General features: G+C 45.2%; 4 protein-coding genes across 5 annotated transcripts; 2 read left to right on the forward strand and 2 right to left on the reverse strand.

Moving 5' to 3' along the window:
* Positions 1–1,866: 1,866 nt before the first annotated feature.
* LOC120644315 (zinc finger CCCH domain-containing protein 63-like) lies at positions 1,867–11,419 on the reverse strand. Of its 2 annotated transcripts, none has more exons than XM_039920921.1 (7): positions 11,119–11,416; positions 6,557–6,714; positions 5,741–5,803; positions 4,819–4,938; positions 4,399–4,695; positions 3,091–3,417; positions 1,867–2,589 (listed from the first exon to the last, which is right to left on the reverse strand). In XM_039920921.1, exons 1-7 carry the CDS (start codon positions 11,234–11,236, stop codon positions 2,320–2,322), a joined length of 1,353 nt encoding a protein of 450 aa, XP_039776855.1. In that variant the 5' UTR covers positions 11,237–11,416; the 3' UTR covers positions 1,867–2,319. The 2 variants fall into 2 exon arrangements, with proteins under 2 accessions (XP_039776855.1, XP_039776856.1); XM_039920922.1 differs by having other exon boundaries at positions 1,920–2,589; positions 3,091–3,411; positions 11,119–11,419.
* A 16,942-nt stretch (positions 11,420–28,361) lies between these two features.
* Positions 28,362–57,435, reverse strand: LOC120645593 (secreted RxLR effector protein 161-like). Its single transcript, XM_039922376.1, has 2 exons — positions 56,880–57,435; positions 28,362–28,513 (listed from the first exon to the last, which is right to left on the reverse strand). The coding sequence occupies exons 1-2, from the start codon at positions 57,433–57,435 to the stop codon at positions 28,362–28,364; spliced, it is 708 nt and encodes a 235-aa protein (XP_039778310.1).
* A 5,705-nt stretch (positions 57,436–63,140) lies between these two features.
* Positions 63,141–66,995, forward strand: LOC120644316 (GDT1-like protein 3). The gene is made up of 9 exons (XM_039920924.1): positions 63,141–63,480; positions 63,579–63,632; positions 63,751–63,876; positions 64,038–64,136; positions 64,568–64,640; positions 65,268–65,353; positions 65,853–65,936; positions 66,245–66,304; positions 66,479–66,995. The coding sequence occupies exons 1-9, from the start codon at positions 63,412–63,414 to the stop codon at positions 66,665–66,667; spliced, it is 840 nt and encodes a 279-aa protein (XP_039776858.1). The 5' UTR covers positions 63,141–63,411; the 3' UTR covers positions 66,668–66,995.
* Positions 66,996–67,128: 133 nt separating this feature from the next.
* LOC120644317 lies at positions 67,129–70,057 on the forward strand. The gene is made up of 2 exons (XM_039920925.1): positions 67,129–69,199; positions 69,572–70,057. The coding sequence occupies exons 1-2, from the start codon at positions 69,118–69,120 to the stop codon at positions 69,976–69,978; spliced, it is 489 nt and encodes a 162-aa protein (XP_039776859.1). The 5' UTR covers positions 67,129–69,117; the 3' UTR covers positions 69,979–70,057.
* The last annotated feature ends 1,164 nt before the right edge of the window (positions 70,058–71,221 follow it).

Below are 71,221 nucleotides of genomic sequence, written 5' to 3' on the forward strand. Positions count from 1 at the left end.
CGTCCGCACCTATACCATCATAGGTCAGTGGATATGAACAACCTATCATTGTTAGAAGACAACAAAAGACAACACAAAAGTATTATCCCTATCAACTAGCAAATACTAGGTGGTAGTGAAAGTGGAATGCAATATCTCAAGCGGCTTATCACCGTCTTGTAAGTGCTCTTACCAAAGCTAACAGGATGGTATAATCTGTTGTCGAGCTTGAGTGTAACAATTGCAAGATGAATTTGTGTTGACAGAAGTATTTGTGGAACTTTAGGTAGGCACAATATGGTAGCAAGGAATATCAAAATTTCAATTCAGAATTGCAAAACTAAAAAGTAGTCCCAAGCTAGTCTACGTCGCCGGCCTAAATGTGTCCTGGACTTAGTTCAAGCAAGAAACAGTATAACTCTGCACAGGGATACAAGGGTGCAATCACTTCTATTTTTTTCTTGTTTGCCTTTTCTTTTGTTCTTCTTGTTGGTGCGGCTTTTTAGCACCACTTTGCCTTTTTATTTATGTTTTTTTCTGAATTGCAGCAATCAAATCTGGTGATGAAAAAAACTTTTGTCACTCACTTTATAACTTATGCTATGTGCAACAATCACATGCACCAGTGAACCAAAAACAAGAGTTGGCACTAAAGATCACGAACAAGATCTAGACACGACGAACACAACGACGCAACGACCCTAAGGGATGTCTTAGGGTTGCTGGTGGTGGCCAAGGGGGCATCCACCACTTCGGCCACTTGGCCCGACACGGTACATAGGACAATAGCCCAAAATACGGCAGCGTAGCGCCCTGGCAGATTCTGGACGACACATTGTTTTGACGATTCCCATTGACTTCTAATGAATTTGGGCCCGAAACCGATTCCATTGGAAGCTCCTTGAAATTATCTTTCCATCCAAATAAAGAACGTCCGAAACAGACTCCTTGTGCGACCTGAGCGTCATTTTTAGTGCGGGCTACTCCTGGACTCCGAGGTGGACTCGAACTTGAGTTGTTTTGGGCCTCCACCTTGAGGACTCGAACCGGATAAACTTTGTGCCTTCTTCTCGACTTGAAAAACCTTGTTTGTCTCCTTCATCTTCACACTATTCACCATATTTGGCCGTATGCATACTTGTCTTGTTCTCAACATCCACTCTTAGCCCCACGCCATCTTGCGAATTTATTCGAAGGTAAGCACTAGGGTAAGTCTCTACACCCGAGTAAGCTGTAGCCACCAAGATGAAATTACTCCCTCACGAAAAATTGATAATCTTTATATTTACCAGTTTATAAACAACGGACTATTTCTGCAGTTCATTGACTCTTGTCCGTTACATGTCGTTGGACCTGGAAGAACCAAAAATCCGAAATGGTGTAGAATTGGTGATTGACGAATAATATCATATATAGAATTTCTAAAGTATGCAATAATTCCTTGATCCATCAATTAGAATTTTAATCAGAACACGGATAAATTAATCAAAATCCTAATCAAAACAAGGACAATCAATGCTCGCGCGATCAAGGCACAAAGTTGATGGTCTCATATATGTTCGGGTAAAATTTATATTACCGTGACATCGCATGGGCATCTTGCTAGTCAGGGGTGCCAACGGGTGACTCTTTAAGGACATCTCCAACCCTCCAACCCTCTTTAGTTCAAAATATTATACTAGTTTCCCAAAATAATATTTCTAATCCTCTTTAGTTCAAAATACTATTTTAGTTTTCCAAAATGATATTTCGTTTTTGTAAAACTAATACAATATTTTCAACTAAAAAGGGTTGGAGGTGCACTTAAGGGTTATCCACTTGCACCTCTATTGCTAGTTGAGTCTAATATGCAGAATCAATCAAAGCATATGATGGGAACTCATTACATTTCCGCATCTTCAACATCCACACTTTCATATGTGAGGTTGCTCTTACGGAAATGCTTAAGAAAAGCGAGATAATAAACCAAAGAGGTTATGCTTGCGCATCCCCAGTCAAGTTTCGCAAAAGCGTCCATTTCAATGCACCTCTATAGCTACAACAACACGATCACGGCACACATCACTCGAGTCGGTTCGAATGTCCAAAGGTGAGTTGGTTCCATACATATGTTTTAAATAAGGTAAGGTTTGTTCCTGTTTCCATTGGGCAAATGGGCATCCCGAACAGGCTAGGAACTTTTTCCAGCCTGAATGCAATACATGTTGAAGCAAGCTCCGGTATGTAAAGCTCGAAGGTGAGGTAAAAGCGCAAAAGACCTGTACAGCTCCTCAAATGTTGTTGCAGATAATTACTCCAGTCAAGAATGGGAGGCAGCATGAACATGGAACCGAGGATGGCTTAGGACGCCTCTCTCTCAGTGCTCCTTTCACCTGAGGGTATTTGCTGGGAATCTGAATGGGTAATCCTCCGTGACCTTCCCGAGCCATTGTCAGGCAATACTTCTGGATGAGATGGTACATATGCCAGCATTCGTCGAGAAGTTGGGACCTCACTAGTTGGTGATGAAACATGGCCATACATGACTGTTCCTATTGGATGATCGAATTTGCAATTTGGACCGAACTTGCACATGCCATAGCGAGAATAGAAACTGCAAATGGGTTCTCCCTGTAAGCAGCAAAACAAAAAGAGATGTGTAAGCCGCACATGTATCATCTTGTATAGTGTGTGTGCATTACACTATCAGTAATATCAACCACGATACTATTCAAATGTTCCTAATTTGTGGTGATCTTCATAGCTAATAAGAATAAATCGAAAAATAAAGAAAATGAAGAAGGACAAAGTGACAGTATATGTCACAATCAATGGACAGGGTATAGTACAAAATCCAATATACTGCTGCTCAGGGTTCTTGAAAGCATGTAGTTACCAGACAATAAATGATGGGTGAACAACTGAACACAAAATGGATCATATTCGGCTCAGTAGTAGTTTTGTGTAATGAATGAAAGAGCTAAAGGAGCATAAAGAGGTAATTAGCATGCCTACAGGTAATTTTAACAGAGATCGAATGGTACCAATATGGCCAGCTAAAATCTAACCAAAAAATTGCATACACATCTTAGAGAGTACACTTTAAAACATGTAAGTTTACAAAAATCTTACCGGACGCAGGGGAAGGCCCAATGAACTCAGTGCACAATTGGGAGCAGGAATTATTCGCTCCCTGGGATGATGGAACTTGCATACAACACCAAATTTACATTCTCCAGTTTTCATATAGAACTGACATTCAGGTTGGTCAGGTCTCTCTGGAAACACATTTTCCCTCTGTACTGCATAAAGTCCAACAGGAACTGAACCAGCTTGGTATGATGAAAACATTCCTTGATCTCCGATGCAAGGTGTTCCACTCTGGCGTGAGCCAGTATAGTATTGGGCAGCTCCAGGTGTCTGTTGTTGGTCCTCTGAGGATGATGAACCAATCTGTGCCTAAATGAAAAACAAATGACTCATAAAGTACATGGAAACTGCAGAACGATTCAAAAGCAACAAGTACTTTCAAGACTTATAGGTAATCGATAGTCCAAGTACTACCTCTAAGCTTGCACTCCTAAGCATGGAGATCAGCATGAGCGTGATGAAGGAATCAAGAAAGCAAACAAAATTTCACATAAAAAAGGCAAAAGTAATCCTTATCAAGATACTATGTATTATAGCAAAATAGTCATGAAAAGGCATTACAGACTAAGGTTTACACCAGGAACATAGGAGTCACTATAGACTAGTTTTTCAACATGGAATTTTTTCTAGCCTAAGATGTGATTTGTGCTCTAGGGCCTAGAGATGAAGCAGCATAGCAGTAAAACAAAGCACGGGTGCACTCTAAAGTAGTCAGCCCTGGGATCCAAACCTCAACATCACTTGAGTAAATAATTAATTATTTACAGTTTCAAAATTAGCAACCCTCCAGGCAAGGGCCCAATATTAAATTTGGTTCAGTACATCATTGTAACCTTTACTTGAGAAAATTTTACTGCCTACTGTCAAAATGCATGTGGCTAAAAGTTGTGTGCAAGTGCAAGATTAAGAAAGTGAATCAAATTAACCTAGTTACCCTACATTTCTGCTACATTATAAAGACTAAAAACAACGACAAAAACAGTAGCCGGGTATTTAACAGGTAATTGAGGTAGCAGGTTTATCAGATCCTGCCTGGCCATTAACCTAGCTGAGGTTTCAGGTCAATCAGGTCATCGATTGAACTGGCACCAGTCAGATCTTATATCTAGTTGAAATGGTTCAGTATAGGTAACATGAAAACTTTTTTGCATTTGAAATTATCAAATGAACAAAGATAGCAACCACTCTGACAAGATTCTCAACAAACAAATGGCTGGACCACAATTTAATCAGGTGATCAATGCAGTTGTTAGACCATGTGAAAAGTAAAAAGAAGGTCATGGAACATACAGTGTAAGGATTCCACCCTGGGACCTGAACAAGGCCTGGAGGAACAAGCACTTGCGCATAGCTTGAATGACCTGGCCACCTTGGACTTGCAATGAAAGAAGTAGATCTCGACAAGGGCCAGCTTGTTACAGCCCCTTGGTACGCATGCTGGCCAGGAGAAGTTGCAGACTGTCCAGGTGAATAACCAGAGCCACGTACAGCAACCATCATGGTAGATGGTTGTGGATGGTGAAATTTACATGTGCTTCCAAACTTGCACTGCCCTGTTCTTAAATAATAGGCACATTCCTTTTCACTCTGCAGTAACAAAGTTAAAGTAAATGAAATCAATCTTGCAAACAAGTTGCAGAACAATGTGACGCCTTACTAACTAGCCATCAATATCATTAATTATTGTGAATCAAAGAATTAGGCACAAACCGGGCGGAATGGGTAGCCCAATTCATTCAACTGCACTCGAGTTGCCATTGCAGCCTTTTCTCGGGGGTGGTGAAACTTGCAAGTTGCTCCAAATTTGCATGTGCTGGTCTTCAGATAGTACTGAAAAAGAATGGTGATGTGAATTGTGAAAACAACAAAAAGAAAATGTATAAGTCACTAAAGAACAATAATGTATCACACACTTTCCAAAAAATGGTATGCTCCCACAGAAAAGAAGAGGAAATGTATGAGCGACTAGATTATAATGATTCAGATCATTCAGACAAGCAAAACAGTACATATTGCATAGCCATGCACAAATAAATTCTGTCACCCAAAATTAACTTACAGTTGGATTACAATGCAAAAAAAATGCAAACTCGCTGAAGAACCATTTATGGCTTAGTGTGAGGTTCAGTATTTCAATCAAGACTCAATGGAACGTTATGTGGAACTAATTCAGAGGCTATAACTGTTTGTCTGCATGGACCAATAAGATATGATCATATTGAAAAGCACAACAATCAAAAGTTTATGCAACCCCAAGAAACAGCATGAGATGAATCGATGCCAGCAGACAACGAGCTCAATTCTTCTTGATGAAAGTAAGAATACATAATTAAGGACCATATGTGTTCTTAGTGTTATGTTTCTAATTGGACCAAGAAACTCCACCAAATAACTGTCATCATGCACCTACACTATGCTTGAAGCACAACAATAAGACAATTTCAGCCAAGCGCCTTTAAAACACAAATAGTGATCTGGAACTAACCTAGACAAAACATCTCAACCAATAATTCATGACAATGGAAGTGGGACATCCCTTCTATGAATCAAGAGCATGGGAGGATATGAATCCACAATCATATTTTGCATTGTCTACAAACATAAGGGGAAAACTAGAAGCAAGGAATCTCACTTGACATTCAGGCTGGCCATTTCTTTGAGGATATTCTCCCTTCATTCTTGCAGCAGCAACAGCCTAATAATCAGACCACCACCAATATTATTATTCACATATGGGTACAAAATTTATGAAAAGTAGGACAGAGAGGCATATGGTCCAGACAAAATAAAGAGCCATAAATTTACAAGGGCTTGAATCTAAACTTGCAATCTATCGTACGTGTGTGTGTGTGCAAGCGCACGTGTGTGCAGTGGCGGATCTGGCCAAGAGATGTAGGGGGGCTGATGTCTTCTTCCCTCCTCTTCCCCGCCCCCTCCTCTCTTATTTTCTTGTTCTCCCCTCTTCTCCTTCCCTAGCTTCCCCCTGTTTCTAATGGAGGGGTGTGTGTGTGTGTGTGTGTGTGTGTGTGTGTGAGTGGGTGGGTGGGTGGGTGGGTGTTTGTGACACTTCTTCTATTAATACAATGATACACAGCTCTCATGCATGTTTTAGAAAAAAAACTATAAATTAATAACCTACAAGTTAAATCATGATCTGTTATTTTAATGTTTTGACGAACATGTAGCTCTCGCATATGAACACAATGGAGGGAATACACCGCAGCAAAGCCTAGTCTTGGAAAAGGAATTACTACAATAATCAAAAACTCCATGAGTGCGACCTTATACAGTATGGATGATTGGAATTGAGAACCCACTTTAAATGCCTTGAAAGTGAGAATTGTATGAAACTAGGTCAAACAAGACAGGCACAAAAACAAATATGAATACTTTGTATGCAAAAGAGATCATATAATATCTGAAAGAAGAGTAGAGGAATGGGCGTTACCAGCTTCCTATCTGCTGGATGGTTAAATTTACAGGTCATCCCAAACCTACACATGCCAGTCCTCATGTAATAACTACAATCTGGCTCACCAACACGCTCTGGGTAAGGCCCCAGTTCCACAGCTTCTCCTAAGTTCATCTGCCACATCGCTTCTGCAACTGAAACATAGGAATATTCGCAATTGTTCATTTAAAAAATGCAGCAAACTGAAAAAGCTTTATGATGTTTGGATTATTAACACAAAAGGAGAAGAGGCAGCTGAGTGTCATTCCATTAAGAAGAAAACAAGATGTACCACACACACACACACACACACACACACACACACACACACAAACCCTCCCTCCCTCATACACACACAAACACTTGCACACGCAGAACACACACCACACCTAAATCGAGCTATTTAGAAATGAAACATTCATAGAAAATTAGTACCACTAGTACCATAAAATTAGAGAGCAAACAAAACTGAGCAAAGGGTACAAATTTTGTTCTTTCTACAAAAATAAGCCCTATTTGTTGGCTTCTATTTCCCGTCCCCTAAAAGAGAAGGAAAAGTCCACAACTCAAACTAAATTCGTGAATAGTGCCTCAGAAAAGTCACCAAAAAACGTGGTGTCAAGTCAGTGCAATATGAAGAAAATCCCCGTTTTCAGGATACCTTGCCTTAGCCATATAACTTTTGGGTTATTGTTTTATGTGCCCGCTCCTTAAAGAAAACTGAATCCAAGCAGCCTTAAGAAGAGAAAAAATGGACATCTAGAGTTGTTGGCAGCAGCAGTGAACAACACATAATAAATCAACTCCACTGAAGATCTTGGAAGATATCTTGACATCTCTAAGTGCAAGCATGAACAGAGGCTGACAGAAAGAAGACTAAAAAAGTAACTTTAAGTGACAACAAGCTAAATGTTTCCACAACCAGTGTTCCGACAGAAATACAAAATGTAAACCATAATTCTTCACAAATAATATAAAACTACAATTGAAATTCAATCTTCAAACCTAATCATGATCCTCCAGATCCTTAAATCACAAGTAAACTATTGTCACAGCCTTAAGGCAGCAAAGAGGTTGTACCTCATCTCCATATCACACAATTTTGTTAAGCAAAACATGGCCTCTGCTTGGGTTGTCCATTATGGCAAATCAAACCACAATCAGTTCAACTTTGTGTATCAAAAAAATCACCAAATAACCGTTTCTCAACCCTCCAAAACGTGCCATTCCTGCCCATTTAGGGATTCATGATAGAGCATCATCATGAAATTCAGAAGTTCAATTGCACATAAGAGATGTATTATACAACAAAGAAATCAACATTCCCAAAAACTTGCAAAATATATTAGCATGGGTATTTGTCAACAAGAACATGAAATGCCTAAGACCAGAGTGGGCTCACAATCGATGTTGGACTGCAGACAGACTTGCAAGGAGAGGCCTCCCTCACCCTGCAACTTGCCCTCTATGTGATCAGGCTGATGAAACAATTGACCATCTGCTGGTCTCATGCGTTTCCTCACGCCAATTTTGGTTCACCAAGATGCATCTCTTCGGCTTGGATTGCCCCTCAGCTGAATGACTTATGTTTTGAAGAAGGTGGGCCAATGCAAGTGACAGTTGCTGGTCAAGTAAAAAAGGGGCTCAACTCCATCATCACTCTAGGCGCTTGGTCGCTGTGGATCCACTGCAACCATTGTGTTTTTGATGGTGGTACTCCCAGCTCGACTACCATCATCTCGACCTTCAAAGATGAAGGGCGGCAGTGGGCTTTGGCAGGGGCTCGAGGAATTTCTCACCTTCTCGCCTTGCCCCTCCTGCATCTTAGTTTGGTCAAGTATTCCCTGGTCATGTACTACTCCTTAGAGAGAGAATCTTTTCGTTGTTTTAAGGGTGTGTTACAGACCCTCTATCCCTGTAACGGTTTGCACTAGGGGTTCTTTTCCCCCCTCTTTCTTATTAATATATTGATGTGCAGCTCCCTTGCGCGTTCGAGAAAAAAAAAAGGAGTGAACCCTATTTAGTCTAAGTTCTAACATCTTCACTCGAAAGATAAACCACTTCAATTGCACTCACAAATTAGAATCTCCAAACTTGACATCAACAAGCTCAAAAAAATCTGACCAAATCTTCTTAATTTGAAGCTCCGCTACCTAATAAAAAATCTGCAATATCAACTGACACATAAACTGCAACAAATCAGTGAACTAACTCTCCACAATGTCCTCCAAAATGAAACAATCACACCAAAAGAAACAGCTATCTTTGGAAGACATTCATCACAAAACAAATGATGGCCAAAGCTCCATCTTGAGGCCTCATTCTTTTATTTACTGCACCCAAAATCAATAACTTACTGCACTCGCAAGTTAAAAAAAATGAACCCAGGAGAACCAGTTGATGCAAAGCCTGCTCCAGAAAATTGCACCAGCCTCAAGAATTGGAAACAAGTTAAATCTCAATAACAGTTCAATAATCATTTTGAAACAAATCCATAGACCTAAGATGGGATGGGGTAGACACCTTCATCAGCCTCATGGGGCCTGATGATGTCAGCTGCAACAGCTACAGTGACTGAAGAGAGCCCCACCAAAAAAAAACACAGGAGCCACCGCAGGGAATCAATGGTGTCAACTTCGCGGCCATATGAGGCATTAGTTCAGGAATAATATTAATCGAAAACTTGGTCAAATTGTTTAAAGGGGACCCTGTATCCATAATCATCAAAAAACAAAATTAGGCAACAAAAAGCATACAAAGGGTGAAAGTGCTTTTCACCAGTTTCTACTTTCTAGACAACCAATAAAAAGACACATCAAACAGTGAAACTGAGCTTACCAATATTTGGTCTAACGTTGCATAACAATGGAAAGTATAATACTGAAAAAAGATGCATGGGCCACCACATCAATAAACATTAAACAACTACTAATATAGTCTTTCATGTGCCACCAAAACTGTGTACAGTACAGTACTTCAAAAAAGGCTAATGTCGTGAATCCATCAGCAAAAAGAATAAAAGGAATATCAACCATGCTGTAGATATTCAGTATATCCGTTGCGCAAACAACATGCACTCATGGAACGCAGGCAAAGGAAATGCAACTAACTATGAGTAGGAAAGCAAGATAAAGGTTGGAAACCTCAGCATTATCCGAGAGAAAGGAAATTCAGAATTTTGTCAAGGATAGGTAGAGAAAATTAAGTTGTTCAGCCATTAATCAACTACTCTTGATCCTCAAAACACAAGTACATCATGACAACCATCTTCAGAGACAGCTGAAGCACAAATTGCAGCAAGAATACTAACAAACAAGCCACCTATATTTCCATGTGTCTTCTAAAATGTGAATATCCATAAATCAGTTCATCACCTCTCTTCATCATTCTTTCTAAACTAAGCAACCTAACAAAACAGGTTATCATATTCACTAGAAAACTTTAGTTATCCTATCCACCAGAAAACTTTATATTCCTTGATACACAAAAACACATGAAAATTATCTCTACGAGATCAACCTACTAAAAGGATACACAGGAGCGCATAAACCTCAAAGATGTCAATCTCCATGGAAGGTGCAAGGATGAGAAAAATATCCTAAAGGCTCAAAGCAACAAAACTCCATGTGACTGTGCTCCAAGAACAAACAAAGTCTGACATTTCCACTAAGAAACGGCAGCAACCCCATGCCCTTTTCAGAAACCTCAGCAAAACAATTCCCATCAAACTTGAAGACCATCTCAAAACAAAATTGCAGGCCTACTCTCCAATTCCAAATCTTACTCAAGCCATACGGTACAACAGACAGCACAACCACAGCAGCATTGCCGAAGCTAAATAGGAACTGCAATCAATTGAACGTATTCAGCGAGAGACCTTACCTATCTTACAGGAGAAGTTCTGAACTTTCCCGACTGAGGATGCTCACTCTTCACTAAAAAACCATCGCTAATCATTATTCACTTGATACCAACCAATGATAAACCCAGCAGAGACCACAAAGTTGGAAAGTGCAAAATTGGCAGCACTCCGCACCTCCACCAAATGCACCGGCATTGCCAAAGCACGTCAATCGAAGCAATCCTACCGACACAGGCACATCAACTGTGCTCAAAGGCCACAGGTTTTGACACCCGACGCAGCGTCCCCCTCAACCTCAATCGCACAGAAGCAGCTGCAGCTCCTTCAATCCGCTAAACGCCAAAACGCACAGGTACTCAGTGAATCATCGCCTAGTCGGACACACACCGACGCGGATGCCGCGGCGGCACCACCGCCGCGCGCCCAAAATTAACGGAAACCACCACGCGGCACGCGCGACCGACACCGCGGCGCCCTCGGCATTGCCCGGCTCTGCGCGCGCGCGCAAGCGATCCAAGCCCCTTTAACACCACCACCGTGAAACCCCGCTTCCTCCGAACGGAGACCACCACCACAGCCCCGCCCAATCGAACCGAAACCAGCCGCGCTCGAGCCGCACCCGCACGAACACGCACACGCTTCAGTGAAAGCAAGCACCTGAGGCCGAGCAAGAGGAGGAGGTACAGGGGTTACTCACCTTGATCGACACCGTGGGCCCCGATCGTCGCGGCTGCGGCAGCCGCGGCGGCCGAGGAGGAGGAGCCCTCCCCCGCGCCGCCGCCCCCGCCCCCTGCGCCGGCGGACGGCGCAGCCATCACCGCCGCGCCAGCATCAGATCGCCCCAGCCCCCGCGCCAGCCGGTGATCAGTCGGTGGCGGCTGCTCTCGCGCGCGGCGCGCCCGTGGAGGTGTCACGCGCGCGTAAGAGAGAGAGAGATGGCAGTGCGAGGAGAGAGAGAGAGAGAGCGAGGTGGAAGGGGAATGAGAGGAACGAGGCGTCCCCGTTCGGGCAGCCAGTCGTTTTGTTCCTCTCCCCCCGTCCCTCCCCTCCTCCTTTTCACCGCCTCGCCTCGCGGCCGCGCTCCGCTGGCGCCAACTACCGAACCACCCACCCAATCAACCGGGGTCGCGCCTACGCGCACCTGGCAGGTGTACACGGCTGCTGCCACTGGGCCCGCTTGAAGCCACGTCGACAATAGAAATGTGCGAATAACGGAATAAGAGGTCCGATCGAGAGATGGGCGATCGAGATAGGCTGAACGGTGTAGTCTGTGCCAGCATTGTAGCGTTGTGGCGAGATCGGCGTGTCGAGATCGGTGAGTTGTCATGGTTGTGTCAAGATCAGCGTGTTTTGTGGGTCGGTTTTTCTTGCTGAGACGCACCTCGGATACTGCCATATGTACGAATACTTCCAATGTAGATATGCTGGAAAGGTTGTTTTTCTTTTTATGTGCCTTGAATACTCCCAGCGGAAAGATATGATGTGCGAGGAAGCAATTTCCGGGGGCGTCCATACATCGCATTAAGCGATTTTAGACGGTTTCATCGCAGAAGCTAGCGAGCGGATGGCGGAATGCGCGCGCTGGCGCATGTGAGCGGACACCAAAGAGGGAGGCCCAATAAGCTAGAAGACGAGGAAGCTGCAGGCCCATGAAACTAATTCCTTTCGTTATTTGTTGCCATTTGCTGCCTTATTTTCTACTTTGTAAATTTTAATATGTTTACACTTAAAAAAATGGAAAACGGAGATAAAGAAATTCAGATTATTTAAATTGTTTCAGAACATTCCATATTTCTTTGAGAACAATTCAAAGTGTTCCTATTTGTTTGAAAAACATTTCAATTTGTTCAGAAGAAATGTTTAACTAAAAAATTCCAAAAAAAAGTAAGCAAACATGAAACAATTAAGATTGTTTAGAACAAAATGTTTAAATAAAATGTTCCCAAAAATTGGCCATCAAACATTTTGGATTATTTAGAATGTTTAAAAACATCCAGATTTGTTTGAGAACAATTTAAAGTGTTTCTATTTGTTTGAAAACATTTCAATTTGTTCAGAAGAAATGTTTAACTAAAAAAGTTTATAAAAAATGTCAGCAAACATTTCAGATTGTTTAGATGAAAATGTGTAATTAAAAAGTTCATAAAAATGGTCATCAAACAATTCAGATTGTTTAGATTGTGGTGTTCTATCGCACACGGGTAGCGCACGCGATAAATAGAAATTGTCGTCTTGGCTTGGGAGCGTCTATTCATAGCACGTGCAATTAGCCGTCTGTACCACCGCATAAGTCTATCGGAGATAAAAACATTCTAGAGATGGAATTTGTTCCGGAACCAAATAAAATGTTCCGAAACAAAATAAAAATACCTCGTAATAGAAATTGTTTCGTTAAAAATGTTTTAGTTAAAGCATCATCTAAACATAATCAAATGTGGTTTAGTTTTGAAGATCTCATCGTAAAAAATACAACTGTGCAATCGAAATTTAATTTGAATAATTAGTTAGTAGAAAGAGCAATTTGTATTTGAATGGATATATTGTGCACACAAATCGAGAGACACTGCCCACGCCAACAGCCTTCTGCGACCTGCGAGCTCCGGCTCTCTCGCGCGATAAATAGAAAAGGCGGAAATTCACGGGTATAGGACCGGTTCGACAACTTAGGGTCTGTTTGAATCCAGGGGCTAAAAATTAACCTCTCCCCTTTTAACCCCTTTTAGTCCCAAAGGATTCAAACATGTAGGGTTATTTGGGACTAAAGTGAATTATGTCACCTCAAAAAATTAGCCACTCCAAGAGTTGCTTATTGGGGCTATTTCTGCGTGGGTCTCGCCAAAAAGTCACTTTTCTCCTCACCCCCCTGCATGGAAGGTGGAGCCAATGATTGAGATGTATGCTTTAGTCTTTAAATTAGCCCTTGGATCCAAACAACTCTAGGGACTTTTAAAATGTTAGCAAAACATTCCAAAAATTATTCCTGAACATTTGAGAATTGTTTGAAAATATTTTAGATTGTTCCGTAAAAATGTTTACCCAAAAAGTTCCCAAAAAATATTCGTCAAACATTACAAATTATTTCAAAAACGAATTCCAAATTTGTTCGAGAACAATTCACAGTGTTCCAAATAAAATGCCAAAATATTTCGAAAAAAGTTTGTCAAACATTCAAAATTGTTCTATAAAACAAATTCAAAATTTGTTCAAGAATAAATCATAGTGGTCTGAATAAATGCCAAAATGTTCTGATTTTTTTTTGCACTTTTGAAATGTTAGCAGAACATTTCAGAAAATGTTCCTGAACATTCAAGAATTGTTTGGAAAACATTTTAGAGTGTTCCGTATAAAACTCCCAAAAGTTCAAAAAAAGTTGTCAAACGTTCAAAAATTGTTCCATAAAACAAAGTCAAATTTTGTATAGAACAAATCACAGTGCTCTGAATAATGCCAACATGTTCTGAAAATAGTTTTGCACTTTTTAATGCTAGCAAAACATTCCAGAAAATGTTCCTTAACATTAGATAATTGTTTTGAGAACATTTCAGAGTGTTCTGTAGAAAATATCCAAAAAGTTCCCAATAAAATTTTTCAAACATTCAAAATTGTTTGTGAAACGAATTTCAAATTTGTTCAAGAACAATTCACAGTGTTCCGAATAAAATGCCAAAATGTTCCGAAAAAAGCAATATTTATGCCTGAATTATCTTTTAAACTATGTTGTTTAGTTGAATCCTGTTTGTATAAGACTCACTAGAATCAATACCACACTTGTTTTCTCGTAGGACAACACTAACTGCTAGCTTCTGGCTACCAGCGAATGAAACGAAAGAGCAGCCAATGACATGCGCATGCAAATTTAGGCCTGCGCACTGCTGCGCGGCTGCTTTCTGCGATGAAATCGCGTCTAGTAGCGCGCGCGGTAAATAACCTTGGCGGCAATTTCCTTTGCGCTTAGGTGCCTCGAATATTTCCAGTGGAAAGATGAGATATGCCAGCACCAGGCTGTAAGCCTCTGTCGCATGCAAAACAGAATGTGTTGAACATCATCGATGATAAAACCATGGGCGCAAAACCAAAGGTTGTGTGGTTGGTTTTGTTTCAAAAGGAAAACCAAGGTTGTTAGATAGGAAAATCAAGACTGTTAGATATATGTTAAGAAAAGATGGTGGATGTGTTGCTAGTAACACCTACTTAGGGTATCTCATACATCATTGCAATGCATCACAATGGTGGTTTTGAATAGTCACGCTTCAATTCTTATGATACCTTTTCTTTCTGATATACACCAACGATAAGTAGAGAGCATCCAGGCGCAAAGGTATGTGGTTTACGTAAAACCTTACCACTAAGTTAAAGCAAATTCAAGGTAGGATTGTTAGGTCTGAAATATGATTTATGGAAAATAAATTGTTTTTTAAGCCTCTCATCTGGATTCATGCAGCTGTAGTATCTGTTCGTACATGTGTATACACACTCACACCACACCACACATACAAATAAATCTACATCTACATTCAGACCAGAACCGCATCCTTCTTGAAATCACCGGAAGACTCCGTAGACGACGGGCACGTCGCAATACCTATGTGGCTCCACACGCGAGAGGCAACGACAGCAAGATGACCAGCAGGCCACCTCAGCTCCTGTACAGGACCTCACAGACCCGACGCCGGCACCGGAGCACACGCCGACGAAGAAGAGAGAAGTCTGGAGTATCTTATTCCACGAAGACGACGCCGTCTCCCCCAAACCAAGCGCCGTCGGGAAACACTGACCTTATTCTGTCGTCGACGAATCTGGGGAAGAAGCTGGAGAAATCCATCGCTCCAAATCGAAGCCTGGACTCATCACCGACGCCTCGACCCCCAAATCCACCGCCGCACAAGGAGGAACCGCCATGGAGATGCCGCCACCGGAGCAGACCACGAAGACGACATCAGCAGCGCAGCCCTCCAAACGAGCACCATCCTCACGAGCTTACCACCGAGAAGCACATCAGCGAAGATATGCTCGTCGGAGTCTGCCAGAGAAACAAAATCACCACTACCCCTCGCCGGATCCAGCATCAAGAATGATGCGGTCACCGAAAAAGAGGAGGGGAACAGCTACTACCCATCACCGACTAATCGGCGTGGGAGACCTACCCTATCTAGAACCTACTAGAAGCTACTAGAAAGAACTATACATCGGACGACAAGGAGGCTCCAGTTCCCCTAACCCTCCGGCGCCGGAAAGGCTACCAGAGGAGAGGGGGAACCGGCCAGATCGACGCCAGAACGATTCGCCGCCCTTATCGCCTCACTCTTTACTGTAGCGCCTGGAAAGAACGAGAAAGGAGAGCATGGAAAATAAATTGTTCCGCTTATAGATTATGTCCATTGTGAAATATAACAAACAAGCTTAAGTTCTAGATGATTTAAACATTCTAAATCTATTGTTATATGTTATTCTTCTCAAATACTATCAAAGAAAATTTCCATCATGATGTTTCATATTTTCAATGGTAAGGAATTGCACCAAAATTTTACAAGATTCTACATACTATAGTTTATAGAAGTTCTATATTGTACATTTTGTCTATGATGCTATTTTATCTGGTCATAGTCTCAAGAATATAAATATATGACGATATGAATCAATTGCATTTATTTAGAGCTTCTTGGATGGAGGGGTTTGTACAATTCATGTAAATGGAAGAGTAAAAATGGACCAACTTCTCTGCATATCTAAAAAGATTATATTTAAATCCATATCATTCAATATGCCAAATATTAAATACCTGGGGACAATAGGTGCCCCTCATAATACATGGAAGTAGAAAAACCATGCTAAATGGTGGTTTATTAATTTAGAGTTATTATTGCAAATTTAGATGGCAAACATGCAATTTTGTATCAAATTGAAAACACTACTAGGGATATTTTGATGTATGAAGAGTGAGCACCACATCAATCTTTTATAGAGATCTTAGAATAGTGTCAATATAGTAGGCATTATAGCGGCATTCGCGAAGTGTCCCATTTTCCATTCACGGATATTTTTGTCAACTAACACAGACATACAAGAAGGGGGAAGGTGAAATGGTCACTTGGAGCTCGAAATGGGAGATTACTTTTCTAATTTAATATTCTAATTATATCGGGTGTTTGATTTAATCTTCTAATTATCTTCTAATTTAAACTCTCTTTTGTTCAGGGTTTAGGGTGTTTTTGGTAGCCTTCATAGAGATTGAGGTACCAATTGTTCAATGATCTAATTAAGATGGGTGTTTGATTCCCTCTATTAGGCTGGTAAAAAAGTTGGCTAATTTTGACTGATTTTATAGTGTTATATGAGAGAGAATAAACGGAAAGCAGGCAAGCAGAAATTCGCTTGTATGTAAGATTGACGAGTGGACCTATAACAGGTGCAATGAATCCATGAGGTTTGCATGAGGTGATAAGTTTAATTCGCGTGTATCTACAGGACCAAGATGTGAGTGTATTTTTGCATGTGCTCATGCTAACTGCAACTGCCCATATATGCAACTAAAAACTCTACTCCATATACTGGCTCCCAAACATTAACAACCCATATAATTTTCCACCCGAGCAAGTATATACTTCCGTGTATATATTATGTAAATTAAAGTTGGACTAGAAAGATCCATGTGCCCATGCAAGATGTGTTTGATGCAACTGGCACCATATGCATTAGAGCTAGGTCACAAGTATAACATGCGCGAACCTACCTTGATTATGGAACAATTCTTGCACTACTGGAGAAAGCCACATTGGTACCAGCACGTTAGTGCCGGTCAATAAGCAGCCGGCACTAACGTGCCTGAACAGTACCCGGCGGGCACGTTAGTGCCGGCTAGACATCCCAGCCGGCACTAACGTGCCATCCCCCAACGGTCAACACAGCAGCCACAACGGTCAGAAGACATGTTAGTGCCGGCCGGGGAGCCCAGCCGGCACTAAACGTCAACACTTAGTGCCGGCTAAAACCACCAGCCGGCACTAACTTGCACCGTATATACCAAACACTCCTTCTTCCCCAGCCCGACCAATTCATTTGGCCGAGCTCCTCCTCTCTCTCATGGCGTGTTAGAGGGGAGGTGCCGCCCATTTTCCCCCAAATTTATGAGGATTTCACCCATCCAAGTGCACCAAAGGTTAGTAGCTTATTCCACTCTTCTTTCACGGTGTTTATTCTTTGTTTCATGCTTTCTAGATAAAGAAAATAGTGATTTTAAGGTTGAGGAAAAATGAGCATAATTTTCCGATTTGTTCATTAATTTGAGCAAAATAGAATTGATTTGTTACTTTTTAGAGAAGGTTTTCTAGATAGTTTGACTATGACACATTTAGAGTAATTTTTTTGAATTATTTCACGGGGATATGTGTATATGTTATTATGCAAAATTTTACGGATTTTAAGGATGAGGGAAAATGAGCATGATTTATTAATTTATATATTAATTTGAGCAAGGTAGAATTGATTTGTTGCTTTTTAGAGAAGGATTACTATATAGTTTGACTATCACACATTTAGAATGATTTTTTTGAATTATTTCATGGTGACATGTGTATATGTTATTGTGCTAATTTATTTTGCTATTTAGTTTAAATTTACTAGATAGGTGGCCTATGACACATTTACATTTTTTTTGAATTACTTCATAGTAAGATAATGAGTATGATTTTTTTTTAAATTTGTATATAAGTTCCACAAGAAATAAGTTTCACCGATAGTTTTTATATTCTAGTTTCTTTGGATAATTTGTGTTGGATGTTGAGACATTTATTTGTGTATGTTCTTTTAGCGACAATTATGCCAATTTGAGATATGTAGAATTGATTTTTATTTTTATACGATAATTAATTACAGATGGACCGGCAATGGATGTACAGAAGCCGGAGCACCTCGGCATGGATTCAGGGTTTAGATTCTTTTCTCAAGGCGGCAATGGAAAATAGGTCGCCAAAGAGTTTAATGTGTTGTCCATGCAGTGTTTGCGAAAATAAAAAGGAATTCCAGAAAAGAGATACTCTATGGAATCACCTGGCCTTGAATGGTTTCATGAGTAACTATAGCATTTGGATCAAGCACAGCGAAGTTGGAGTTATGATGGAAGATAATGAAGAAGATGACGATGGTGATAACAATCTTCCTGATTGGGCATGGGTTCATGAAGCAGGTGGCTTTCAAGATGAACCAATGGACGAGGGTGAAGCAAATGTTGTACAAGAGTAGCCACCTGACGAGCTAGGTCAGGCATTGCTTGATGCACAGAAAAACAGTGGGACTGTGAAGGAGACATTAAAGTTCGAGAAGATGTTGGAGGATCACAGAAGGCCGTTGTTCCCTAGTTGCAAACCGGAGCAGAAGAAGTTGGGCACCACGCTGGAGATGCTGAAATGGAAGGCAACTAATGGTGTCACCGATAAGGAATTTGGTGAGCTATTAAAGATTGTAAAGAACATGCTTCCTGAGGGTAATGAACTGCCGTCAACAACATACGAAGCTAAAAAAATGGTTTGCCCTCTTGGATTGGACGTGTAAAAGATTCAAGCATGTCCTAACGACTGCATTCTATATCACGGCGAATACGAGAACTTGGAAGCTTGTCCTGTTTGCAGCGCATTGCGGTATAAGATCAGGCGAGATGATCCAGGTGATGTTGATGGGCAGCCATTAAAGAAGAGAGTTCCCGCAAAGTTGGTGTGGTACTTCCCTATAATACCATGTCTGAAGTGTTTTTTTCAAAAACAAGGATAACACTAAGTTGATGCGGTGGCACAAAGAAGACCGTAAGGATGATCACATGATCAGACACCCAGCAGATGGGTCCCAGTGGAGAAACCTGAATCGAGAGTATCCTCAATTTGACAATGACCCAAGGAATATAAGATTTGCTCTAAGTGCGGATGGAATGAATCCATATGGTGAGTTTGGCAGCGCTCATAGTACATGGCCTGTGACCCTATGTATGTTCAACCTTCCTCCTTGGTTGTGCCTGAAGCATAAGTTCATCATGATGCCGGTGCTTATAGAAGGGCCAAAAGAACCTGGCAACGATATTGATGTGTTCCTGCAACTCTTGATGGATGATCTCTTACTACTCTGGAAAGAAGAAGGTGTATGTGTGTGGGATGAGTATAAACAGGAGTCCTTCAACCTCCGAGCTTTGCTTTTTGTATGCATCAATGATTGGCCTGCACTTGCAAAACTTTCGGGACAGTCGAACATGGGATACATGGCCTGCACCCACTGTTATGATGAAACCGATAGCATTTATTTGAAACACTATAAGAAGTGTGTATACATGGGCCATCACCGATTCCTTCCTACCGATCACCCCCTAAGAACCGAAGGGAAGCATTTCAAAGGAGAGCCCGAAACTCGTCCTAAGCCTCTGTTCCGTAATGGAAAGCGTGTGTTCTCGATGATCAAGGATGTGAAGGTAGTATTTGGAAAGGGTCCCGGTAGCCAACCTGTTCCCAAGGATGACCAGGGACATGTTCCAATGTGGAAGAAGAAGTCTATATTGTGGAACCTACCTTATTGGCAAGTCTTACAGGTTCGCAACGCAATTGATGTGATGCATCTGTCGAAGAATCTTTGCGTCAACCTACTAAGTTTTCTGGGAGTGTATGGTAAGTCAAAAGACACATTGGAAGCAAGGCGCGACATGTGGATGCTAGCTGAACGATAAGGCTTGCAACCCGAGAAGAGAGACAAAGGACGCCACTATTTAAAACCTGCCAGCTATAATCTGAGCAAAGAGGAGAAGGAAAGTATGTTCGATTGCTTGAACAGTATCAAGGTCCCGTCTGGGTACTCCTCAAATATACAGGGCATAATAAATGTGAAAGAGAAGAAAATCCAAAACTTGAAGTCCCATGACTGCCACGTTCTGATGACACAATTACTTCTGGTTATACTAAGGGGTGTTCTACCGGAAAATGTGAGATTGGCAGTTGTAAAGCTTTGTGCGTTCATGAATGAAATTTCGCAGAAAGCAATTATTCCAAATAATCTAATAAAGCTGCAGAAAGACATTGTCCAATGTCTTGTCAGCTTCGAGGTGGTCTTCTCACTTTCCTTCTTCAATATTATGACACACCTTATAGTTCATATTGTGACAGAAATAACTATCCTGGGTCCTGTTTTTCTACACAATATGTTCCCTTTCGAGAGGTTCATGGCCGTATTGAAGAAGTACGTGCGTAAATGTTCTCACCCAGAAGGATGCATTGCTAAGGGCTATGGAACAGAGGAGGTCATTGAGTTTTGTGTTGACTATCTTCCTGATCTCAATCCAATTGGGCTCCCCGTGTCACACCATGAGGGGCGACTAAAGGGAAAAGGCACACTAGGAAAGAAATGTAATGTGAACATCTCTTGTAGTAAATTCAGCCAAGCAAACTTCACGGTTCTTTAGAATTCATCCAACGTGGCTCCATATATTGATGAGCACATGAATATTATACAGTCTGAAAATCCACAGAAGAATCTTGCTTGGATTACACGCCAACATATAAAAACTTTTGACGGCTGGTTCAGACGAAAATTATTGGGCAACAACACAGTTGATCAAGAACTTCAATGGCTGGCTAGGGGACCATCAATCACTGTCCAGCAATACCAAGGGTACGAAATCAATGGGTATACATTTTATACGAGAGCTCAAGACAAAAAAAGCACCAACCAAAACAGTGGTGTCCGTATGTATATAGTAAACAGTAATGGAGAAAAGAACAACTACTATGGTGTCATAGAGGAGATATGGGAACTTGAATATGGACCCATAGTTGTCCCTCTGTTTCGTTGCAAATGGGTGGCTGGAGGAGGCGTAACGAAGGACCGGTATGGGATGACCATAGTCGATTTTAAAAAGATTGGATATAAAGATGAACCATTTGTTCTAGCCATGGATGTGACACAAGTGTTCTATGTGAAGGACATGTCGAGCAAACCAAAGAAGAAGTCGGATAAGATGCTTGAAGCAGACAAGGCTGGAAATGAGCCGAAACGGCACATAGTTCTTCCAGGAAAAAGAAAAGTTGTTGGAGTTGAGGATATTTTGGACAATTCGAAAGATTATGACCAGATTGATGACCTTCCTCCATTCTCAGTTGACGTTGACCCTAGCATCCTCTTATCCAAAGAGGACACACCTTACTTACGCCGTGATCACACTCAAGGCACTTTCGTCAAAAGGAAGATTATCGGTGTTCTAGTAGATAATGATAATGAGTAGTAGTTTTATATAAGTTATATATTAATTGAATTCTCTGAATCAGTGATGTAATGTAACGCACCGCATCGTATTTATCTCAATTCTCGATACTATTTGTCTAATTATGACACAATATCATCTTCAGATAATATTATATTTTTGCATGGTATAAATATTTTTTACGTTCACTAATTTTGCATTACTAGAAAAATTGATTACATCATTGTATATGCTAGTATTGAAAAGTTTTTTGAATATTTTTGCATGGATCAAAATGAAATTTTTTCGATTTATTACGAATAACACAAACATATACACATATAAACCCTATAAGCTACACATAATTGATAATGGTTGCATATTAGTTAAATTACTTCGATTACTATTATTAGTGTGTAGATATAATTAACAATATGCTAAAAAATTTAATATATCAATTTTTGTTATATTATTCTAATTATTAAGCCTATTATGAATAAATTTTTGATATATTATTATAAATATTAAAAATTTCGGGCACAAAGGAATTGGCGTGGCCAATTTTGGCTTCCCGCCAGATGGGACATATTATTGCCAGCGGGTAAACCTAGCCGGTACTAACTGGAGCAAGTTAGTGCCGGCTAGAATTATCAGCTAGCACTAACATGCACCACCTGATGTCACGGGGGCAGGTTAGTGCCGGCTGGAAAGGCCAGCCAGCACTAACGTGCTGCTCTGCCCCCAAAACAGAGATCGGCGCCCACACTTGGTTCCTTCTTCAGATCGACGTGCCTCGAACACCGCCGCCGCCCTTGGCTCGTCCTCGCCACCGCTGCCGCCACCGGTCGTCCCCCTCGTCCTCGTCCTCATGCGCCAGCGCCGCCCGGGTCGTCCCCCGCCGTCCCGACCGTCGCCCGCCGGGCCCGCCGTCCCGGCCGGCCTGACATCGCGCGCTCGGCCGTCTCCTCGTCCTCGCGAACCCGCGCCGCCCCGGTCGTCCGCCGTCCCGGCCGCCAGCCCGACCTCGCATGCCCTCGTCCTCGTCCGCACGCGGCCAAGCCGCCCCTGTCATCTGCCGTCCCGGCGCCTCGTCCCCGGCGCGGCCTCCCCGACGCGACGCCTGCCCTCGCCGCCGCCCCAACCTCGTCGCCGCCGTCCCTGGCCGGCCAGCTGCCCCCGCGCCGCCTCGACCTCGCCGTCCTTGGGCCCCTGCCGCCGCGCACCTTGTCGTCGTCCAGGCCCTGCCACGCGCCTCCTCGTCGTCGACCTCGTCCAATCATCCTCGCCGGCTGTGCCCTGAAAATAGGTATTTGATTTGACAAAAACGAAAGCTGCATTCCTTAACATCAATTGGTTTGACATTGGTTAATTTTCAAAATGCCGAACATTGGTAGAAAACTAAAACTGCAAAATATGCACTAAAGAAGGTCTGACATTGGTTAATTTTCAAAATGCCGAACAAAGTCAGAGTGGGTCTTGTGGAATTCAGAAGGTGTTCTAACTATCAATTTATTTTGCATCACCTTCTGAATTATTGACTGTAAGTTTAGTGCTGTCCAAGTGATCCATAACTCTAGGACTATAATTACATCAATTCTCGGCTCCCTTTAATTCCTAGAATTAATCTTGTATCATGGAGCAACCTTACTTCTCCCTTGACACTACTTACAGTTCTGGCATGCACACGTCCTATATGTCAGAATGAAAAATAGTAATCCTTCAAATCAATCTGCATTGGTTGTATTATACTAAACAATTATATCCATGAAGCCCCGGTGAAGTTCCTTTTGGCTGTATTATACTAAAACAAACAGATTTATTGTTGTTATGTTCTATTATCAATTGATTTGAAGCTGAAACTCTGTGCTTCTATCTTTGGATTGCTAGCTATATTCTAGAGTTGTTAGTGGGCAAGCCTTGGTGGATTTGTCTGGAGGAAGATGATAGATTGTGTTTTTGGGCAGGGATAGAATTATTGGATGCTCAGTTATGTTTTGAGCGATAATGTCTGGGTTAGTGGGCAGGGATAGCATTATGTCTGGGTTTTGAGCGATAATGAGCGGCATTCACCTGGACACTATGTCTATTCATTTCTGGGCAATCAGAGCTAGCCATTAGCAAACTTATAAAGCGTCCTCTGCTTATATATGTTCTCTCCAGTTAAGATATTTGGATTCTTACCTGTAGTACCAGTGCATATAGTCGTTTGTTTATATATAGCTAAGTAGCTGGATCTGCCCCAGGAATGAATAGAGTAAAGAGAGTGAGAGGATAATTTAGCATCAATCTAAGTGATATTTTCTAGATAGTTGGTAATTCTCTTGCTGCTGCTACTGAATTTGTTTGAAAGTGTGGTCAGCTGGCCTTTTATGGTCAGAAAATGGATTGCCATGGCTAAAAGAACTGAAAGCCTAGTTGAACTGTGCAAACTGTGTTTATGGCTTTATGCTTTTAATATTTTTTTGTCAATAGAGTGCTGAATTCAAACAAATTATAAACATGTGTTCAAATTCAGCCATGATTTAAATTGAGTTTAAATTCGGCCATGATTTAAATTGAGTTTAACCTTTGTTGTCTATGCTGATTGAATAAAAAAAATCCTATGAGCATTTATGATAATGTCCTTTGTGCCCTTTGTGAACCTTTAGTACTTGTGATCTGTTGATCTGATAATGTCATTTGTTTATATATAGCTTGACTATGATTCTGATGTTTGCAGCATAAAGCCCTTGATAGGGTGCTTGAATCTAGTGGAGTGTGAATCTAAGTGCTTGAATCACAGGTAGGGAAATTTTTGCTGTTTCAGCTACCTGCAATATTTGCTTATGTTTATTGATTATTGGTCCATTGTTGTAATGTGAACTGGTTGGAATCAATAAATTGCTTGAATCTTGAAGAGGCATTCGTGGTAGTTCTCTGCCGATTGAATAAAAAAAATCGACAAAGCATTTATGAATATAAACTAGTGTACAATATTTTTTAAAATACATGCGTGCCACACGCACATTTTTACTAGTAGTAGAAAATACTTAATGTTTTTTTATTGTTTCAGGTGCTGGAAATGGATCATACGGACAACCAAGACGAGTTAATGCACGAGCTCATTCGTAGTAGTACTGGGTACATTGCTCCAGAGTTTGATGAGGACGAGAACGATGGCAGCCAATTTTTAAACTCGCATTATCATGGCGGCGAGGAGCAAGATATTAGTGGGGAGGAAGAAGAAAATGTCGAGGAAGCCGAGGTATAAAAGTTTAGATATTCTTTCAGGCATCAGGATAAACGTTCAAAGATTCTTGTTTGTGACACATGCGGCCCAGCTGCGAACTATTTGTGTTATGTCGCCAAAGAAGATCCGACGACGAGGAAGCTGATACATTACTATAGTTGATGCTTAATAATTTGTAATATCTCAAGTACTTTTGAACTCCGAAGTGTTCCATACATGACGAATATATATATATATATATAATATTAGTGTGATATGCAGTCCTAATATTACTGTGCAATACAAAGAGTACGACTACGTAGTCACATATGGTAGAAATATGCATAGTCATACGTATAAAAACGAAAAAGAAAAGAAAACATAAAGATGAAAAAAATGTATAGTGCCGGCCAGTTATACCAGCCGGCACTAACCTTGCTGCCAGGCGTCGGGCGGTGTCGGGCACGTTAGTGCCGGCTAGTATTTCGAACCGGCACTAACATGCGCACATTAGTGCCGGCCACAGGGACCGGCACTAAGCCGTCACTGTGACCGGCACTGATGTGACTTTCTCCAGCATTGTTGTGGAACCATTGGCACGGGCTTACGCAATCTGTACGGCTTATTATAAAACTTTGGGTTGACCCTATGGTTGTTTTCAAAGCAATTAGACTTCCTGCGATGGCAACGTCATCTAGCATCCACATCAATGAAAGCTACACGGCATGAATGGCAACAATCTTTTAGTCCTAAATCTTTTAGTCCTATGGGTCACACGAGGCTATTAGCTAGTGTTGTTGACATATTAGTACACAATTTTACCACCGCGTTCTCCCATGAGTTGTCATCGGTCACAGGGTACGGTAGAATAAAATCTCCCTATTTGTTCCTTGCAAAAATATATTTCCTTAACAATTAGGTGTGAAAACATGGAAGCTTATAGTTGAAAGTTTGGATGGAAAACCTAATTATCCAAGGATTAAACTAATATAGCAAGTTTTTCTGCAAGAAATGTCTGTACGCCAAAGAAACTAGTACTTGAATCTTTGAGGTCCCTCGTCCTGGCCGTCTGATCGCGGACGTACGGACGGGAGACGCCGGCTGCGGAGAGCTCGCGGGCGCAGCGGCAGCCCGCCCCGCACGTGCGGCCGGGGAAGGCAAGGCAAGCGGCAAATCCATGCCTCCTCCCCATGCCGTGGCCGAGGTGGGAACGCGGCGACCTGGGCCGTCAAATTAGCGGCCGCAGGGAGGGGGCCGCACCCGGCACCCGCCGCCTCCTCGCGCGTGCCTCGCTGGTCCCGCCGCCGCCTCCACGGACGGCTTCTTTCCCTTCGCTACTGACTCACGGGCCCAGTTCACGAGGCCCCACCTGTCATGGAAGCCAGGAAGGTGCGGGCGCGGGCCGGCTGTGCACCCGCCACGTGTCGAGGCGGCATTCGCCGGCCCCGGCTACCTCCTCGTGGTCTCACGGATCCCCGCGGCCGCGGCGACGCGCACCTGGGCCGGCGCTGGGCGTGTTTGGTGTCCTGCACGGGGCTGAGCCAGGCTCACCGCATGCAGGGTCCATCAGTTTGGTTGCCTGCTCTACCCTCCGAGCCAGGCTGTGCGCATGCAGAAGAGCCCTCGCGGCCAGGCTCCAGCGGAACGCCAGAAACGGCCGTATCCACGGAGCCAGGCTCGCGCCGTGCATGATTAGCACAAGTAATGACGTCATTAGTACATAATTAGTGAATATTAAGTGATTTTAAAACAAATTAAGACTATATGCGGTAAATTAACTTTTTTTATGATATAACATTATAACTAATCAACATTTTAATATTTATTTTGATATATTCTTATTACATGGTTTACACTCGTTCAGGTAACCAAACGACGTCCCTTCCGAACCAGACTGCCCGCGTGCAACCGACTAAACAAAAGAGCATGCATGCACTCAGCCTGGCTGGGGTGAGCCAGGCCCGCGGATACAGACCAGGCTAGACATATGCTAGCAACCAAACAGGCCCAACCTTCCGGTTCGTGGTACCATGACAGGTCCCGGTTAGGCCACGGCTAAAACCCGAAAAAAGGACGGGAAATCATCTAGTAGGAATCAAACCCGCAATCTTAGCAATGTCAATGAAGCGTCCCCTCATAAGAGAAGACTTAAATGTGATACAAACATCAGTCCCAGAAGACTGATGACACATTTATTACATTAGATGGTTCATCACCATACAACTCTACGCGGTAATGGGCAGAGGAGCGCCACTATCGCGAGGATTACAACCCACACCTACACAACGATATTAATTATAAAAAGAGGGTAATCAGAGTCTTGCGCCATGCGGAATCTCCTGTGGGTGACCCTAATCCATAGGCAAGGCTGGGTGCACGACGGTACCCTACTCGACGTCTTCTGGAACAAAGTCTGGATCTTCCTCTGAAAAAATTAAGAAATTGGGTGAGTACAAACGTACTCAGCTAGTCCAACCACACCCACGGAGGGGGTATAAACATAATATAATGCACAGGGTAAATCAAGGATAAGGCTAGGGTTTAATTTGCGGAAAGCAAATTTTTATACAGGGGTTCATTTGAAAGAAATGATTTTTCAAAGCAAGTTCTCTTTGTACCGAATAACCCATAATGTTGGCCCACACAGGACCCAAATTTTTAAGCTGCTACCGGACTCCTCATCCGCCGTAGCACACGGCACAACTGCCGGACTCGATTCCAAAACAACTCACGCCAACCCATCCCAAAGTAAACACTAGTTATGTGACCACACCGTAACTCGCCCAGTACCGTGGGCACGGCTATTCGAATAGATTCTTAACTCTGCAGAGGTGTGCAACTTTACCCACAAGCGGGGTACCGCAACTCGATCACCTTAGTGTCGGTGCAGATCCCAACAAAGTCATTACGCACCTTAGCTAGACCTGACTAGCCATCACGGGATGCACAAAGGGGTCATTGACCTATCACAGAGGTTCTAACCGGGCCATAAGTCACACAGAGCTAATCCCTTCTCCTTGATCACCCGTTGCTCTCAGCTCTCCTGATGGCTATCAGACTAACTAGTGGGGTTTATGCTAAGTCGTTGCCCATTCAACGGTCGAGTGGTTTGCACGATAGTGGAGTTAGGTGAGATGACACACCAACTCGGTCCTTAATGGTGACAAGATGGATATATCCCTTCCTTGCTCTGCCACACAGGCACAAGCACACCAATCGGCAAATCACACAGAAATGCCATCCATCCCGTCTTAACTTATCTTTCGAAAATTCCACTTTTATCCCTTCCCACACACGCACACATTTTCTTTATAAAAACAAGTTGTATTGTGTATAAGATCCTAAGCGTTCTAGCAGCGATTAACGTCCAAACAAAACACATTCAGACATTAATCTAGGTGGTCAAGGAATAGGTATAACAAATCAAGGAGTGGCTATCCAACCATGTTTTCAGCAGGCAAAATATATGCAATTTTGTAAAACAGGCCAATAGGTTGTGTTTATAAAAACTAGGACAAAACATGCATCAAAGGATGGGATTGAACATGCCGTCTTCAAATCCTTCCGGGGATTCCTGATCGAAGTGCTGTCCTTCGGTCTCGGGGTCGCAGAACTGGTCCTCGTTCGCTTGCTCGTAGTACTGCTCATCGGCGGGCTCTCCTATGTTCACACCGTGATCTACAACGCATTCAAAAAAGCACACAATCAAGAAAAAGAAATAAAAGCTTTATCGTTGAGCTCGATTCGGAAATAATTAAGATATGGGGATAGAAGTGATATTTTTGGGTGGTTTCCTAATGGCACTGCCAAAACTATGTTAGAAATGGCATGGTAAAGTTTCGGGTCGATCAGAGATGTTTTGGCGCATGAATTGATAGGTTATATAAATGTTTAGGGGTTAAATATGGAGTCAGGGACCTGTTCGTAATTATTTCTAAGAGTGGAAGGGCTTGATCATAATTTCTAGAAATATCCAGGACATACTGAAAAGGTGTAGGGGTTTATTTATAAATGTGTTATATAAGGTGGGAGGGTTTGTTTGTAAAAAGGGTAAACATGAAGGGTCTTTTTGGAAAAAGGGTTATAATGGGTGGGGTTTCTTTAGCAAATAGAGGGAAGGTGGGGGGTTTTGGGGCAAAAAGCCCTTCACTTTCCTCTCCCCGCGCTGGAAAACAGGGGAGGGGGCGGCGTGTCACCGGCGAAGCCTGAGCGACATCCCTGGGGCTCGGGAGCGGCTCTGGAGTGAGGGAAAAGAGAGAGGGAGGAGGGAGGGTCCGATTCCCCTACCTAGCTCAGGACGGGGTGAGGCAGGGAGGTGGGGCGACAGGAGCGGGCGGCGGTGGCGACGGCGGCTCTCGGTGGTGGTGCTGTGGGCTAGGGAGGAGAGCTAGGGCCGGCGGGTGAGGTTGTGGGGAGGGTGAGCCGCACTGGGAGCCTATTTGAAGGCGAAGTAAGGCGGTGGGGGGTGGAGTGCGGCGGAGGCGGCCGGCGAGCGGCGCGGAGCACCTTTAATGGCGTTCGGCCGGTCGCGTGCGTCGTGAGGCGGCGTGCGGGCGGCGAGGACGAGGCGTGTTGGCGCGTAGCGGGGAAGGCGTGGCCAAGGGAGGTCGATGCGGCAGTCGCGCGAGCTCTGCTCGCACCGTCGCGAGCGCCGAGGCGGCGGCGCTGTGCCGTGCGGCGCGGCGAGGGTGGGACGGGTGAGCAGGGTGGTGCTGTCGCTTGGCGACGGGCGGCGCGGCGAGCGCTGCAGGCGTGCTGTGCGAGCACAGGAGCGGTCAGCGGCGAAGCGGGGCGCCGCACGTGGGTCTGTGTGCGTGAGCGGCCCCGGGAGCAGAGGCAAGCGGGGTCGGGTGGCCGGCGTGCGTCGCGGCCACGCGGTGCACATGCGTGTGGGCAGGCCGGGGGTGCACGCACGGGGCGGGGAGCGGTGCGTGGGCGCGGCGGGGTGCACGACCGAGGGAGGAGGCGCGCGCGTGAGGGCCGGGCCGGGAGCGGCCGGGGCGAGCGCGGCGTGAGTGGCTGCTTCGCAACGCGCGGGAGAGAAGGGGAGAGAGAGGAAGGAGAGAGAGGGAGAGGAGAGAAAGAGAGAAAAAGAAAAGAGAAAAAGGAGGAAGGGAAAAGGAGAAAAAGAAAAGGAAACAGGTAAAAGAAAATGGAGGAAAGAAAAGAAAAATGGGAAAGAAGAAAAAGTGAAGATGGAGAGGGAGAGCGAGCGTGCGCCGGCGGCGATTGCGGCCCAGGTCGGCCACGCGCAGCGTTCACATGCGCGCGCGGAACGAGAGACACAGAGAAATGGTTCGGGGATGGGACATCGGTGTTTGGAATAGAGAAAAGGTTCCGGAAATTTAGGGTTTAGGGCTTTAGGAGGGTCTTGAGCTCAACGATGAAAAATAATTTTGAAAATAACTTTGCGCGTGATTTAATTTTATGGATTTTTGGGATGTTACAAACCTATCCCACTTAAAATGAATCTCGTCCTCGAGATTCAGCTGGCTCCTAAACAGGTGGGGAAATTCTTTCTTCAGAGCGTCTTCACGTTCCCATGTCACCTCTTCTACTCCATGTCTGCTCCACTGGACTCTGCAAATCCGTACTTCGGAGTTTCTTGTCCTCCTAGTGACAGTGTCCAGAATCTTGACCGGTATCTCCTGATATCGCAAGTCTGGCTGTAGATCTATTGCTTCCAATGGCACGTGTTCTGCCTCGGGTACTCTCAAACACCTTTTTAATTGCGAGACATGAAACACTGGGTGTATGTCCGACATTTCTTCTGGTAGCTCTAGACGGTACGCTACTGCTCCAACCTTCTTCAAAACTTGGTACGGTCCAATGTACCGAGGGGCCAACTTTCCTTGTATCTGAAATCTTCGAGTTCCTCGAATGGGTGAAACCTTGAGATACACGAAATCTCCTGGGTTGAAACTTATTTCCCGTCTTTTCTTGTCCGCGTAGCTCTTCTGTCGAGACTGAGCTGCTTTCAACTTTTCTCTAATCTCGGCAACTCTTTCTTCTGCTTCCTTTATGAGTGCGGGTCCGACTAGGGCACGTTCTCCAACTTCTGACCACATTAGGGGAGTCCTGCATTTTCTCCCGCAGAGAGCTTCGAACGGTGACATGCCCAAGCTTGCTTGGTAACCGTTGTTGTATGAAAATTCAGCATAGGGTAAACTCTGCTCCCAATCCTTGCCATAGGTAAGGACACACGCTCTCAACATATCCTCCATGATCTGATTCACCCTTTCTGTCTGGCCATCCATTTGCGGATGATAAGCGGAACTGAAATCCAACTTGGTGCCCATGGCTTTGTGCAAACTTTTCCAAAACCTAGAGGTGAATTGGGTCCCTCTATCTGAAACAATTCTGCTAGGCACACCATACAACTTTACTATGTTCTCCACATAAAGCTTTGCTAGCTTTTCTCCACCGTAATTTGTCCGTACGGGTATAAAATGAGCCGATTTAGTGAGTCGGTCCACTATTACCCATATGGAGTCGTGTCCTTTCTGTGTTTTGGGCAAACCCACTACAAAGTCCATTCCTATCTCATCCCATTTCCAAACCGGGATGGGTAGGGGTTACAACAGCCCTGCTGGCTTCTGGTGTTCGGCCTTGATCCTTTGACAAGTGTCACAACGGGCGACAAACCGTGCAATATCCGCCTTCATTCCATTCCACCAATATTTTTGTCTTAAGTCCATATACATCTTGGTGGATCCTGGGTGAATGGAATATGCTGAGTTATGAGCCTCGTCCATAATTATTTGTCGGAAGTCTCCTTTACGAGGCACACAAATTCTATCTTTATACCATAAGGTTCCCTCATTATCCACTCTAAAATCCGGTGCCTTGTTTTCTCCAGTATGTTTGTGGATCTCCATTAAATCCTTATCCGAACCTTGGGCCTTCCTGATCCTGTCCTCTAGTGTGGATTGGACGTTCAGCACGTGGCTAGAGCTTCGAGGGACATTGTGCACATTCAATCGTGCCATTTCCTCTCGCAGATGCTCATACTTGGGTCCATAGGATTTCCGGCTTAGGGCATCGGCTACCACGTTAGCCTTGCCAGGGTGGTAATGAATTTCCACATTATAATCCTTAACCAGTTCTAACCACCTTCTTTGTCTCAAATTCAAATCCGGCTGGGTGAAGATATACTTCAAACTCTTATGGTCGGTGTAAATCTCACACTTATTTCCAATCAAATAATGTCTCCAAATCTTAAGAGCATGCACTACGGCTGCAAGTTCCAAATCATGGGTTGGATAATTCTGCTCATGAGGCCTGAGTTGGCGGGAAGCATATGCAACTACTTTCCCGTCTTGCATGAGTACACAACCCAATCCTTGTCGGGATGCATCACAATATATGACAAAATCCCGATGGATGTCCGGTAGGGTTAGCACTGGGGCGGTTGTCAACCTATTATTCAATTCTTGAAAACTTTTCTCACATGACTCTGACCAGGTGAATTTCTTCTCCTCTTGTGCAGCTCGGTCATGGGCCGGGCTATCTTGGAAAATCCTTCAATGAACCTTCGATAATACCCAGCTAATCCAAGAAAACTTCTGATTTCGCTAATGTTGGTCGGTTGCTGCCAGTTGGAGACTGCTTCGACCTTCTCGGGGTCCACTTCTACTCCTTCCGCGGTCAGAATATGACCAAGAAAAGCTACTTTCTCCAGCCAGAATTCACATTTGTTGAATTTGGCATATAGCCTATGTACTCTCAATTTTTCCAAAACTACTCTCAGATGTTGCTCGTGCTCCTGCACACTCTTCGAGTAAATAAGTATGTCGTCGATGAAGACTACGACAAACTTATCTAACTCGTCCATAAACACCTTGTTCATGAGGTTCATGAAATATGCAGGTGCATTGGTGAGTCCAAAAGACATTACGGTAAACTCAAACTGTCCGTATCGGGTGACAAAGGCTGTCTTTGGGATGTCGCTTTCCCTTATCTTGAGCTGGAAATATCCTGACCTTAGATCAATCTTGGAGAAGTACTTGGCTCCTTTTAATTGATCGAAAAGGTCGTCAATCCGGGGAAGGGGGTACTTATTTTTTATGGTAACTTCGTTCAGTGCCCGGTAATCTACACACAACCTCATACTCCCATCCTTCTTCTTGACAAATAGGACTGGGGCTCCCCAAAGCGACGAATTTGGTCTGATGAAGCCAATTCGTTGTAATTCTTCTAGTTGTTTCTTTAATTCTGCCAATTCGGAGGCTGCCATCCTATAGGGTCTCTTGGCTATAGGGGTGGTTCCAGGGACAAGGTCGATGACAAACTCTATATCCCTATCTGGTGGCATCCCAGGGAGTTCTTCCAGGAAAACATCTGGGTACTCATTTACCACTGGGACTTCTTCCAAGGTTTTGGTTTCTATGCTAAACACCATTGGGTCTGATCCACTTACCCGGGTATGGCAGGTTACTCGTACTCCTCCTGGGTTTGTTAGGTGTACCACTTTGTCAGTACAACCTGTGAGACCATTGTGTCGGCTTAACCAGTCCATTCCAAGGATCACGTCTATTCCCTTAGACTTAAGTACTACTAAGTCTGCTAAAAATTCTACCCCACTTAAATTGATCCTTACCCATAGACAACCTAGTTGACACTTAATGTCACCTCCAGGCGTCTGGGTTAATAGGGGTGTTTTTAGTAGTACTGTAGGTATATTGTGCTTTTCCACAAAACTCGGGGATATGAACGAGTGTGATGCTCCAGAATCAAATAGTACTGTTGCAAGAGCTGAGCTGACTAGGTACTCACCGAGCACTACGCCCTGAGCTCCTTGAGCTTCCTGCGCGTTGATGTGGTTGACGCGGGCATGTCCAAATGACTGCTGGGGTTGCCTCATTTGCTGACTGTTGTTGTTAGTGTTGTTGTTGTTGCGGATGGGCACTCGGTTAGCACCTGACAGAACTGGCCTTGGTCCATTCACCGTGTTGGAGAAGGCTGATGTAGCAGGCTTGTTCTTGGCATAGGGGCAATTGGCGATGAAATGCCCTTTCTCACGACAGTTGAAATAGGCCCTAGCATTGCTGTTGTTGGCTGTGACTTGGCTTGCATTGCTCTGCGGGGCCTTCATGGTGTTCTGGCTCCGGAACTGCGTGTTAGAGGCCTGTGGGCCTGTCACTTGAGATTGAGTCCTATACTGTATTGGAGCCTAATACCTTGGTGCCATATAGCTGGAATTTCTTAGTTTCTGGAAATGATCCTGCTGGCGGGACCGGCTTTCCAAAAACTTGCGCTTGTTATCCTTCCTTTCTTCAATTTTGGCTCTTTCTGTAAGAATCGCCTTGTTCATCAGTGTATTGAAATCAGGGTAGATCTGAGGGGTAAGAAAGGTCCGGAGTTCTGGGTTCAGTCCCTTCTTGAACATATCCTGCTTCTTCTCATCGTCATTCACTTCTTCTGGTGCATATCGGGCCAGCTCCATGAACTGATGGGTGTACTCTTCCACCGACATGCTTCCTTGTTGTAGGGTGTGGAACTCATCCGCCTTGCGCTTCATGGTGGCCGAGGGAATATGATATCGGCGGAACTCCTTCACAAACTCTTTCCATGTGATGGTGGAGGCATCCTCGGCAGCGACGCAGTAATTTTCCCACCAAGCTAAGGCAGTCCCGGTGAGCTGGTGGGCTGCCAGAAGAACTTTGTCCCGATCTTGGCATTCAAACGGCTCGAGCTTCCTCTAAATCACCCGAATCCAGTCGTCTGCATCCAAGGGGTTGCTGGATCCGGCAAAAGTGGGCAGCTTGGTCCTCAGAAAAGCTGTCAGCTTGTCATTCATGGTTTGCTCTCGTGGTTGCTTGTTGACGAGGGCATTGGCCAGTGTTTCTAGGATGAGGGTCTGGTTGTGAATTATCTGTGCCAGGTCTCCGAGGGGTGGTGGTGGTGGCAGTGGCACTTCTTGATTTCCCCCCTGTTCTGGCTCACTCCCTGTTCTTCCTGGGGAGGGTTCTATCCATTAGGCTGCACTCCCGTACCAGCGACTGTAGGGTTCCGAATGCGGGAGGCCCTCGTAACGCGTCGGGAAGCCATCTGTAGATTGGGTAGAGTTTTTGTGAGATTGGGATTAAGTGATGTTTAAGTTGTTTAATTCGTATTTTTGAAAAGGCAGAGTCTACTTTCTGCCGATAAGCACACAACTAGCAAGCACACAAACATAGCAAACAACAAGCACACACAACTTTATTATCGCAGGGGAGGGTACAACACGGGGTAAGACTAAAACGCGTACTACACGTCCAAGTACAGGTTCATACTTAAGGGTACAACTTAAGCCACTGGGGCTGGGAAGTACAACACTAGTGTGGCGTCGGGCATTCTACTCGCGGGGCGAGCCATATCTTTTACTCTTGCTCTCTTACTTAAGCTTGTCAAGGAAAATTTAATTTGGATTTAATTTTGAGCTAACCTTGTCAATGATACATTTTGCAATTGCTCTACCCTTCTACAAGCCTAAATGATATATCATAACAAACCATAGAGCAAGAATTATTTTCAGGTGAATTAATTCAGGATTTATCTTCTTTGGTACGAGACTAAGAAGCTGACCATTCCGTATTTTTGCGTACCTCTCTTTTGCTAGCCATTCTATCCATGCATTGTGAGTTTCTATACCGGGAACATCGCAAACCTCGCTGGATATCCACCCATAACCAAAAACATCTTTTTGTGATACACCTCCTTGACCACAACCTATATATTGAGTATATATTTATTTCGACGGCAAAATAGTGGAATCAAGAGCAAAATTCAGTAAAATATAAGCTTGGGAAGCATCAAAGAGTTCGCAGAAGAAAAATCCGAAGAAGTGGAGGCCTACAGGCAGTAGGCCGGCCGGCACAACACCCCTAGGCCGGCCGGCCTGCCCCTTTTCCTCCTCTGTTGGCTTCAATCTTTCACGAGGAGATGCTCCCTTGAATTCCAAAGTTGAGTCCAGAGAATTGATAAAGGTTTTGTGCACTCACTCCATCAAGTTATCATCACTTAATTGCTTGAGGACAAGCAAAAGTTCAAGCATGGGGGGAGGTGGAGTAAGTGCATTGTGTTGCCAATGGTTCTGAGGAGCAAAAAGAAAGAAAGAAAAAAAAGAGGAAGAGAGAAAAAAAATGAATGAATGATGATGAAAAGCTCCTCGGTTCCTTTAGCTTCATTAAACTCCAGGTACTTTGAAGATTATTCTATACTCAATTATTCCAACCATGTGCAATCCGATAACAAGGACTTCAGTTGTGCCTTGGGATCAACCGTTGCCATTTGCACATGTCCACCATCTAAAGTGTGTGTTCCATTCTCTCCCTCTCCACAAAGAAATTATTTTCCAATGGTCTTTTTGACAAGTCTCGGTAAATCCATAAGAAGTATTTCTTGTTTTGATAATATCTTGATTATAATATCTTTTGTTAGGACTAACCTTTCCAGAGCTCCAGATAAAGCCTCACACATACATATGAGAGAAAGAAAGGAGAGAGTTCTAGCAAGTTTGAGAGACAAGATGAGCTGAGAGTTTCCATGAGCAAATTGCAATGAGGTTTGAATTATTGATCTTGGTTTAGCATTACTTATGGAACTTACTTTCTTAATTCTGAGACTTGTTTAATTTTGAGAGCATGTGCTTAATAATTGTGGGGAAGCATTTAACTTGTATCTACCTTTCACATTGAAAAAGTTGGTTACAACTTGAACTATTAACTGCAAAATATTTTTGGGAGCAATGTGTTTTCTCGTGTATGATCAAGTGCAGGGATTGGACACTGAAAGGCAGCGCTGATTTTTATCAAAGACTTACTCGTGGACGAGCAAGGTTTAAGCATGGGGGGAATGTTGGCGCTCCTTAAGTATCCATTTTATCCCCTGTTTAACTTTGATAATGGCATGAATTTAATATCAAAATCACTAACCATCATAACCTCGGCCCAATTATTGGTCGTTTTCGCGTTTGCACATATATTTTGGAGGTACTTTGTTTTTGTAGGTTTTTGACCAATTTTGGAGCATGAAATGGCGAGGCCCACGATCACGCGATGACACGAAGAATGACGAAGGCCAAAGCCCGAACAAAGGATCGAAGGCCATGATGATTAGAGGCCCATTCATGCACATCCACCCTCCAATGAAGCCCAAAAGACAAAGCCCACAAGATAAGATCGAGATACTTCGGGGCTAAGCAAAGCAAAGAGATATTTAAGGAAGGATTTTCCATCATATCCTTCTCCTCGAAGAAATCTCGAAGATAACGACGTCCAAAGGGGTGCAATCGTGAAAGACATAAACTCTAGAAGATTCCAGGAGACTTGGGGAGAAAGTTGAGCACAAGCCGGCGAAGGAAAGTGCTAGACCGGCCGGCCTAGGCTCATTGGGCCGGCCGGACCAGACCTTTTTTAGGTCGGTTCGACCTCCCCTTTGACCGAGGGTTCCCTGAGGCTATTTAAAACCCCTCCCCAAGGTTCACGTAGAGATCAATTCGGGAGACGACGCCAAGGAGCAGAGAAGATAGAGGGACACCTCTCGGAGAGCCGAGGGTCGTGCTAGTTGTCTAGGGTTTGCCCTAGCCGACGTGGGAACCTTGCAAGGAAGACCACGTCGGAGTTCTGGAGCTAGGATCATCAACATCAAGGTAGGGCCCCGGTTGTGATCTTGTGATGTACTATCATTCATGGTGAAGTTATTTGTGTTTCCGAATGTTTAGCGACCATGTTCTCCTCTTTCGATTTCGTTCTTTTCTTTGGGTTCGCTTCATCCTAGATCTATTATCGAGATAGATCGCTTAGCATGATCTTGTAGTCATGGTGGCTAGAGGTTCATGACGGAACTACCAAAGGGGGTTCGACTTGCTTCAGGGTATCTTGTTGAAAGGGGTGGCGTCGTGACAGGCCGTTGCCACTTAGTAGGTGGGGTATCGAGGGATCGGATTGGAGATTTTGAGTTTAAAGATGCTTTTCATTGAGATTCACATCTATCTTACTTCACTTTATCTAGCTGGAACTACAACATATGCATGATCTAGGTGATCTCGATTGGTTATCTCTAACTTTCTCTTGCTACCTTCAGTGTTCGTCGTGTTTTTAGTAGATTAGATTCGTTTTCATCATCTCACACAAAGGAATCTCTATGCTAGTAGATTGTTTCTTGTCTCTTTGGTTCCGTGGATTGATAAACCTTGGGGGAATACTCTAAGGGAAAAGCTACACGAAACCGTGCGCTTGCGGCATATAAATCGGGGGCACTAAGGAGCGTCAACAAGCTTTTCTGGCGCCGTTGCCGGGGAACCATCGATTTAAGATCCAATCTTACTTGCATTCGTAAATATTTCTTGATTTTTCTTTTTGACCTTTTTAGATCTCTTATTTTTCTGAGCTAACTAAAAAAACTAAAAAAACGGATCTATTCCACGAAAATCAATCTAATCTAGAGTTTTCTTTATTTTACTTTATTTTTCTTTTTTGCTTTAGATCTTGTATATTCATCTTTTAGATCTCGTATATATTTTTCTTTTTCACTAACCCCTAACAGGAGATGGACGGGAGCCTCTCCAACAAACCCGAAAATTTTGTGGATGATCCAGGAAAAATTTACAGGCAAAAGGGGACGAGAAGCACGATCAAAGAAGCCGGAACTAGTAGATCCAAAAGTTGAAGTCGACGATTCATCGTCTTCACCTCAAGCAACTCCACCAACAAGTCCAAAGGAGGCGCCACTTCACCAAGGGATGGCGCTACCGGAGCCGGAGCATACGATCGGAGAGCTATGCACTCCGGACGTTCGGGACTTGCCAATCCAAAATCTCGACAACATCGGAGTTCCGTTCGAGATCAAGACTTCAATCATAAGGATGGTGCAAAGCTCACCCTTCACTAGAAAAGAAGACGCTAATCTACATCTTCAAGCGTTCCTCCAACTATGTCGCACCTTTGACATGCAAGGGATGACTCAAGATCAAATAAGAGCGAGGCTCTTTCCGTTCTCTCTACTTGGGAGAGCGCTGCAATGGTTTCATTCTGTGCCACCGCACACGGTGCAAAATTGGGAGTCCTTGATGAAAGAGTTCATGACGGAGTTCTACTCGCCGGGCAAGACCCAGATTCTGCGCAACAAGATTGCAACATTCGCGCAAGCCCCGACGGAGACTATTGCGGAAGCCTATGAGCGCTTCAACGACTACATCCGCGCCGTACCTCATCACAAGTTCTCGAGGGAAGATGTGGTCCAGAAGTTCTATCAAGGCCTCACTACTGCATCAAGGGGGATCATTGATGCATCGGCCGGAGGTTCTATCATTGAGCTCACGCCCACTCAAGTTTTCAAGCTATTCAAGAAGGTGGCGGACAATGACGCATGGGCATCATCGGGGCGCCTACAATCACTCCAAGCCGTGGGCGCCGCGAAGAGTGTATTACAAGTGGAACGCGAAGAAGTGCTAGAAGGGAAGATCGACTCGCTCATGAGAAGGTTGGAGAAGATGGAAGTGGAAAAGAGAGAAGCCCAAGCTATCGATTTAAAGGCGGCCGAAGCAAGGTCTACATGTGAAGAATGTGGAGAGTACGGCCATGTCCAAAAGAATTGCCCGAAGGAAACCAAGATGCTCGACTACATGAAGAAGGGAGAATGGATTCCGCCGACCAACTTCCGCTACGGGCAAGGTAGACCCCAATTTAATGCAAGATCTTCCATTCAAAACTCGGTGCCACTTCGTATACAATTGAAGGAGTTCATGGAGGAGCAAGGCAAGATCAACAAGGACACCGTCACCAAGTTCAAGGCTATGGACAAGATCTTGGAGAATATTGATGGCAAGGTGACGGAGGTCGGGAGTTCTAACCTTCAAGTACTCAACATGATGAAGATGCTAGAAATGCAAGTAGCCCAGCTCGCCGGACGCCTATCTAGCAACGAAGGAAAATTGCCCGGGCAACCTCAAAGTCCGGAGACGGCTAAGGCAATTCAAACTCGCTCGGGAAAGGAGACCGAAGAACCCGAACATGCGGCGGGAGCAAGGAAGCCTATGCCAAGAGTTGAAGTGGAGACCATCATCAAGGAGAAGGCACCTACTCCTATGCCAGAGATAGTCACCGAAGAGCCGGAGTTTGAGCTAGATGATATAGACACCAAGATTCTACCGCCAAGGCCACGATACCGCAAAGGTAAACATGAAGATGAGCAATTCAACAAATTTGTTGACATGGTACGCAGGTTGAGCATCAATATGCCGCTCTTGGATGCTCTACAAGTTCCGACGTATTCTCGCTACTTCAAAGACATCATGGGAAACAAGCACGAGATACCGCCAAGCACTGTCAAGCTAACTGAGGAATGTAGTGCGGCAATCGCTAATGAAGCTCCTGAAAAGAAAAGGGACCCCGGATGTCCTACCATCCTGTGTTCCATTGGATCTCTTATGTTCGAAAGAGCACTTTGTGATCTCGGTACAAGTGTGAGCATCATGCCAAGGAATGTGTTCGAGAAGCTACGCTTACCGGAGCCGGAGCCCACCGCCATGTGCCTAGAGTTAGCGGACAATTCCGTTCGCTATCCTTTGGGAATCGCCGAAGATGTGCCCGTGAAGATTGGAGAACACATAGTCCCCGTTGACTTTGTGATTCTCGATATGGGAGAAGGGAGCAAGGTGCCTCTCATACTTGGGAGGCCTTTCCTCAAGACCGCAAGGGCGAACATCGACGTTGGCAAGGGGGAGATAAAGTTCGACATCAATGGCACAACAAGCGAATTCAAGTTTCGTCCACGCCTCGAGGTATGCAACATGATCAATGTCAAATATGTTGCGCCTCACCGCCGTGTCACAAAGGAGAAGCCAAAGAAAGAAGAGGAGCCGAACAAGGAAGCGAAGAAGGAGATAGAAGTCGTCGCGTCCATCGCGACAAAGAAGATCATTGCACCCATCAAGAAGAAAGCTAAAAGCCCGCCTGTGAAGACCAAAAAGATGACTAACGTAGAAGACAAACCCGCACCAAGGATTGTGCGGAAGTGGGTACCCAAGACTGCAGCGCCATTACCGAGCGCTGGTCCGAAGTGAAGAAGAAGAAAGTCTAGCTATAGACTATAAACGAAGCGCTTTGCGGGAGGCAACCCATTCGTCGAGTCAAGAATAAAGCTACCGGGAGTTCAACCCGTTCGTTGAGTCAAGAATAAGCTGCCGGGAGGACAACCTGCGAAAGGTTTAGGTAAGTGAGTCGAGAATTTTACTACGCAAGAACATGATATACTTTTGAACAATTGGTAGTTCGGTCAAACAATTCGATTTGGATTTTATTCGCTCAGTCATTCCGATGTTATTTCTTATTTTATACCAATGACATGAGCCATCCTATGATTTATTTGCCTCTTCTTGAGAAAGCCACATCCAAAATTCCATACCTATTTTTGGTGACCGTCTTGTCCATGACGGCCGGACCAAGTTAAGATAAAACACACGAGTAGAGCCACGCTATGTTTATATTACTTAAATTCTTGATGCGTAGGTTCGCACAAACATAGAGAGAATTTTCAGTTTCATCACCATAGGACTAGAATTTTCCTAACCTTATTTATTCTCTTTTTCAAAATTCTCTCTCTCATTTTGGCAAAAATTAGAACCTAAACCCAAGACCCATGGTTGAATTCGATATTGTTCTCTATCAATTCATGAAAGTGTACGGTTCCGGTACAACCAAAATTAATGTAGTCGGGAAATATTTTTCGACTTACAAATGTAAAGATGTTTCAATTCCCCTCTAATTATTCATTTAAACTCACTGCATGTTTTGAGTCAATTCTGAAATTTCAAAGTTAGAGGAGGATTAAACATCTAAGCATGATTTGGAGAGGGTTTATGTGCTTGATTAACACCCATTGATCAAAGTGAGTTCACGAGAAAGAGTAGTGCTCTCTACCTACCACCACATGCAAATAATTCAAAGGAGGGAGCAGCCATGCATGGGAAGGACATGTGATTTTCAGCAAAGATGGCACCATGTGATGAATGATTAAGCATGGGACAAGGTGAATGACACAAAGTGGAGAAATAATGTTGCACGTGGACATCAAAGGCAAAGAAGGAGTGGTTCACGGGATTTGGATGGTGCAAAGCATGCAAGATGTACTGGATAGAAGCGAATAATTGCACCAGGAAGCCACCAGAGAAAAATGAAGTGAAGGAGGGCCAGAAATGCCCTAGGCCGGTCTGGCCCCTATTTATGCCCTCTGGTGCTCCCCTTTGGCAGATATACTTCTCACTCAGTTCCTTGCTTATGTTCTTCAAGTTCTTCGTCTAGAAACATCAGTTAGAGCCCTGAAAAATTCGTCCACCAAAATCTACTCCAAAAATCTCAGAAAATTCACCACAATTTCTAGTTTGTTCCACTCTTCGATATATTGTTCTCCCGCCGGCAAGAAACCCCCGGTGTGTTTGTTTTTGAGTATGTGCAGCAAGGAGTCACCATGAGTGGCCTCATGAAGTTCATCTCCGGGAGGAGAAGGACGCGTTCATCAACATCCGACGCATCGGCAAGTTCTTCGCGGAGGCACTCGGTCTCCGAGTCTCCGCGGAGCATGGAGGAAGACAACCCCGCACCGAGGAGCGACATGTTGCTCCTTGGTGGGATGAGAGACCCGAGAAACTCCTCCATGTGATTCACCGAAGGGATGCCACCTCCTCCACGGCGTTCGACAAGGTCATCCGCACCACCACCATACAAGACCAAGAATTCAGAATATGGGTTTATTATCTTGTCGAAGGAAGAAGAAGAAAGGCTCAAGTTCATGAAGGGAAGACTACGAGCAAATTATGATTTTGATGATGAAGCATTGGTGAAGCTGGGATTTCATCATGACATCTATGAGCTATTGGAGAACATCAGTTGGAAGTTATTTTCCGACGGTGTCACGGTTGATATGCAAGAAGAAGTGGCTCTTGAGATGTTCATGACATTAGAAAAATCAACGGAAGTGGTGGATGATGAAGAAGTTCCATGTCTGAAATTTAGGCTCAATAATGAAGAGAAAGTAATCACCTATGGAGAAATAGGAAGCTTGCTCGGATTCAAAAATAATGCATATGAAATGGTGCAAGTTGAAGATGGAGAGCTTGATGAATTTTGGACAAAAATAGCAAAAGATGTCAACCGCCAAAGGAAGAATATAAGTAATGTGACCCTCCAAATATTCCACTCTTGGTTGAGCAAGAGAATTCTCGGGAGGATGAGAGAATCGAAGGTCACCGACCGAGAATTAAATTGGATGTATGCTGCATTGGTGAAGAAGCAAGTAATTGATCCCACCAACATCATGGTTGAAAGGTGGCTTTGTGAAGCATCATCCGGCACGGGAGAAGTTGGTTCAGGGATGTTATCTCACAATGATAGCCCGAGCCATGAATCCGAGGTTACGAGTGATCCAAAAATTTTATGTCCCGGGAAGAGATATTGGGATTGATCATTTGAGGCAAGGCCATTATATCGGAGGGGATGAAAAGAAGGGATTTACTATTTCTGAGATGGATATTTCCCTCCCCGATCAAAGGCTGAAATTATTTGCAAGAGGGAGGACTGATTGGCGAGTTGAAAATATTGGAAAAAAGGTGAAGAAATCAAAAAGTGGAAGGTTAATTGAAGGGACATCGGCATCGGCACAACAAGAAGACTTGGAAGTAAACCTTCCACCGCCAAGTTCTGCTTATTGGAGGAATGAATTTCAAGGTGCATCAAGTGGACAGGGATACCCGCAATGATGGACAAGTCAATGGGAAGGAAGCCAAGAACAAGCATGGGAGCACGCTGCGGCGGCACCCCCACCATTTAGCAACTACGGCTACCCACCCTCGTCATACCAAGGAGAGATGCCCGACCCGTCATTTGGAGCACAATATGTTGACCTCCCTCAACCAGAACAAGGAATGAAAATTATGGGTGCTTATGCGAGAAGAAACATGGAACATATAGATGCCATCCGGAGGCATACAACCCAACTAGAAGATGGAACTGTAGGAATTGCATATCAAATGGGACTTCTAGGCTTCGCGCCACCGGAACAATTTAATGGAGGAGCATTTCAGCAGTATTATGATCAAGGATACAACGCAAGAGCCAATCAAGGAGATTGATCGACGGCATGACCATGAATAAAATGCTCACACGTGTGGTTTGGATTTTCTATTTCTTTTCATTTATTTTCAGCATGTGTGCAAGCTTGTGTGTGCGTATCAATTTTCTGTTTTATTTATTTCAGCATGTGTGCAATTTGTTTTCTTTTGTCTTCATCACCATGATAAATAAATGCATCACCTATGCTTTAATGTTATGGTTAGTAATGATGATAGAAAGTTTGTGCCATGTTAAAATATGATGATCGTTGCCGCTTTGTCTACTTTCTTATGCTTGGTTTATGCATGATTAAACTAATGCTCTCTCTAACATGATCTGAAAATTAATTAAATGCCGGCTAATTCAATTGTGGAGTTTATGATAAATTAAGACCCATATCTTTTACTCTTTCTCTCTTACTTAAGCTTGTCAAGGAAAATTTAATTTGGATTTAATTTTGAGCTAACCTTGTCAATGATACATTTTGCAATTGCTCTACCCTTCTACAAGCCTAAATGATATATCATAACAAACCATAGAGCAAGAATTATTTTCAGGTGAATTAATTCAGGATTTATCTTCTTTGGTACGAGACTAAGAAGCTGACCATTCCGTATTTTTGCGTACCTCTCTTTTGCTAGCCATTCTATCCATGCATTGTGAGTTTCTATACCGGGAACATCGCAAACCTCGCTGGATATCCACCCATAACCAAAAACATCTTTTTTGATACACCTCCTTGACCACAACCTATATATTGAGTATATATTTATTTCGACGGCAAAACAGTGGAATCAAGAGCAAAATTCAGTAAAATATAAGCTTGGGAAGCATTAAAGAGTTCGCAGAAGAAAAATCCGAAGAAGTGGAGGCCTACAGGCAGTAGGCCGGCCGGCACAACACCCCTAGGCCGGCCGGCCTGCCCCTTTTCCTCCTCTGTTGGCTTCAATCTTTCACGAGGAGATGCTCCCTTGAATTCCAAAGTTGAGTCCAGAGAATTGATAAAGGTTTTGTGCACTCACTCCATCAAGTTATCATCACTTAATTGCTTGAGGACAAGCAAAAGTTCAAGCATGGGGGGAGGTGGAGTAAGTGCATTGTGTTGCCAATGGTTCTGAGGAGCAAAAAGAAAGAAAGAAAAAAAAGAGGAAGAGAGAAAAAAAATGAATGAATGATGATGAAAAGCTCCTCGGTTCCTTTAGCTTCATTAAACTCCAGGTACTTTGAAGATTATTCTATACTCAATTATTCCAACCATGTGCAATCCGATAACAAGGACTTCAGTTGTGCCTTGGGATCAACCGTTGCCATTTGCACATGTCCACCATCTAAAGTGTGTGTTCCATTCTCTCCCTCTCCACAAAGAAATTATTTTCCAATGGTCTTTTTGACAAGTCTCGGTAAATCCATAAGAAGTATTTCTTGTTTTGATAATATCTTGATTATAATATCTTTTGTTAGGACTAACCTTTCCAGAGCTCCAGATAAAGCCTCACACATACATATGAGAGAAAGAAAGGAGAGAGTTCTAGCAAGTTTGAGAGACAAGATGAGCTGAGAGTTTCCATGAGCAAATTGCAATGAGGTTTGAATTATTGATCTTGGTTTAGCATTACTTATGGAACTTACTTTCTTAATTCTGAGACTTGTTTAATTTTGAGAGCATGTGCTTAATAATTGTGGGGAAGCATTTAACTTGTATCTACCTTTCACATTGAAAAAGTTGGTTACAACTTGAACTATTAACTGCAAAATATTTTTGGGAGCAATGTGTTTTCTCGTGTATGATCAAGTGCAGGGATTGGACACTGAAAGGCAGCGCTGATTTTTATCAAAGACTTACTCGTGGACGAGCAAGGTTTAAGCATGGGGGGAATGTTGGCGCTCCTTAAGTATCCATTTTATCCCCTGTTTAACTTTGATAATGGCATGAATTTAATATCAAAATCACTAACCATCATAACCTCGGCCCAATTATTGGTCGTTTTCGCGTTTGCACATATATTTTGGAGGTACTTTGTTTTTGTAGGTTTTTGACCAATTTTGGAGCATGAAATGGCGAGGCCCACGATCACGCGATGACACGAAGAATGACGAAGGCCAAAGCCCGAACAAAGGATCGAAGGCCATGATGATTAGAGGCCCATTCATGCACATCCACCCTCCAATGAAGCCCAAAAGACAAAGCCCACAAGATAAGATCGAGATACTTCGGGGCTAAGCAAAGCAAAGAGATATTTAAGGAAGGATTTTCCATCATATCCTTCTCCTCGAAGAAATCTCGAAGATAACGACGTCCAAAGGGGTGCAATCGTGAAAGACATAAACTCTAGAAGATTCCAGGAGACTTGGGGAGAAAGTTGAGCACAAGCCGGCGAAGGAAAGTGCTAGACCGGCCGGCCTAGGCTCATTGGGCCGGCCGGACCAGACCTTTTTTAGGTCGGTTCGACCTCCCCTTTGACCGAGGGTTCCCTGAGGCTATTTAAAACCCCTCCCCAAGGTTCACGTAGAGATCAATTCGGGAGACGACGCCAAGGAGCAGAGAAGATAGAGGGACACCTCTCGGAGAGCCGAGGGTCGTGCTAGTTGTCTAGGGTTTGCCCTAGCCGACGTGGGAACCTTGCAAGGAAGACCACGTCGGAGTTCTGGAGCTAGGATCATCAACATCAAGGTAGGGCCCCGGTTGTGATCTTGTGATGTACTATCATTCATGGTGAAGTTATTTGTGTTTCCGAATGTTTAGCGACCATGTTCTCCTCTTTCGATTTCGTTCTTTTCTTTGGGTTCGCTTCATCCTAGATCTATTATCGAGATAGATCGCTTAGCATGATCTTGTAGTCATGGTGGCTAGAGGTTCATGACGGAACTACCAAAGGGGGTTCGACTTGCTTCAGGGTATCTTGTTGAAAGGGGTGGCGTCGTGACAGGCCGTTGCCACTTAGTAGGTGGGGTATCGAGGGATCGGATTGGAGATTTTGAGTTTAAAGATGCTTTTCATTGAGATTCACATCTATCTTACTTCACTTTATCTAGCTGGAACTACAACATATGCATGATCTAGGTGATCTCGATTGGTTATCTCTAACTTTCTCTTGCTACCTTCAGTGTTCGTCGTGTTTTTAGTAGATTAGATTCGTTTTCATCATCTCACACAAAGGAATCTCTATGCTAGTAGATTGTTTCTTGTCTCTTTGGTTCCGTGGATTGATAAACCTTGGGGGAATACTCTAAGGGAAAAGCTACACGAAACCGTGCGCTTGCGGTATATAAATCGGGGGCACTAAGGAGCGTCAACACCCATCCTATGACGGGCGTCCCGAGTAGAACTTGGTCTTCCCCAATTGCTGGGACTGGGGTTCCACTTCTGGTCCATTCTTGCATACGCCGGTCTCGGGCTTGCCTGAGGCTCTCCTGAGCAACTGCTTCACTGCTGACTGCAGCTGCGGCTCTTGCCTCGGCTTGGGCTGCTCGTATCTATTGTAGTCTCTCCGCGAGCTCTGCTTGCTCGGCTCGATGGATCTGCTCCCTCAGAATGTTGGCTTGCTCGTCAAAGAGCTGATCCAGGGAGGCTAGGTAAGTAGCCACTTGGTACAGTGGGTCTTCTTCATGGCGACGCCGTTCCAGACTTCTCATGCGTGCTTCCCAAACTGGGGTTTTGATGGCCAGCGGAAAGAACCTCATTGGTGTGGAGGCGAGGTGTCTTTCAAAAATTCGGCACAGGTAACGGAGTGCCTTTCTGACGGCCAAGGGATAGATGTCTTGGTGCCTAAACCCTGTAGCGGTCACTCTCCATGGCTGGATGTCGGGGTAGCGGTCACTCCTGGCGATGACTAGGATCACCCTGCAGCGGAGGGAACAATGGTGCTCATACTCTCTGCTGTAGTACCTTGGGCGTTCCGTGACGCCAAGGCTTTCCAGGGTGTTGATCAAGAGGCTGGGGAAGCTAGGTGCGGCTTGGCAATTGCCCTGGGTCCATCCTTCCTCAGCCATGTGAAAAACAAAGATTAGGTGAATCTGTTTTGCATAAAAACGGTCTGTGAGGTTAAACAGGGTTGGACCTAATGGGAAAGGCTTGGAAAAGGGTTCTCGCTCCTAGGGGTCACGTCCTACGGCCAACCTACGGATCTAATACCACCTGAAGCGTCCCCTCATAAGAGAAGACTTAAATGTGATACAAACATCAGTCCCAGGAGGCTGATGACACATTTATTACATCAGATGGTTCATCACCATACAACTCTACGCGGTAATGGACAGATGAGCGCCACTATCGCGAGGATTACAACCCACACCCACACAACGATATTAATTATAAAAAGAGGGTCATCAGAGTCTTGCGCCATGCGGAATCTCTTGTGGGTGACCCTAATCCATAGGCAAGGCTGGGTGCAGGACGGTACCCTACTCGACGTCTTCTGGAATAAAGTCTGGATCTTCCTCTGAAAAAATTAAGAAATGGGGTGAGTACAAACGTACTCAGCAAGTCCAACCACACCCACGGAGGGGACATAAACAGAATATAATGCACAGGGTAAATCAAGGATAAGGCTAGGGTTTAATTTGCGGAAAGCAAATTTTTATGCAGGGGTTCATTTGAAAGAAATGATTTTTCAAAGCAAGTTCTATTTGTACCGAATAACCCATAATGTTGGCCCACATAGGACCCAAATTTTTAAGCTGCTACCGGACTCCTCATCCGCTGTAGCACACAGCACAACTGCCGGACTCGATTCCAAAACAACTCAAGCCAACCCATCCTAAAGTAAACACTAGTTATGTGACCACACCATAACTCGCCCAGTACCGTGGGCACGGCTATTCAAATAGATTCTTAACTCTGCAGAGGTGTGCAACTTTACCCACAAGCGGGGTACTGCAACTCGATCACCTTAGTGTCGGTGCAGATCCCAACAAAGCCATTACCCACCTTAGCTAGACGTGACTAGCCATCACGAGATGCACCAAGGGGTCATTGACCTATCACAGAGGTTCTAACCGGGGCATAAGTCACACAAAGCTAATCCCTTCTCCTTGATCACCCGTTGCTCTCAGCTCTCCTGATGGCTATCAGACTAACTAGTGGGGTTTATGCTAAGCCGTTGCCCATTCAACGGTCGAGTGGTTTGCATGATAGTGGAGTTAGGTGAGATGACACGCCAACTCGGTCCTTAATGGTGACAAGATGGATATCTCCCTTCCTTGCTCTGCCACACAGGCACAAGCACACCAATCGGCAAATCACACAGAAATGCCATCCATCCCGTCTTAACTTATCTTTCGAAAATTCCACTTTTATCCCTTCCCACACACGCACACATTTTCTTTATAAAAACAAGTTGTATTGTGTATAAGATCCTAAGCGTTCTAGCAGCGATTAACGTCCAAACAAAACACATTCAGACATTAATCTAGGTGGTCAAGGAATAGGTATAACAAATCAAGGAGTGGCTATCCAACCATGTTTTCAGCAGGCAAAACATATGCAATTTTGTAAAACAGGCCAATAGGTTGTGTTTATAAAAACTAGGACAAAACATGCATCAAAGGATGGGATTGAACTTGCCGTCTTCAAATCCTTTCGGGGATTCCTGATCGAAGTGCTGTCCTTCGGGCTCAGGGTCGCAGAACTGGTCCTCGTTCGCTTGCTCGTAGTACTGCTCGTCGGTGGGCTCTCCTATGTTCACACCATGATCTACAACGCATTCAAACAAGCACACAATCAAGAAAAAGAAATAAAAGCTTTATCGTTGAGCTCGATTCGGAAACAATTAAGATATGGGGATAGAAGTGATATTTTTGGGTGGTTTCCCAATGGCACGGCCAAAACTATGTTAGAAATGGCGTGGTAAAGTTTCAGGTCGATCAGTGATGTTTTGGCGCATGAAATGATAGGTTATATAAAGGTTTAAGGGTTAAATAAGGAGTCAGGGTCCTGTTCGTAATTATTTCCAAGAGTGGAAGGGCTTGATTGTAATTTCTAGAAATATCCAGGACATACTGAAAAGGTGTAGGGGTTTATTTATAAATGTGTTATATAAGGTGGGAGGGTTTGTTTGTAAAAAGGGTAGATATGAAGGGTCTTTTTGGAAAAAGGGTTATAATGGGTGGGGTTTCTTTAGAAAATAGAGGGAAGGTGGGGGGTTTTTGGGCAAAAAGCCCTTCTCTTTCCTCTCCCCGCGCTGGAAAACAGGGGAGGGGGCGGCGCGTCGCCGGCGACTCCTGAGCGGCGTCCATGGGGCTTGGGAGCGGCTCTGGAGTGAGAGAAAAGAGAGAGGGAGGAGGGAGGGTCCGATTCCCCTACATTGCTCGGGACGGGGTGAGGCAGGGAGGTGGGGCGACAGGAGCGGGCGGCGGTGGCGATGGCGGCTCTCGGTGGCGGCGCTGCGGGCTAGGGAGGAGAGCTTGGGCCGGTGGGTGAGGTTGTGGGGAGGGTGAGCCGCACTGGGAGCCTATTTAAAGGCGAAGTAAGGCGGTGGGGGGTGGAGTGCGGCGGTGGCGGCCGGCGAGCGGCGCGGAGCGCCTTTAATGGCGTTCGGCCGATCGCGTGCGTCGTGAGGCGGCGTGCGGGCGGCGAGGATGCGGCGTGTTGGCGCGTAGCGGGGAAGGCGTGGCCAAGGGAGGTCGATGCGGCGGTCGCGCGAGCTCTGCTCGCAGCGTCGCGAGTGCCGAGGCGGCGGCGCTGTGCCGTGCGGCACAGCGAGGGTGGGGCGGGGGAGCAGGGCGGTGCTATCGCTTGGCGACGGGCGGCGCGGCGAGCACTGCTGGCGTGCTGTGCGAGCACAGGAACGGCCAACGGCGAAGCGGGGCGCCGCACGTGGGTCTGTGCGCGTGAGCGGCCCCGGGAGCAGAGGCAAGCGGGGTCGGGCGGCCGGCGTGCGTCGTGGCCATGCGGGGCGCGTGCGTGTGGGCAGGCTGGGGGCGCGCGCAAGGGGCGGGGAGCGGTGCGTGGGCGCGGTGGGTTGCACGGCCGAGGGAGGAGGCGCGTGCGCGAGGGCCGGGCCGGGAGCGGCCGGGGCGAGCGCGACTGCTCCGTAGCGCGCGGGAGAGAAGGGGGGAGAGAGAAGGAGAGAGCGGGAGAGGAGAGAAAGAGAGAAAAAGAAAAGAGAAAAAGGAGGAAGGGAAAAGGAGAAAAAGAAAAGGAAACAGGAAAAAGAAAATGGAGGAAAGAAAAGAAAAATGGGAAAGAAGAAAAAGTGAAGATGGAGAGGGAGAGTGAGCGTGTGCCGGCGGCGATTGCGGCCCCGGTCGGCCACGCGCAGCGTTCGCGTGCGCGCGCGTAATGAGGGTCACAGAGAAATGGTTCGGGGATGGGACATCGGTGTTTGGAACAGAGAAAAGGTTTCGGAAATTTAGGGTTTAGGGCTTTAGGAGGGTCTTGAGCTCAATGATGAAAAATAATTTTGAAAATAACTTAGCGCGTGATTTAATTTTATGGATATTTGGGATGTTACAGGCAAGTGCAGTGCAAGTGATCACAGTGTAGCTGCAATGTCAGGAAGTAGCCGAAGTAGAGAGAGCAGTCGTGTCGATGCGCTCTTCAAAAACTGCAAAACACGCCTAGCTCGGCTCGGCAACCCGGTTACACCGGGTATATACTCTGGACATATGTTCGGACATCCGATCTACAACCGAAATACTCTGGGCATATGTCCAGATCGGACATCCGATCGACAACCCGGATACTCCGGGTATATATCTAGATACTCCGGACAAATGTCTTAATTAGGTATTTAAAAATAGAAAAACAACTTTTTTGCACAACAATTGTCAATGTGAATCAACAAAAGCTAATAAGAGGGTATAGATAAATCTATGTCCAAATTACTTTCAACAAATATGCAGAAATCCATTTAAACTGTTGAAAATAGTGACTAAGTTTGAAAATTCTTGAAAATCTTACAAGACAACTTATATGTAGTGTACTATATATAAAAACTATATTGGGAGATATAGAATAATTATTTTTGTAAGATGCTTCACATTGATGATCTAATTAGTTATTTAGCAAAACATCAAATAATATTGGGATGAGACAACATCTAAATCATCCCATCTGAACATGCATGCATGGCCCAAGCTTTCCTGTCCATCCATCCTTAATCCAACGCCCAACGCGGTATGGGTCGCTTCTTCATTGTGTATAAAAGGATCGGAAACCTAGTAGTCAGCCTTCTTCTCTATCTCGGGTGTCCCCGCCGCCCCTCCTCCTCAGATCCACTCGCCTCCCTCTCCATAGACACCGCCCCATCAGATCCTCCGTAGGACTCGAGCGAGTTGCAGCCCCACTAGTGTCGGCGGCGGGCGGTGGCTCGGTCGAGCGAGCGCTAGCCGCTCCACCCCTCACAAAGCCCCGATCTCGTCATGGAGCGGGGCGGCAAGATCCGCAGCGGTCGGCATGATCCCTGGCTCCCTCTCCTTCTATGGGACGGCGGCAAAAGGGAGCAGTAGTGGTGCAAGGAAAGGCAGTGAGCGAGGCGGCGCGAGAGGGACGACGGCGAGTAAGGAAGCATGAGCGCGGTGGCTGTGAGCGGGGCAGCATGAGAGGGGCGATGGCAAGCGCCGCGGTGCGAGCGCGGCAGATGTGAGCGTGGTGGCCGCTTGCAGGACCGAGTCCCCCGCAGCAGCCTCGAGCGACTCCTCACGCTCGCAAGTGGCTGGGGTGCCACTACCCTTGGTGGAAGTTGCGCTTGTCACTACACGCAAGCGAGGTGGCACCCTCCATTTCAGCGAGGTCGCGACGCCCCCAATCTCGTCAGGTTGTTCTTCCCTCTTGAATCTTTCCAATCCTATTACAGCTTTGTTGCCTGATCTATCCAATCTTGTTAAAATTCTGCAGGTGGCTTCGATGTTTGATGTATGTGTTTGGTTTCTCATATGTCGACTGTCATCGTGTGAGTTTATTCCCTTTGATGATGTTCAGTTCATATAAAAATGGATCTTAGTGGCCAGCGTGGCTACATCTTTGTTCCAATAATTTGCATGCCAGATATTAGTTGAAATGCCTAACTGAATCTATCAGATCTGCAAATCTAAACCAACTTCTCTGCTATGCACTATAGATCTGCAATGTGCTTGTGCAATTGTGTCCCCTGTTAACATGTTCAATCTATTTGATTGTGAGATCTGGAGAGGGGATAGAGGGGAAACATGAGATAGAAAGGATTCGTAGGGGAAATCTGACAAGAGGAAGAATACTCATTTTTCTAGGTACTGATATTTATGGCTCAATTTTCTCAGGCTTCATTTTAGCACACTTCCATTTGAGTTAACTACCTGAACATTCATGTTTTCTCAAAAATCTAACTATCGAGGGGATTATTCATGTTTGTTCTTTCTTGATTGCCATCTTGTAAAATGGGTATGTTGCTAATATCTTAGTTTGTTTATTTACTGGAATCAAGATTATGATATGACCATGCATCAATCTGAAAATTAGTTGCTCCCAAAAAACATACTGCAACTAATTTTATATATAACTTGGCATCCATCTCATTTGTCATGTGCTTTTGGGTTGATTGATGGATCAACTTGTCCTCTTTATTTTTATTCAGCATTGTTCTAATTTTGAATCAATTTGTTGCCTAACCCAGTATTGCATTGGCATGGTGTAGATCGCCATGCATCTGTGTCCATGTAGGTAATCTGATAGATCAAATGTCCTTAGAGACAAAGTAGCTTCTGGTTGCTTTGCTTTACGGTCATGCAGGTGATCAGCCCTTTCTTATCTGCATATTTGTTTGCTTTATGGTTGAAACTTGAAAGCGATCAGTAGTTATGATATTGTAAATCTATGCTATTGAAAAGATCTCACGGCATTGTCTATTTCTGTATTCCTAAGTTGAAAATTATGCTTCATAGTTCCTCTACTTCATTTGTCTATTTCTGATTTGATCTTATCCATGCCAATGAGAAATTAGGATGCCACTTGTACAGTAGAATTTATAAAAGAACCATTCATATCAGCTTCTTAATATTTTTTTGTTAGGAAACAGGGCACAGGGGAGGATCAGTGAGGAGATGAACAAGAAGCAAACTAAGCGTGAAAACCTATGTGATCTATTGTTGATGTTACAGGTCCTGTTGGTGCTCTAGAACATTTGCTCCTTTGCTTCTAGAGTCAAACTGCTACTTGTATCAGGTGCTTGGATTTTTGGTGTTGTAGGTCCTGCTGGTATGTACTCTGGGCTACTGTATCTCTTTTCAATGTAAACCTGAGATTGTATATTTTATTTTAGATTGCTAAAATTTGGTATATATTCTGAGCTGTAATAGTCATTCTAGTGTATGGTACGAGAAATTGGATTGAATTAATGGGCTCAATTTTTAATGGGTTTGTTTGGTGGGCTTTGATTTGATAGTGGGTCAAAAAATGGCCCAACTGACTAGCCCAGTTCAAAAATGGGCCTGCTAACCAATGGGCCATCATCGTCCACGGCATTAGTGATATCACTAGCCACATCATCAATTATGTCATTGTCGACGTCATCAATTATGTCATCAACCACGTCACATCCTTGTCATCGACCACGTCACCAGCCACGTCATCATCATTATCCATATCACTAGCTAAGCTGGCCGCCACGTGGCAAACATTTGTGAAGTTTAATTTTGTCACGAACGATGGGCCTGAGCTTGGATGCAAGAGCATACAATTGTTTTATGACCGTAAAAAATGTTATAAATTGTGCTGATTTGTGATGATTTTGAAGAAAACATCACCTGATTTAATTTGTGACACTCAATACATAATACTGCTCGAAAACGTCACAAACAAAATTTTATGATGAATTTTCAACAATCTATGACGAAATTGTTCAGTCATGGAATAAATGGTTTCTTGTAGTGATTGCGGATAGCATGCACCCATGAGCATTCACTTACAACAAGAAACAACCACCGGCGTTTGGTGCAACATCTGCATTTTGGTGCATTCTTCTTTCTTTCCACAAGTTTTTCAATTGTTTCAACTTTTATATATTTATTTTATCAAAGTTGCATTTTTTTGGGACAATTTTTGAATGCTCAAGTTGCATTCTTTCTAGGACAGAGGGAGTAGTATAGATAGTATAGATAGATATAGGGAGATATAGATTTATTCAGTGATTATACTTGGAAATATGAGTATACTATGACACAATGTAGCTGATTTATTTTTCTATTATACAATAATGTACTTCCTCTGTTCAAAATTATGATTCATTTGACCTTTTTAATCTCCAATTTGACCACTCGTTTTTTTCAAAAAAAATATGCAAACATAATTGAATTTAAGTTATTCTTAAAAAACTTTTATTAATAATAAAGCAAGCCATAACAAAAGAAGTGATATTTTGCACAAGTTTTTCAATAAGACGAATGGTTAAAGTTGGATAAAAAAAAGTCAAACTGATGTGTCACTGTATTTAACTAGTAAGGTGCCCGTGTTAACGTCACGACCAAATTTCAGATGTACACCAAATAACATATTAAATCACAGTTACCACATGCCTCAAACAAATTAATGACATCTTGTACAAGCATACATATCAACATAGCAGTCATTGGAGTAAATATATTACATATTTTTGGATATTTAGCAAAATCGAGACCTAATTGTTCATATAGGCGGTGAAAGCACTTCCTCCTCTTGAGGCCTTGATACAACACTGGAAGTAGCTCTGAAACTTGTTCCCTCCTCGTGTCAACAAATTTCGGATCAATAATGGTGGTGCAGATTAGTGTTATGCACAAAAACGACTGAGTAATATTTGAGGAATATAGCCAAAAGCTTCCTAACTGCTTCACTATCAAAAACAGTGTTCTGCACTCAATTAGACAAACAGATTATTGAAAATATTGTTACTACCTCATGCACTCCAATAGTAATATGGATCCTGAAGGTACTTCATCTTCAGTGAAGGACACCAAACCCCATCCAGAACTTGAGTTTTCATAAGCATAATGAAACCAGACCATACAAATAGCATAGACCAAGCAATCGAAGCTATTAAAAGCTTGAATCTATAGGTTAGGTGCTCACAGATTCTATCTACAGTAAAATCATTACATGTCTAAAATGTCAATCAGCACACAGTTTAAATAGACAATGCTTATTACATGAATGAAGACATGGAATTGAAGCTAGCAGCTTAATTCACCTTTTAATTCAATTGCAGAGAAAAAAGGTGGCATATTTATCACATAGTTATCCGCCTTTTAACTAAACTGCATATTTATCACATAGTTATCCACCTTTTAACTAAACTACGGAGACAAAGAAGGGAAAATGACAACTCCTGTTCTTTCTTTGAACTTTGCAAGTGCCGATTCTTGTTTTGGTACTGCAATGTCAAAAGAAAACCAGAACATAATAGCACATCAAAGATTAGCCTAGCATGTAAGCACTGTCAGCCGGAATCTATCCGGCCAAGAGTAGACGGCTCTCAAGAACACACGGAACACTGGGTGGAACTCAACGCGAGAGTGTTTTGGCGCTGCGAACAACTTGCAGCCTTTTCTGGTTTTTCATTCTCTTATTTGTAGCGATTACAACTGACAAAAGAAAGAAAGGCAAGGCTTGGTCTTCAGCTCCTGCATGCGCGCGCCATGATCCGCTAAATGCGTGCGACGTGAACGGGCACGTCTCCAGCCGGACGCGCTCAGCTATGGATAAGCCACCAGCTGAGCTCACGCTAAAACAAGTAACGTGATAAAACGATAAATGAGCAGAACACAAGTTTATATATCTAACATTTCACCCCCCTAAACTTAATGTTCTTGGTTTATCTTGACGACTCCCAGCTAAACACGAAGCTCGCAAAATCTGTCGCGCCCGAGTGGTTTCGTCAGAGCATCAGCGAGCTGCCCCTCCGTGCAGACATGCTCAACGTCCATCCTCCCATCTCCAATGCATTCACGAATAAAATGGAATCGAGTATCTATGTGCTTGCTTCTTTCATGGAAAACAGGATTCTTACTGAGTGCAATTGCCGATTTGCTGTCCATCTTTAGAATGAAAGGCCTGCACTGCTCACTCCTCAGTTCAGAGAGCAGCTGCGCTAGCCAGACACCTTGACAGGCCGCCGTCGTCGCCGCAATGTATTCAGCTTCACACGATGACAACGCGACGACCTTTTGCTTCTGGGATTGCCAACTTACAAGACTGGAGCCGTAGTAGAACAGCACCCCTGTAGTGCTCTTGCGGGTGTCGATGTCACCGGCCATGTCGGCGTCGCTGTACCCCAACAGCTTGAGCTCCGCTCCTGTCTTCTTGTAGTGGCAGCCGTAGTCAATTGTTCCCGCAATGTAACGCAAGATGCGCTTCACTACTGCGAGGTGCTCGGCGGTGGGACTCTCAATGAATCTGCTAACATAACCAACAGAATAGGAGATGTCGGGCCTCGTGTGCACAAGGTACCGCAGAGAGCCGACGATTCCGCGATACTCAGTGGCATCGACCGGCGGGGTTGTGCTGATCTTGCTGAGCTTCAACCTGGGCTCCATGGGCGTGTGACTAGGGTTGCAGCCGCCCATGCCCGCCTTGTCGAGCACCTTTCGTGCATATGCCGTCTGAGAGAGGCAGATGCCATCGCTTCTCTGTTTCACCTCGATTCCAAGATAGAAGCTGAGCAACCCAAGGTCACTCATCTTGAACTGGGACTTCATCTCGAGCTTGAAGTTGCTGATCTCGATGTCGTCGTTGCCGGTGATGATGAGGTCGTCAACGTAGACCCCCACAAGTAGCCGAGACGCGCCGTGGCCGCGGGCGTACACCGCGTGCTCGGAGGCGCTGTGCTTGAAGCCGAGGGCGCAGAGGGTCTGATCGAGCTTGGTGTTCCAGGCGCGAGGAGCTTGACGTAGTCCGTATAGAGCCTTGTCAAGGAGCAACACCTTGTCTTCTTGTCCCTCGACGACGAAGCCGGGAGGCTGCCGCACGTAGACCTCCTCTTGCAGCTCCCCGTTGAGGAACACGGACTTCACGTCCATGTGGTGGACCGGCCACCCCTCCTGGGCAGCGAGTGCCAGCAGCAGCTGCACTGACTCTATGCGAGCCACAGGCGCGAACACCTCGTCGAAGTCCACGCCTGGCTGCTGGGCATAGCCCTTCGCAACGAGGCGTGCCTTGTGTTTGATGACCTCTCCGGCGGGGTTCTTCTTCACCTTGTATACCCACTTCAGACCAATTGGACGGTGGCCGGCCGGAAGGGGCTGGAGGCGCCACGTCTTGTTGCTTACGATGGCATCCATCTCCTCGACCATGGCCCGGCGCCACGACTCGTGTTGCTCCGCCTCAGCAAAAGACCCGGGCTCCTCACCAACCTGCAGGTACAGCTCGCGCGTCGAGGTTGCGTGGCGCGAGTCCAGGCGGTGAGGCCTGGCCGAGGACGTTGTCCACGGCACGAAACCGTGGTGTGACGTCGTTGTCGGAGTCGAGGAAGTCGTCTGCATCCGGCGGTGGCGTGACGAAGACGGGCTGCGGCGGCGGCGTGCCCGGAGTCGCACCCCCGTGCGCAGGACTTGGGCTAGCACCAGGAGCATTGTGTGCAGACGCCCCGATGTCAACAGGTTCCTGCTCCTCCGCAACGTGCTCGATGACGAACTCGGTGTAGCCCTCCGACGTGTCGACGTTCTCCACTGTGCTCCAGTCCCAAGGCGTGTTCTCTTCAAACACAGCATCTCGGGAGACGATGGCTCGGTTTGATGCAGGTTCGAAGAAGCGCCAGGCCTTTGACCCCTGCTCGTAGCCGATAAAGACAGCAGGCAGTGCACGGTCGTCAAGCTTCTTCTGGTGTGGCTTGGACACCTTGACGAATGCGCGGCAGCCAAAGATGCGGAGGAAGCTCACGTCAGGCTTGTGGCCGTACCATGCCTGGAATGGAGTCATGCCGTCGAGGCTCTTCGTGGGCACCCGGTTGAGAAGGAAGACAGCAGTCGCCACTGCTTCTCCCCAGAAGACGGCCGGCACGTTGCGGCCCTTCAGCAAGCTCCGCGCCATGGTGACCACGGACTGGTTCCTCCGCTCCACCACCCCATTCTGTTGAGGGGAATAGGGCGCCGAGTGTTGACGATGTACGCCGCGGTCCGTGCAGTACTGCTCGAACTCCACGGAAGTGAATTCACCCCCATGGTCGGTGCGAAGAACACGCAGCCGGCGTCCGGTTTCCACCTCCACCTTCGCCTGGAACTTGCGCACGGCCGCCAGGGTGTCGCTCTTGGTAGAGAGAAGCGCTACCCACATGTATCGACTCCTGTCATCCACGAGAAGCAAAAAGTAGCTTTTACCGCCAGGCGTCGTTGGTGTGAGCGGCCCACAGAGGTCTCCATGGACTAAATCCAAGAGTCCCTCTGCACGGCGCTTGGCGCGGTCCGGGAATGGCCTCCGCTTCAGCTTGGTGGTGACACAGTCGCCGCAGAGCTGGTGGACGTGCTCGAGGATCGGCAGCCCTTCCACCATCTCCTTCTGTGCGAGCTTGCGCAGCGCATCGAAATGAAGATGTCCAAAGCGCTCATGCCATAGCCACGCGCCATCGTCCCAGCACGCGGCCAAGCAGAGCAGGCGTGCAAGCGTGACGCGCAGGAGGTAGAGGCAATTGCCTGATCGCTTCACCCTGGCAAGCAGGCGACGACGTTCATCGCGGATCCAGAGCACTCCTTCATTGATGTGGACATCACAATGTCCCTCGTTGAGCTGCCCGAGACTCACGATATTGGTGGTGAGTCTTGGGATGAAGTAGACCCCGGTGAGCGGCGTATGCTCACCGTTCTTGGCCTGGAACACCACGGTGCCGACCCCCTCGATGGAGACCTCCGACCCGTCGCCAAATCGCACGGTTCCGTGGATCTGCTTGTCGATGTTGGTGAAGGCGCTGCGGCACCCAGACATGTGGTTTGTGGCTCCAGTGTCCAGGTACCACAGGGAGTCGTCGCGGTCCTTTTCTTCATCGAACTGCGCGAACACCTTGGCTTCCACGATGCACAGAGGGCGGTGTTCGGTGGCGGCGGCACTCTGAGCGGGCGATGGCGTCGTGGTGAGGGAGACGGATGCGTTCGCCAGCAGTAGGGCTGGCTCGTTGTCGTCCGCACCTCCTTCTTGGGCCAAAAGGGCCTCCGCCCTCTTCCTGGACTTGCATTCCTTGGCCCAGTGGCCTTTCTTACCACACCAGCGGCACTTGTCGCTCTTCTTGGCCAGGCTCGGCCCATCTCCCGTCGGCGCTTCGCTGTCTCGCGTGCCGCCGCCGTTGCTACGACCACGGCCACGCGGCTTGCCCCACGCGTTTCTTGCCGGTGGAACTGCTGCCGCCCTTGTTGCCTTCCTCCTCGTGGATCTTCAGCTTGGCCAGCCAGTCCTCTTCACAGAGGAGAAGACGGCCCTGGCTGTCGACGACGGGCGGTGCCTTGCGGCGCTGCTCCACGGCGCGCAGACGACCAGTGACCTCCTCGACGGAGATGGTGTTGAGGTCAAGGAGGGTCTCGATGGAGATCGCCACCTGGGAGAGATGCTCGGGGACAACCTGGAGCATCTTGCGCACCACCTCCACCTCCGTGATGTTGTCGCCGAGGATGCGCAGGTTGTTGGCGAGTCCGGTGAGGCGCACGGCGAAGTCTTCCGCCGTCTCGCCGTCCTTCCACACCAACGCCGCGAACTCCCGTCGGAGCTGCTGGGCGTTGGACTCCCGCACGCGCTGCACGCCGACGCGGATCATCTTCACCGCCTCCCACGCAGCTTGCGCAGTGCGCTTGCCGCGAAGTGCGGGCAGCATCTCCGGTGGAACGGAGCGCAGGATGGCCGCCATCGCCAGGCGGTCGTCCCGGTACTCAACGATGTCGTCCTCCTCCGGCTCGATCGCATACCATATGCCTTGAGCCTCCATGTTCACCTGCATGAGCATGACCCATTCCTGGTAATTGGAACGGGTGAGCATCGGGTACTGCACCGATGCGCCGACCTCCTTGACGGTGTAGGCGAGGGCGATGGACGGCGGCGGCGCGGCGGCGTGTGCGACCGCCCGCCGTGAGGGAGCGACGACATCAGATCCCTGGATGATTAGCTCTGATACCAAATGTCAGCCGGAATCTATCCGGCCAAGAGCAGACGGCTCTCAAGAACACACGGAACACTGGGTGGAACTCAACGCGAGAGTGTTTTGGCGCTGCGAAAAATTTGCAGCCTTTTCTGGTTTTTCATTCTCTTATTTGTAGCGATTACAACTGACAAAAGAAAGAAAGGCAAGGCTTGGTCTTCAGCTCCTGCATGCGCGCGCCATGATCCGCTAAATGCGTGCGCCATCCCGCACGCCAGATCGTGCCGCGCGCCATGGCCGCAACGTGAACGGGCACGTCTCCAGCCGGACGCGCTCAGCTATGGATAAGCCACCAGCTGAGCTCACGCTAAAACAAGTAACGTGATAAAACGATAAATGAGCAGAACACAAGTTTATATATCTAACAAGCACATCAAATGATAGTTCATACACCACTAAAGGCCTATAGCCATCACACATCATGAATGCCAAATAAATAGCTATAATAGACGAGTAGATTACAGTAAGTAGATGAAGCTTTCAATTTTTTTGTCCAATCCATAAAACCACTCGAATCTTTTGGCAGCCCGAGGCCCTAAAATCCTCAAAATTCAAATGACTAATCATGCAGAGGAGCAATCAATCTGAATGCATCACCTTGGAACTTCCGTGCAGCTACTCCTTGGGGTCCTCTGTGCAACAGCCTCCTTCAAGAACACCAAGATTTGGTCAGTATGAATGGTTAGCATGGATTGGGTAACACGATGATTTTAGCAACCTAGGGTTACTCACCATGCAGAGGAGCAATCAATCTGAGCAAAATGGATATCTTGGGGACACGGGGTGGCATGCGGGTGGCGGCCTTGGGGCGGCGTCAGGGGCGTAGCATCCTTGAGCCTCAAGGATCGGACAGGCGGGGCTCTAGGCGGCGACCTGAACGACGGGGGGTTCGGTTCTGGGCAGCGGCGTGGCTGAGCGGGAGAGGTAGGATTGGATCGTGCTAGGTTTTGGGCACTAAGCATCAAACCTTGGCCTACGCCTCCTCACCGTACTCATCCTCGCCCTTCCCGGCACGACGGCGACGACACTGGACGGGAGCTACTTGAGTGTAGTCCTCCGCAGCGAGCACGCACCGCGCTACAACGAGGCGCCCCAAGCGGTGAGCGCGGCACCGGAGGGTGGCCTGGCGGCGAGTGCGTCACCGGTGGGAGGCGGGGAGCCCAACATTTTTTTTTTGACGATTGAAACGTCTAGAGGCGGGCGGCAGGGCGCGCTCGAGGAGCGTCGCGTTGAAGCCTGCCCACGTGAATCGTTGAATCTGGCAGGGATGGAATCTGGACTGTTTATTTAGATGCGTGGGATTCTCTAGGTACATTTTCCTTAGTACTCATAGGTTGGTTCTATCAGGTGAACATAACAAAGATTGATTGATGATGATGATCGATGATGATAATGGGCATAAAATCTCTATGAAATTGTGGTGGAATTAGTATAACCTGTATGCTACACGGAGAGCCCTCTCCATTTAGCACTAACTAGATAGCCCTCTTGTTACATTATGAAATACACACAAAAAGTAACAAAACGGAGAGAAAAAGTAACTCTACTACATCTTCTTCTCCGGCGATGGGATGGGCGGGGTTAGGGTTCTAGGGTTTCTGGGGTTGGGATTGGGGGAGAGCTCCATGACCGGCGGGCCTTAGAGGGATGGTCGTGGGCGGCGGCCGGCCCGGCGGAGGAGGCAGGTGGCGGCGATGGCGCTGCCGGCTGGGTGGTGGTGGACAACTGGTGGGCAGGGTCGGCGGCGGGGGCGAGTGGTGAAGGTGGCCGGGATGGGGGAGGGGAGGAGAGGGGGAGGGGGAGGGGTTGGACCCGGGCGGTCCCCTCCGGAGGCGACGCCGGCGAGAGGGTGGTCAGCAGCGGGATGGCGGGCCGAAGGGAGGCAGAACAGAGGTGGCCGGGATGGGGAAGGGGTTGGACTCGGGCGGTCGACGCCGGCGAGGGAGAGGTCAGTGGCGGGGCGGAGGCGGAGGGGCGGCGAGGCGGGGGCAGAGGAAGGCAAGAAGTTGGGCGGAGAAGAATAGAGAGAGAAAGACGAGATTCTTGTTTTTTTTTATTTTTTTACTAGCGATGATGCGGAGGGGAGAGTCTCATGTAGAAGTTTATCCGAGACCCCTCTCCATATAGAAGTGTCCTTAGTATAAGTAATGGCAGAATTTAAAAAGAATTCCTAAAACACACTCGGAGCAGTCAGCACGCGAAAAAACTGAAAATCGGTCGAGCAAAAACTTTTTGGTACCTTTTGGTCCTCCCTCAGCAATCGACCAAATCTGCCACTGCCATTCGTCAATCCCCCTCCCACGGCGTTTATCTGAAGAAATAGGAGGAGCGACGAGCAATTCGAGGGAGGATTCTGCCATCCCGTCTCGTCGCCTCCCAAATCTGAGAGCGTTTCCAGGACCAAGGGTTCGCGAGATCCAGCCCCGGGATGGATCCGAACCCTAGAGCTCCCCTGCTCCTCCTCGCTGTCGTCGCCCTCGCGCTCGCCGCGTCCGTGGTAAGGGCCTGCCCCGAGCAAAGCTCGAATCTTGGAACGAAGGTTTTGTTCTTTGGGACCAGGCTTGTTCAGAAAATCTCTTTCCGCGTATCGTGCAGGTGGCGGCCGCCGAGGACGACGCGTCGGGGATCTCGCTGGGACGTCGCGCCGGGGTGAGGAATACAGATTACTTCTCTTCGCGCGAACTCTTTCCGATTGGAGATGCCATTTAGGTGCCAAATTCGTCATTCTTTTTGGTGGCTGATGCTTGCTGCCGCTGCGGTTTGGTAGGGGTTCTTGCACGGCCTGAAGAAGGACGCGGTGGCGGAGGGCGACCATGGGGTGGCGCTCGACGAGGTCGGCCCGGGGCTGTTCGACGCGCTCTTCGCCAGCCTCTCCATGATCCTAGTCAGCGAGGTATTGCTTAGTGGTCTGAGCTAGGAGGTTTCCGGTTGCCTGTCGGCAAATGGTCTCAGTGCAGCTGCCGTCCTGCATTGACAGTTTGGCTGTGCTGTTGCTGGTGATGCCAGGGCTCAAGGTTAACAATGTGTACCCATTTTTCTTCTGTGGTGATGTAGATTGGAGATGAAACCTTTATCATTGCTGCGCTGATGGCGATGCGACACCCCAAGTCGATTGTTCTGTCTGGTGCACTCTCTGCACTTTACGTGATGACAGTGAGCCATTCCTCGATCCTTGTCTTTAATTATTCAGATGGCTTATATTTTACGTAACAGATTCAACTGGAAAGACTCTTGGACAACTTAGCAATAAATGAAAAGGGATAAATTTCCAATGCTGCCTATATTGTATGTATGTAGTTACATAACATATACTTGTGGTATCTTGTGGTATCTTGTGGTATGTTCTTTGTTAAATTACAATGTTTAGGTTCAGATATCAATTCATATGATGCTTATTTTTTCCAGTTTGTGGTGTGCATAGTCCATGTTTGTACAGTTTCATTATGTTTTTATGGTCCATTTACCTGTTGTTTTTGTACTCGAGTTCAATTTACTGTATGCCAGGTGCTTAGTTTTCATTAGTCTAAACCAATGCAACAAAGGGTTCTCTATGCTGCTAATATATTTTCTTTTCTCCCTTGAAGGTATTGTCAACTGGACTCGGTAGAATAGTGCCAAACTTGATATCAAGGAAGCACACAAATAGCGCTGCTACAGGTACTCATCTTTATGTCTTGAGTTTTGAGGTGTTTGTTTCAGCAGGATAACCATGCTAATCACAAATCTGCAGTTATCATGCTCGAGATCGAGATTTTGCAGTAGTCTTTTTTTCTTTCTATAAAGCAAATCTAATAAAACAAAAGTATATACAATAAGATACTATATATTACTGATTTTGTCACCATGTAAATATCCTCTATTATTGTGAGAACCTGGACAACTCAGTTTAGGACATATACCAGGCTAACCTTGCCCTGCACACCTGTCCACCTGTTCCAAGATGCTGATCTGTTTATCTGAACTTTTTTTAAGGGTGATATGTTTATCTGAACTAAAAGGTATCAACGCACAATACTCATAGATGTCAACAATTAACTCAACCATCATTAATTTCGCCTGAAACATTGCAATTTGAGTAATGCAATGCACATATCTAGGCATAGGCACAGGGTCAGGCGCCTCTTGTTGCCATCTTACTGTGCTGATGGGCCCAGTCTTAGGGCTGATTCTACTACCATAACATCATGACGGGCTGGTTTCTCCCCTTGTGGCTATGAAATGCATATGAAATAATTTAGCATACTGATAATGTTGTTCATTATCTCTCTTTTATTTGCCTGCCAGTTTTGTACTTGTTCTTTGGACTACGGTTGTTGTATATTGCTTGGAAGTCTGACCCAAAGGGATCTCAGAAGAAGGAAATTGAAGAAGTATGTTCTCTTTTCCCAATGTGACCTTTGCGTATGCATAGTGCAGCTCATTGCTGCATCTTTTGTTGTATCCTATGCAAGTCTGCTGCCTTCTTTCTCTTTTACTTGTTTTGTACATTTTTGTCATCCTATATCAATATCATGTGACAATTCAAATATAAGAGTGCACTAGATCATTAGAAAGTACCAGTACAAGTGTTAGGACAGGCTGGAACAGTTTCTTTACTGTCAGTCCTTAAGCTATAGAAAGAGCATGATACATGCAGTCCATAAAAAACTGTCAGAAGTATGAATACTGAGATGAGATGTGGGCGCATGAACTGAACTATTGGAAGTTATTGATGAAAAACAGGGTAATAAAACAGGTCCATTAAATTGCATGATCGGAAAAGTATATCCTTATGCCTCCTCTTAAACTAAAAGACATGCTTTAAGTGGCTACACCTCTTTTGATGTATTTTTATTTATGAACTAATGACGTACATGCATGTGTGAGCAGGTGGAAGAGAAGCTTGAGTCAGGTCAAGGAAAATCATCCGTTCGTAGGTTGTTTGCAAGATTTTGTACACCAATCTTTTTGGAGGTAAGTTGTTACATTATGAAAGCATGTCAAATGCTTGTCTTACATCTGCATCAGGATGTATGTATGTGTTAGACGAAGTGTTTTTGCATTTAACACCTTTTATTTGCAACATTTTTTTTGCCTTTTGAGATCTTTTCTGTGTTAAGTGGTACACATGTGGTTTGTAGTCCTCTTTTAGCAAACTGATTATTATTATACAGTGGCAATGTTTCTGTTGTGTGTTTTTTTTTGTTAATTTACTATTGCGACCCTGTAATATGCAATTCATTAGAGACTCCTTTGAATCTAACGTTTTGTTCTGGTTGCAGGCTTTCATCTTAACCTTTTTAGCCGAATGGGGCGATCGAAGCCAAATAGCAACAATCGCGGTAGGATACTGCTCAACTTGCAGAAATTCGTTGATGTATCTAAACTTCTATTTTGTTGATGCTATTCCATGCATTTCATATTCCATTGAAGATTGTAATATTTAGAAAGTTTTGTGTTATTAAGCTAAAAAGTCTATCTTGCTATCTGTCGCTTCCCATGTTATCACCATGCAGCTTGCAACCCACAAGAATGCTATTGGAGTTGCAGTTGGAGCATCATTAGGGCACACAGTGTGCACATCTCTCGCAGTGATAGGAGGGAGCATGTTGGCATCAAAGATTTCGCAACGAACAGTAGCGACAATTGGAGGCGTTCTCTTCTTGGGGTTTTCTGTTTCATCCTACTTCTACCCTCCGTTGTGATGGAAAGGTACTGTCAACTCCTTCCACCTTGATGGTAACCTTGAATTGTTTGTTGCCCTGCTGAATGAAACATAGTGTAACCTCCCTTGCTGGACGCCGTTTGAATGATGATGAAGTAACTCAAATTATTCTAGCTTCGCTTGAGTCACAGGTACCAATTCATGTACAGTCCTTACAGAATGACAATGCACTCTGCCATGCTGCCTCAGTCCATACCTAGAAGCTGCTGCAATGAGCATGGCTGATTTTTTGTTGGTTGTATCTAAAATACAATTTATACTATATGTTCCAAGTTCTTCAAGAAAAAGCTGCTCTATGTTCCTTTGTCCGTCTCAAGCATTGCATTTTATTTTGACTAAAGTATGCCAACGGTCCTCAAACTTGTCACGTTCTGTCATCCCTGTCCCTGAACTCGTAAAATGCAGATTTTGCTCCCTAAACTCAGCTTCGGGTGTCATTCGGGTCCCTGAACTCGCAAATTGCATATTTGGCTTCCTAAACTTAGTTTCGGGTGTCATCATAGTCCCTGAACATGTAAATTGCACATTTAAATTTCGGAATATATGACATGTACACCTTCCTTCTTCCTATAGGCATGCCTCTCGCCATTGTTCGCAGTAGAGTCTTTGAGCTCCTTCCTTACAATATCTCCCTCCTGTTGTGTGTATGGGTGAGAGTTTTGCTCGACCTCATCATCTACAGAGTATTGCTAGTTGCTTTGATACTTGCTAGTAATCAGCACTTTCACACAATCACAGTGGGTTGACGTGGCCAACATGGTGATAGTTTGAAATAATTTGTTTGAAGGGATTGTTATGAAAATTTTCTCATGGGAAATCTAATAAATTCAACATGTATTGTTAATTTTTATATATTGATGATTAAATTAAATCATGCACCGAGATGATATGCATCCAAAGTTAAATTTAGAGGGTCACGTATGCAACTTTTTATTTAGGGACTGGGATGGCATCCGAATCTAAGTTTAGGGAGCCAAATATGCAATTTGCGAGTTCGGGGACCGGGATGACAACCGAACCTAAGTTTAGGGAGCCAAATCTGCATTTTATGAGTTTGGGGACCGGGATGATATAGTGTGACAAGTTCGAGGACCGATGGTATTTTACTCTTTTATTTTCTTAGCTTTGTTTCTTGGAAACTGGAAGGTGATAAAATCATGGACTCAAGTAATTTGGTATGGTGCCTCGTTGGCCAAAACTTTAGATGTCATTTCTGCGGTACCAAAGGCAGGCTGGAGATTTTGGAGTAGTAGCTTATCGTGAGGTTAAGGCATCCAAGTTGGATTTTGTACTGGAAATCTTGATCAAGCATGCCGGTTTGGTTATATGGACCTGGTATGATTTTGCCTAGGTGATGTTATTGGCATCTGAGGACGCTCTGTACGGGTGGCACATAAGCAGATGTTGAGTGAATGCCAACTTTGTCTCGGTTTGCATTTGCTCATGTTGTCATCGAGTCTTTTGCCCCGCTTCCGTTTTGCAAGGACAAAATTTGCTTTCGTTACTTGCATCGGGTGTAAACGAAGTGTAGACTCTATAGATACCAAGTCAGAAACCACTTCCAATAACGAAAATTAACCAAAAGATGCTTGATTAAAACATTTCATTGGGTTCTGCAAATATAAAGATGCCACTCAATGTATCTTCATAGTCAAACATCTGTTCCCATTCTTATCGATAAGTAAATTACAGGCAATGAATATGACCGATCATGCCATATCTTGATGAGCTATGTGGTGTCTAAAAGCTTAGCTTAACTGCTAAGGCAATTGACTGCTAATTTGTGATTATTTTTCTTGAAAACAAAATCATATGCTCCTCCTAACAGTTGAAGGCAGATTTAGTCTTTTGAAGGTCAGTGGCTCATATGGGGACACAAACATTAATGGTGTGCGCGAATTCTGATATGTGAATGTGATGCATCCTTGGGAAAGTGGATTTGACCCCAGATTTTTGCAGTGGCAATCTAGTTGTACATCTTACCTTCGACATCCTTTTCGACAAGTTTTTGGTTCTGAAATTGTGCGGAGACCAAAATGAATTCCAAGCCCTTCAAGGGCCTTATGTGCTAGCACAATGTTTGGTTAAAATTTTGTGATGTGAACAGTGAACCAGAGATCACACAGCTCAACGCTACAGGTGCTCACCCGTACTCGGCGCCGAGCAGAGAAACTTGCGGGGACGGCAAGGGCAGTGCAGCCCGGCCGTGATAACCAACGAACTCAACTGATGGCCGCAGCTACCTCCATCCATCCGTCCGTATAACCACCATAACCACCTCCATTCTTTGACTGCCTTCCCTTGCACTCCACACCTCTCTCCCTTTCGCATCCTCTCGCACACACTACATAACACTGTGAGCGACCAAACTCAGGCACTACTGCACAACAGTCACAACACTTGCTCCCTGCCTCGCCATCAGCTGCAAGCATGACGCCGGTCAGTGAGCATCAGCAGCCCAAGGAGCCGGGAACACAAGCTGCAACAAGCCATCATGCTCCAGCAGTTCCAAGTAAGTCCATGCTCTTCTTGCACATGTATAGAACTGTGGGTCATGAATCCGGCATCGTATCGTCTTAATTCTTACTTTCTCCAGCCTTGAAAACATACTTTTAGGACAAGATGATTAGTCTAATTTGCACTAATAATCTTATCTTAACATCATGGTTTCATGACTGGAGGGAGTATATGATTAAGAAAAAGATCATATCTCCTTGTGGACAAAACTTTGAGTTGCAAACTTTTTTTGTAACACTGGATACACTGGATATTTGACAGGCGGGTAAGCATAAAGCAAGGAATGTTTACTACATATGTAATAGTTAATAAATCTTTGTATCTTTCTAATGCTATATATTGGCTTCACCCATTAACTTCTTGACAGGTGAGCAAGTGGGAATTGGGGATCCAGCGGACGCCGATCAGGAGGAGCAAAGGCGGCAGGCGGCGCGGCGGGAGCGAGACTTCCTGGCAGGGATCAGGAAGCTCATCAAGAGCTTCAAGAGCCTATCCCACATCTTCGAGATATACAAGGAGGACGACGATGAGAATGAGGATGACATAGATGCAGGCATCGAGATTGGGTTCCCCACGGACGTGCAGCACGTGGCGCACATCGGCCTGGATGGGTCCACCAACTTGTCCAGCCTCAGGGGGTTGGAGGGGGCCAGGGACCTGCTCCCCCTCTCCAACCTAACCACCCTTGAGCAGTTCGAGCTCGCCATGGCCTCGCTCGCTTCTGCTCCGAGCACAGATCGCGATGGGGTGTTAGATAGAGCCTTCCAGGATTAGGTTTATACAAATTAGGACGCACGTGGTGCTTGTGGTCATGCCCTTGTTTTCTTCTTGGTTTTGTTCATGATTTTTTTTGGGGGGGGGGGGGGGGGGGGGGGCGGATGCTGGTTTGTCCTGTTTTGGTCTTAAAGGTTATGTCCATTTTGGCAAAATATTATCATCCAACAAAAAGCAACAAGGAGACAAGTGCAGTCTTCTGACAATTGGCACCAGATACCTAATCCTCTGAATGTTGACGTACACCACGGACAAATGAGCAGCAAGAGACCATATGTTCATCGGTGTCAGAGGAACGGTACATAGAGCAGTGCCGCGATCATATACAAAACAAATGCATCTCCGTCGTGGCGTCCTTCCCATCCCAATGTTGGGCAACAACTCTGCCAGAAGGTGAAAAAAGTAAGTCTAGCATCTGAAGAAAGAAAATGTTAATGCCTCAATGTAAACATACATTCAGGAACAGCTCAACTGCCATAATGGATGCAAGATGATTAGAACCATTTGCGTAACTAGCAAAATGTACGTGCGCCACGCACATATTTTTCCGGAGAATGTATTATTAAACACATCTCAAGCTAGCAGGTGCAGCTTAGTCCGATTTGATTCCAAATTAATTTGGATAGTAACAAATTTTCACTCATTTCATTGCTAATAACTAATAAAGCAGCAATGTTAGCCAATTACAACTAAAAAAGAAAGAGTACCAAAACTTCTTTCTTTCAATCTACTTCTGTGCTCTTTCTAGTCATATCTCCACTGGTGAAATATGAAGACTTCGGATGACAACTCTAATTTTATACCAATATTTCTTTGTTGGGCCTCTACACTCATAGTGATACTATGCTTCAAGCTGCTCATCTATTCATATTTCAGGGTTCCATATATATTCTCGGAGCATTTCTTTTCTAGTAGTCTCAGTTTATTGTAATTGCTTGGATTCAGTTTGAAATCACTCAGTATGCTCTTCAAGTCTCTATTCAAGAACCTTGTCCTTTGCAAACACATTGAGCAATTTATCAGCCAGGCTGGGTACCTCTTCAAGTGCCATCAGAATCTCTGAAACTTGCACAGGTTCAGAAGACAACTTCGAAGTTGCACTAAATTCTTGACATCATCTTTTATTGGCAGCTCGTCGCCGACGTATCACCATTGCTGCTACTAGGATAAGAATTCAGGTAGTCAGAGACCTTGTTGGGATTCAGATTATTCGTATGATGGAACCAGTTCCTTTCGGTGTAAC

Source organism: Panicum virgatum, chromosome 8K, assembly GCF_016808335.1.
Source record: "Panicum virgatum strain AP13 chromosome 8K, P.virgatum_v5, whole genome shotgun sequence".
NCBI lineage: Eukaryota > Viridiplantae > Streptophyta > Magnoliopsida > Poales > Poaceae > Panicum > Panicum virgatum.

Excerpts from the sequence above, each read along its gene's own strand:
- LOC120644315 (XM_039920921.1), bottom strand. The coding sequence starts at position 11,236 with ATGGCTGCGCCGTCCGCCGGCGCAGGGGGCGGGGGCGGCGGCGCGGGG. Across the intron at positions 4,939-5,740 it reads ATGGCCAGCCTGAATGTCAA|TACTATCTGAAGACCAGCAC; the intron begins GTGAGATTCCTT and ends ATTCTTTTTCAG. Across the intron at positions 4,696-4,818 it reads TGGGCTACCCATTCCGCCCG|AGTGAAAAGGAATGTGCCTA; the intron begins GTTTGTGCCTAA and ends TTGTTACTGCAG.
- LOC120644316 (XM_039920924.1), top strand. The coding sequence starts at position 63,412 with ATGGATCCGAACCCTAGAGCTCCCCTGCTCCTCCTCGCTGTCGTCGCC. Across the intron at positions 65,354-65,852 it reads AGAAGAAGGAAATTGAAGAA|GTGGAAGAGAAGCTTGAGTC; the intron begins GTATGTTCTCTT and ends ATGTGTGAGCAG. Across the intron at positions 65,937-66,244 it reads GTACACCAATCTTTTTGGAG|GCTTTCATCTTAACCTTTTT; the intron begins GTAAGTTGTTAC and ends TTCTGGTTGCAG.
- LOC120644317 (XM_039920925.1), top strand. The coding sequence starts at position 69,118 with ATGACGCCGGTCAGTGAGCATCAGCAGCCCAAGGAGCCGGGAACACAA. Across the intron at positions 69,200-69,571 it reads TCATGCTCCAGCAGTTCCAA|GTGAGCAAGTGGGAATTGGG; the intron begins GTAAGTCCATGC and ends ACTTCTTGACAG.
- LOC120645593 (XM_039922376.1), bottom strand. The coding sequence starts at position 57,435 with ATGGGCGGCTGCAACCCTAGTCACACGCCCATGGAGCCCAGGTTGAAG. Across the intron at positions 28,514-56,879 it reads CAAATCGGCAATTGCACTCA|ATCACGGTGTGAACATAGGA; the intron begins GTAAGAATCCTG and ends AATGCGTTGTAG.